The 72,089-nt window shown below is 44.0% G+C and overlaps 1 long non-coding RNA gene across 1 annotated transcript; it reads right to left on the bottom strand.

The window, feature by feature from the left end:
• Positions 1–30,592: 30,592 nt before the first annotated feature.
• Positions 30,593–59,218, bottom strand: LOC141164178 (uncharacterized). Its single transcript, XR_012250866.1, has 3 exons — positions 59,132–59,218; positions 32,425–32,571; positions 30,593–30,702 (listed from the first exon to the last, which is right to left on the bottom strand). It is a non-coding gene; the product is annotated as an uncharacterized lncRNA (long non-coding RNA).
• Positions 59,219–72,089: the final 12,871 nt, after the last annotated feature.

The following is a 72,089-nucleotide window of genomic DNA, read 5'->3' as shown; positions in this document are numbered from 1 at the left end:
GGCTGTGCATTATACTACTATGTATGACTATGGGCTGTGCATTATACTACTATGGTTGACTATGGGCTGTGCATTATACTACTATGCATGACTATGGGCTGTGCATTATACTACTATGTATGACTGTGGGCTGTGCATTATACTACTATGCATGACTATGGGCTGTGCATTATACTGCTATGTATGACTGTGGGCTGTGCATTATACTACTATGTATGACTATGGGCTGTGCCTTATACTACTATGTATGACTATGGGCTGTGCATTATACTGCTATGTATGACTGTGGGCTGTGCATTATACTACTATGTATGACTATGGGCTGTGCATTATACTACTATGTATGACTATGGGCTGTGCATTATACTACTATGTATGACTATGGGCTGTGCACTATACTACTATGCATGACTATGGGCTGTGCATTATACTGCTATGTATGACTGTGGGCTGTGCATTATACTACTATGCATGACTATGGGCTGTGCATTATACTGCTATGTATGACTGTGGGCTGTGCATTATACTACTATGCATGACTATGGGCTGTGCACTATACTACTATGCATGACTATGGGCTGTGCATTATACTGCTATGTATGACTGTGGGCTGTGCATTATACTACTATGTATGACTATGGGCTGTGCATTATACTACTATGTATGACTATGGGCTGTGCACTATACTACTATGCATGACTATGGGCTGTGCATTATACTGCTATGTATGACTGTGGGCTGTGCATTATACTACTATGCATGACTATGGGCTGTGCATTATACTGCTATGTATGACTGTGGGCTGTGCATTATACTACTATGTATGACTATGGGCTGTGCACTATACTACTATGCATGACTATGGGCTGTGCATTATACTGCTATGTATGACTGTGGGCTGTGCATTATACTACTATGCATGACTATGGGCTGTGCATTATACTGCTATGTATGACTGTGGGCTGTGCATTATACTACTATGCATGACTATGGGCTGTGCATTATACTGCTATGTATGACTATGGGCTGTGCACTATACTACTATGCATGACTATGGGCTGTGCATTATACTACTATATATGACTATGGGCTGTGCATTATACTACTATATATGACTATGGGCTGTGCATTATACTACTATGGATGACTATGGGCTGTGCACTATACTACTATGGATGACTATGGGCTGTGCATTATACTACTATGTATGACTATGGGCTGTGCATTATACTACTATGTATGACTATGGGCTGTGCATTATACTACTATGGATGACTATGGGCTGTGCACTATACTACTATGCATGACTATGGGCTGTGCATTATACTACTATGTATGACTATGGGCTGTGCATTATACTACTATGTATGACTATGGGCTGTGCATTATACTACTATGGATGACTATGGGCTGTGCACTATACTACTATGCATGACTATGGACTGTGCATTATACTACTATGTATGACTATGGGCTCTGCATTATACTACTATGTATGACTATGGGCTGTGCATTATACTACTATGTATGACTATGGGCTGTGCATTATACTACTATGGATGACTATGGGCTGTGCACTATACTACTATGCATGACTATGGGCTGTGCATTATACTACTATGTATGACTATGGGCTGTGCATTATACTACTATGTATGACTATGGACTGTGCATTATACTACTATGTATGACTATGGGCTGTGCATTATACTACTATGTATGACTATGGACTGTGCATTATACTACTATGTATGACTATGGGCTGTGCATTATACTACTATGTATGACTATGGACTGTGCATTATACTACTATGTATGACTATGGGCTGTGCATTATACTGCTATGTATGACTGTGGGCTGTGCATTATACTACTATGTATGACTATAGGCTGTGCATTATACTACTATGTATGACTATGGACTGTGCATTATACTACTATGTATGACTATGGGCTGTGCATTATACTACTATGTATGACTATGGTCTGTGCATTATACTACTATGTATGACTATGGTCTGTGCATTATACTACTATGTATGACTATGGGCTGTGCATTATACTACTATGTATGACTATGGTCTGTGCATTATACTACTATGTATGACTATGGACTGTGCATTATACTACTATGTATGACTATGGGCTGTGCATTATACTACTATGTATGACTATGGACTGTGCATTATACTACTATGTATGACTATGGGCTGTGCATTATACTGCTATGTATGACTATGGACTGTGCATTATACTACTATGTATGACTATGGGCTGTGCATTATACTACTATGTATGACTATGGACTGTGCATTATACTACTATGTATGACTATGGGCTGAGCATTATACTACTATGTATGACTATGGACTGTGCATTATTCTACTATGGATGACTATGGGCTGTGCATTATACTACTATGGATGACTATGGGCTGTGCATTATACTACTATGGATGACTATGGGCTGTGCATTATACTACTATGTATGACTATGGGCTGTGCATTATACTACTATGTATGACTATGGGCTGTGCATTATACTGCTATGTATGACTATGGGCTGTGCATTATACTACTATGTATGACTATGGGCTGTGCATTATTCTACTATGGATGACTATGGGCTGTGCATTATACTACTATGTATGACTATGGGCTGTGCATTATACTACTATGGATGACTATGGGCTGTGCATTATACTACTATGTATGACTATGGGCTGTGCATTATTCTACTATGGATGACTATGGGCTGTGCATTATACTACTATGTATGACTATGGGCTGTGCATTATTCTACTATGGATGACTATGGGCTGTGCATTATACTACTATGTATGACTATGGGCTGTGCATTATACTACTATGGATGACTATGGGCTGTGCATTATACTACTATGGATGACTATGGGCTGTGCATTATACTACTATGTATGACTATGGGCTGTGCATTATTCTACTATGGATGACTATGGGCTGTGCATTATACTACTATGTATGACTATGGGCTGTGCATTATACTACTATGTATGACTATGGGCTGTGCATTATACTGCTATGTATGACTATGGACTGTGCATTATACTACTATGTATGACTATGGACTGTGCATTATACTACTATGTATGACTATGGGCTGTGCACTATACTACTATGTATGACTGTGGGCTGTGCATTATACTACTATGTATGACTGTGGGCTGTGCACTATACTACTATGTATGACTGTGGGCTGTGCATTATACTACTATGTATGACTATGGGCTGTGCATTATACTGCTATGTATGACTATGGACTGTGCATTATACTACTATGTATGACTATGGACTGTGCATTATACTACTATGTATGACTATGGGCTGTGCACTATACTACTATGTATGACTGTGGGCTGTGCATTATACTACTATGTATGACTGTGGGCTGTGCATTATACTACTATGTATGACTATGGGCTGTGCACTATACTACTATGTATGACTATGGGCTGTGCATTATACTACTATGTATGACTGTGGGCTGTGCACTATACTACTAGGTATGACTATGGTCTGTGCATTATACTACTATGTATGACTGTGGGCTGTGCACTATACTACTATGTATGACTATGGGCTGTGCACTATACTACTATGTATGACTGTGGGCTGTGCATTATACTACTATGTATGACTATGGGCTGTGCATTATACTACTATGTATGACTATGGGCTGTGCACTATACTACTATGTATGACTGTGGGCTGTGCATTATACTACTATGTATGACTATGGGCTGTGCATTATACTACTATGTATGACTGTGGGCTGTGCACTATACTACTATGTATGACTGTGGGCTGTGCATTATACTACTATGTATGACTGTGGGCTGTGCACTATACTACTATGTATGACTATGGGCTGTGCACTATACTACTATGTATGACTGTGGGCTGTGCATTATACTACTATGTATGACTATGGGCTGTGCACTATACTACTATGTATGACTGTGGGCTGTGCATTATACTACTATGTATGACTGTGGGCTGTGCATTATACTACTATGTATGACTGTGGGCTGTGCACTATACTACTATGTATGACTATGGACTGTGCATTATACTACTATGTATGACTATGGGCTGTGCATTATACTACATGGATGAATATGGGCTGTGCACTATACTACTATGTATGACTGTGGGCTGTGCATTATACTACTATGTATGACTGTGGGCTGTGCACTATACTACTATGTATGACTGTGGGCTGTGCATTATACTACTATGTATGACTGTGGGCTGTGCACTATACTACTATGTATGACTATGGACTGTGCATTATACTACTATGTATGACTATGGGCTGTGCATTATACTACATGGATGAATATGGGCTGTGCACTATACTACTATGTATGACTGTGGGCTGTGCATTATACTGCTATGTATGACTATGGGCTGTGCATTATACTACTATGTATGACTGTGGGCTGTGCACTATACTACTATGTATGACTATGGGCTGTGCATTATACTACTATGTATGACTATGGGCTGTGCATTATACTACTATGTATGACTGTGGGCTGTGCACTATACTACTATGTATGACTATGGGCTGTGCATTATACTACTATGTATGACTATGGGCTGTGCATTATACTACTATGTATGACTGTGGGCTGTGCATTATACTACATGGATGACTATGGGCTGTGCATTATACTACTATGTATGACTATGGGTTGTGCAATATACTACTATTTATGACTATGGGTTGTGCATTATACCACTATGTATGACTATGGGCTGTGCATTATACTACTATGTATGACTATGGGCTGTGCATTATACTACTATGTATGACTATGGGCTGTGCATTATACTACTATGTATGACTATGGGCTGTGCATTATACTGCTATGTATGACTATGGGTTGTGCAATATACTACTATTTATGACTATGGGCTGTGCACTATACTACTATGTATGACTGTGGGCTGTGCATTATACTACTATGCATGAGTATGGGTTGTGCAATATACTACTATGTATGACTGTGGGCTGTGCATTATACTACTATGTATGACTATGGGCTGTGCATTATACTACTATGGATGACTATGGGCTGTGCATTATACTACTATGTATGACTATGGGTTGTGCAATATACTACTATTTATGACTATGGGTTGTGCATTATACTACTATGTATGACTATGGGCTGTGCATTATACTACTATGTATGACTATGGGCTGTGCATTATACTACTATGTATGACTATGGGCTGTGCATTATACTACTATGTATGACTATGGGCTGTGCATTATACTACTATGTATGACTATGGGCTGTGCATTATACTACTATGTATGACTATGGGCTGTGCATTATACTACTATGGATGACTATGGGCTGTGCATTATACTACTATGGATGACTATGGGCTGTGCATTATACTACTATGGATGACTATGGGCTGTGCACTATACTACTATGGATGACTATGGGCTGTGCACTATACTACTATGTATGACTATGGGCTATGCATTATACTACTATTGATGACTATGGGCTGTGCATTATACTACTATGGATGACTATGGGCTGTGCACTATACTACTATGGATGACTATGGGCTATGCATTATACTACTATGTATGACTATGGGCTGTGCATTATACTACTATGTATGACTATGGGCTGTGCATTATACTACTATGTATGACTATGGGCTATGCATTATACTACTATGTATGACTATGGGCTGTGCATTATACTACTATTTAGGACTATGGGCTGTGCATTATACTACTATGTATGACTATGGGCTGTGCATTATACTACTATGTATGACTATGGTCTGTGCATTATACTACTATGTATGACTATGGGCTGTGCATTATACTACTATGTATGACTATGGACTGTGCATTATACTACTATGTATGACTATGGGCTATGCATTATACTACTATGTATGACTATGGGCTGTGCATTATACTACTATGTATGACTATGGGCTGTGCATTATACTACTATGTATGACTATGGGCTGTGCATTATACTACTATGTATGACTATGGGCTGTGCATTATACTACTATGTATGACTATGCGCTGTGCATTATACTACTATGTATGACTATGGGCTGTGCATTATACTACTATGGATGACTATGGGCTGTGCACTATACTACTATGTATGACTATGGGCTGTGCATTATAGTACTATGTATGACTATGGGCTGTGCATTATACTACTATGGATGACTATGGGCTGTGCATTATACTACTATGGATGACTATGGGCTGTGCACTATACTACTATGTATGACTATGGGCTGTGCATTATACTACTATGGATGACTATGGGCTGTGCATTATACTGCTATGTATGACTATGGGCGGTGCATTATACTACTATGTATGACTATGGGCTGTGCATTATACTACTATGTATGACTATGAGCTGTGCATTATACTGCTATGTATGACTATGGGCTGTGCATTATACTACTATGTATGACTATGGGCTGTGCATTATACTGCTATGTATGACTATGGGCTGTGCATTATACTACTATGTATGACTATGGGCTGTGCACTATACTACTATGTATGACTATGGGCTGTGCATTATACTACTATGTATGACTATGGGCTGTGCATTATACTACTATGTATGACTATGGGCTGTGCATTATACTACTATGTATGACTATGAGCTGTGCATTATACTGCTATGTATGACTATGGGCTGTGCATTATACTACTATGTATGACTATGGGCTGTGCATTATACTGCTATGTATGACTATGGGCTGTGCATTATACTACTATGTATGACTATGGGCTGTGCATTATACTGCTATGTATGACTATGGGCTGTGCATTATACTACTATGTATGACTATGGGCTGTGCATTATACTACTATGTATGACTATGGGCTGTGCATTATACTACTATGTACGACTATGGGCTGTGCATTATACTACTATGTATGACTATGGGCTGTGCATTATACTACTATGTATGACTATGGGCTGTGCATTATACTACTATGGATGACTATGGGCTGTGCATTATACTGCTATGTATGACTATGGGCTGTGCATTATACTACTATGTATGACTATGGGCTGTGCATTATACTACTATGTATGACTATGGGCTGTGCATTATACTACTATGTATGACTATGGGCTGTGCATTATACTACTATGTATGACTATGGGCTGTGCACTATACTACTATGTATGACTATGGGCTGTGCATTATACTACTATGTATGACTATGGGCTGTGCATCTATGTATGACTATGGGCTGTGCATTATACTACTATGGATGACTATGGGCTGTGCACTATACTACTATGTATGACTATGGGCTGTGCATTATACTACTATGTATGACTATGGGCTGTGCATTATACTGCTATGTATGACTATGGGATGTGCATTATACTACTATGTATGACTATGGGCTGTGCATTATACTACTATGTATGACTATGGGCTGTGCATTATACTACTATGGATGACTATGGGCTGTGCACTATACTACTATGCATGACTATGGGCTGTGCATTATACTACTATGTATGACTATGGACTGTGCATTATACTACTATGTATGACTATGGGCTGTGCATTATACTACTATGTATGACTATGGGCTGTGCATTATACTACTATGGATGACTATGGGCTGTGCATTATACTACTATGCATGACTATGGGCTGTGCATTATACTACTATGTATGACTATGGGCTGTGCATTATACTACTATGGATGACTATGGGCTGTGCATTATACTACTATGCATGACTATGGGCTGTGCACTATACTACTATGCATGACTATGGGCTGTGCATTATACTACTATGTATGACTATGGGCTGTGCATTATACTACTATGTATGACTATGCGCTGTGCATTATACTACTATGTATGACTATGGGCTGTGCATTATACTACTATGGATGACTATGGGCTGTGCATTATACTACTATGGATGACTATGGGCTGTGCACTATACTACTATGTATGACTATGGACTGTGCATTATACTACTATGGATGACTATGGGCTGTGCATTATACTACTATGTATGACTATGGGCTGTGCATTATACTACTATGGATGACTATGGGCTGTGCACTATACTACTATGTATGACTATGGGCTGTGCATTATACTACTATGGATGACTATGGGCTGTGCATTATACTGCTATGTATGACTATGGGCTGTGCATTATACTACTATGTATGACTATGGTCTGTGCATTATACTGTTATGTATGACTATGAGCTGTGCATTATACTACTATGTATGACTATGAGCTGTGCATTATACTGCTATGTATGACTATGGGCTGTGCATTATACTACTATGTATGACTATGGGCTGTGCATTATACTGCTATGTATGACTATGGACTGTGCACTATACTACTATGTATGACTATGGGCTGTGCATTATACTGCTATGTATGACTATGGGCTGTGCATTATACTACTATGTATGACTATGGGCTGTGCATTATACTACTATGTATGACTATGGGCTGTGCATTATACTACTATGTACGACTATGGGCTGTGCATTATACTACTATGTATGACTATGGGCTGTGCATTATACTACTATGTATGACTATGGGCTGTGCATTATACTACTATGAATGACTCTGGGCTGTGCATTATACTACTATGTATGACTATGGGCTGTGCATTATACTACTATGTATGACTATGGGCTGTGCATCTATGTATGACTATGGGCTGTGCATTATACTACTATGGATGACTATGGGCTGTGCACTATACTACTATGTATGACTATGGGCTGTGCATTATACTGCTATGTATGACTATGGGATGTGCATTATACTACTATGTATGACTATGGGCTGTGCATTATACTACTATGTATGACTATGGGCTGTGCACTATACTACTATGCATGACTATGGGCTGTGCATTATACTACTATGTATGACTATGGACTGTGCATTATACTACTATGTATGACTATGGGCTGTGCATTATACTACTATGTATGACTATGGGCTGTGCATTATACTACTATGGATGACTATGGGCTGTGCATTATACTACTATGCATGACTATGGGCTGTGCATTATACTACTATGTATGACTATGGGCTGTGCATTATACTACTATGGATGACTATGGGCTGTGCATTATACTACTATGCATGACTATGGGCTGTGCATTATACTACTATGTATGACTATGGGCTGTGCATTATACTACTATGTATGACTATGGGCTGTGCATTATACTACTATGGATGACTATGGGCTGTGCATTATACTACTATGCATGACTATGGGCTGTGCATTATACTACTATGTACGACTATGGGCTGTGCATTATACTACTATGTATGACTATGGGCTGTGCATTATACTACTATGGATGACTATGGGCAGTGCATTATACTACTATGAATGACTCTGGGCTGTGCATTATACTACTATGTATGACTATGGGCTGTGCATTATACTACTATGGATGACTATGGGCTGTGCATTATACTGCTATGTATGACTATGGGCTGTGCATTATACTACTATGTATGACTATGGGCTGTGCATTATACTACTATGTATGACTATGGGCTGTGCATTATACTACTATGTATGACTATGGGCTGTGCATTATACTACTATGTATGACTATGGGCTGTGCACTATACTACTATGTATGACTATGGGCTGTGCATTATACTACTATGTATGACTATGGGCTGTGCATCTATGTATGACTATGGGCTGTGCATTATACTACTATGGATGACTATGGGCTGTGCATTATACTACTATGTATGACTATGGGCTGTGCATTATACTACTATGTATGACTATGGGCTGTGCATCTATGTATGACTATGGGCTGTGCATTATACTACTATGTATGACTATGGGCTGTGCATTATACTACTATGTATGACTATGGGCTGTGCATTATACTACTATGGATGACTATGGGCTGTGCACTATACTACTATGCATGACTATGGGCTGTGCATTATACTACTATGTATGACTATGGACTGTGCATTATACTACTATGTATGACTATGGGCTGTGCATTATACTACTATGTATGACTATGGGCTGTGCATTATACTACTATGGATGACTATGGGCTGTGCATTATACTACTATGTATGACTATGGGCTGTGCATTATACTACTATGTATGACTATGGGCTGTGCATTATACTACTATGGATGACTATGGGCTGTGCATTATACTACTATGTATGACTATGGGCTGTGCATTATACTACTATGTATGACTATGGGCTGTGCATTATACTACTATGGATGACTATGGGCTGTGCATTATACTACTATGTATGACTATGGGCTGTGCATTATACTACTATGTATGACTATGGGCTGTGCATTATACTACTATGTATGACTATGGGCTGTGCATCTATGTATGACTATGGGCTGTGCATTATACTACTATGTATGACTATGGGCTGTGCATTATACTACTATGTATGACTATGGGCTGTGCATTATACTACTATGGATGACTATGGGCTGTGCACTATACTACTATGCATGACTATGGGCTGTGCATTATACTACTATGTATGACTATGGACTGTGCATTATACTACTATGTATGACTATGGGCTGTGCATTATACTACTATGTATGACTATGGGCTGTGCATTATACTACTATGGATGACTATGGGCTGTGCATTATACTACTATGCATGACTATGGGCTGTGCATTATACTACTATGTATGACTATGGGCTGTGCATTATACTACTATGGATGACTATGGGCTGTGCATTATACTACTATGCATGACAATGGGCTGTGCACTATACTACTATGCATGACTATGGGCTGTGCATTATACTACTATGTATGACTATGGGCTGTGCATTATACTACTATGTATGACTATGGGCTGTGCATTATACTACTATGGATGACTATGGGCTGTGCATTATACTACTATGCATGACTATGGGCTGTGCATTATACTACTATGTACGACTATGGGCTGTGCATTATACTACTATGTATGACTATGGGCTGTGCATTATACTACTATGGATGACTATGGGCAGTGCATTATACTACTATGAATGACTCTGGGCTGTGCATTATACTACTATGTATGACTATGGGCTGTGCATTATACTACTATGGATGACTATGGGCTGTGCATTATACTGCTATGTATGACTATGGGCTGTGCATTATACTACTATGTATGACTATGGGCTGTGCATTATACTACTATGTATGACTATGGGCTGTGCATTATACTACTATGTATGACTATGGGCTGTGCACTATACTACTATGTATGACTATGGGCTGTGCATTATACTACTATGTATGACTATGGGCTGTGCATCTATGTATGACTATGGGCTGTGCATTATACTACTATGGATGACTATGGGCTGTGCACTATACTACTATGTATGACTATGGGCTGTGCATTATACTACTATGTATGACTATGGGCTGTGCATTATACTACTATGTATGACTATGGGCTGTGCATCTATGTATGACTATGGGCTGTGCATTATACTGCTATGTATGACTATGGGATGTGCATTATACTACTATGTATGACTATGGGCTGTGCATTATACTACTATGGATGACTATGGGCTGTGCACTATACTACTATGCATGACTATGGGCTGTGCATTATACTACTATGTATGACTATGGACTGTGCATTATACTACTATGTATGACTATGGGCTGTGCATTATACTACTATGTATGACTATGGGCTGTGCATTATACTACTATGGATGACTATGGGCTGTGCATTATACTACTATGCATGACTATGGGCTGTGCATTATACTACTATGTATGACTATGGGCTGTGCATTATACTACTATGGATGACTATGGGCTGTGCATTATACTACTATGCATGACAATGGGCTGTGCATTATACTACTATGGATGACTATGGGCTGTGCACTATACTACTATGCATGACTATGGGCTGTGCATTATACTACTATGTATGACTATGGGCTGTGCATTATACTACTATGGATGACTATGGGCTGTGCACTATACTACTATGCATGACTATGGGCTGTGCATTATACTACTATGTATGACTATGGACTGTGCATTATACTACTATGTATGACTATGGGCTGTGCATTATACTACTATGTATGACTATGGGCTGTGCATTATACTACTATGGATGACTATGGGCTGTGCATTATACTACTATGCATGACTATGGGCTGTGCATTATACTACTATGTATGACTATGGGCTGTGCATTATACTACTATGGATGACTATGGGCTGTGCATTATACTACTATGCATGACTATGGGCTGTGCACTATACTACTATGCATGACTATGGGCTGTGCATTATACTACTATGCATGACTATGGGCTGTGCACTATACTACTATGCATGACTATGGGCTGTGCATTATACTACTATGTATGACTATGGACTGTGCATTATACTACTATGCATGACTATGGGCTGTGCATTATACTACTATGTATGACTATGGGCTGTGCATTATACTACTATGTATGACTATGGGCTGTGCATTATACTACTATGTATGACTATGGGCTGTGCACTATACTACTATGTATGACTATGGGCTGTGCATTATACTACTATGTATGACTATGGGCTGTGCATTATACTACTATGTATGACTATGGGCTGTGCATTATACTACTATGTATGACTATGGGCTGTGCATTATACTACTATGCATGACTATGGGCTGTGCATTATACTACTATGTATGACTATGGGCTGTGCATTATACTACTATGCATGACTATGGGCTGTGCATTATACTACTATGTATGACTATGGGCTGTGCATTATACTACTATGCATGACTATGGGCTGTGCACTATACTACTATGTATGACTATGGGCTGTGCATTATACTACTATGTATGACTATGGGCTGTGCACTATACTACTATGTATGACTATGGGCTGTGCATTATACTACTATGTATGACTATGGGCTGTGCATTATACTACTATGCATGACTATGGGCTGTGCATTATACTACTATGTATGACTATGGGCTGTGCATTATACTACTATGTATGACTATGGGCTGTGCATTATACTACTATGCATGACTATGGGCTGTGCATTATACTACTATGTATGACTATGGGCTGTGCATTATACTACTATGCATGACTATGGGCTGTGCACTATACTACTATGTATGACTATGGGCTGTGCATTATACTACTATGTATGACTATGGGCTGTGCACTATACTACTATGTATGACTATGGGCTGTGCATTATACTACTATGCATGACTATGGGCTGTGCATTATACTACTATGTATGACTATGGGCTGTGCATTATACTACTATGTATGACTATGGGCTGTGCACTATACTACTATGTATGACTATGGGCTGTGCATTATACTACTATGTATGACTATGGGCTGTGCATTATACTACTATGCATGACTATGGGCTGTGCATTATACTACTATGTATGACTATGGGCTGTGCATTATACTACTATGTATGACTATGGGCTGTGCACTATACTACTATGCATGACTATGGGCTGTGCATTATACTACTATGTATGACTATGGGCTGTGCATTATACTACTATGTATGACTATGGGCTGTGCACTATACTACTATGTATGACTATGGGCTGTGCATTTTACTACTATGTATGACTATGGGCTGTGCATCTATGTATGACTATGGGCTGTGCATTATACTACTATGGATGACTATGGGCTGTGCACTATACTACTATGTATGACTATGGGCTGTGCATTATACTACTATGTATGACTATGGGCTGTGCATTATACTGCTATGTATGACTATGGGATGTGCATTATACTACTATGTATGACTATGGGCTGTGCATTATACTACTATGGATGACTATGGGCTGTGCACTATACTACTATGCATGACTATGGGCTGTGCATTATACTACTATGTATGACTATGGACTGTGCACTATACTACTATGTATGACTATGGGCTGTGCATTATACTAAAATGTATGACTATGGGCTGTGCATTATACTGCTATGTATGACTATGGGATGTGCATTATACTACTATGTATGACTATGGGCTGTGCATTATACTACTATGCATGACTATGGGCTGTGCATTATACTGCTATGTATGACTATGGGATGTGCATTATACTACTATGTATGACTATGGGCTGTGCACTATACTACTATGTATGACTATGGGCTGTGCATTATACTACTATGTATGACTATGGGCTGTGCATTATACTGCTATGTATGACTATGGGCTGTGCACTATACTACTATGTTTGACTATGGGCTGTGCATTATACTACTATGTATGACTATGGGCTGTGCATTATACTGCTATGTATGACTATGGGATGTGCATTATACTACTATGTATGACTATGGGCTGTGCATTATACTACTATGGATGACTATGGGCTGTGCATTATACTACTATGGATGACTATGGGCTGTGCACTATACTACTATGCATGACTATGGGCTGTGCATTATACTACTATGTATGACTATGGACTGTGCATTATACTACTATGTATGACTATGGGCTGTGCATTATACTACTATGTATGACTATGGGCTGTGCATTATACTACTATGCATGACTATGGGCTGTGCACTATACTACTATGCATGACTATGGGCTGTGCATTATACTACTATGTATGACTATGGACTGTGCATTATACTACTATGTATGACTATGGGCTGTGCATTATACTACTATGTATGACTATGGGCTGTGCATTATACTACTATGGATGACTATGGGCTGTGCATTATACTACTATGTATGACTATGGGCTGTGCACTATACTACTATGTATGACTATGGGCTGTGCATTATACTACTATGTATGACTATGGGCTGTGCATTATACTACTATGGATGACTATGGGCTGTGCACTATACTACTATGTACGACTATGGGCTGTGCATTATACTACTATGTACGACTATGGGCTGTGCATTATACTACTATGTACGACTATGGGCTGTGCATTATACTACTATGTATGACTATGGGCTGTGCATTATACTACTATGTATGACTATGGGCTGTGCATTATACTACTATGTATGACTATGGGCTGTGCATTATACTACTATGGATGACTATGGGCTGTGCATTATACTGCTATGTATGACTATGGGCTGTGCATTATACTGCTATGTATGACTATGGGCTGTGCATTATACTACTATGTATGACTATGGGCTGTGCATTATACTACTATGTATGACTATGGGCTGTGCATTATACTACTATGTATGACTATGGGCTGAGCATTATACTACTATGTATGACTATGGGCTGTGCACTATACTACTATGTATGACTGTGGGCTGTGCATTATACTACTATGTATGACTATGGGCTGTGCATTATACTACTATGTATGACTATGGGCTGTGCACTATACTACTATGTATGACTATGGGCTGTGCATTATACTACTATGGATGACTATGGGCTGTGCACTATACTACTATGTATGACTATGGGCTGTGCATTATACTACTATGGATGACTATGGGCTGTGCACTATACTACTATGTATGACTATGGGCTGTGCATCTATGTATGACTATGGGCTGTGCATTATACTACTATGTATGACTATGGGCTGTGCATTATACTGCTATGTATGACTATGGGCTGTGCATTATACTACTATGTATGACTATGGGCTGTGCATTATACTGCTATGTATGACTATGGGCTGTGCATTATACTACTATGTATGACTATGGGCTGTGCATTATACTACTATGTATGACTATGGGCTGTGCATCTATGTATGACTATGGGCTGTGCATTATACTACTATGGATGACTATGGGCTGTGCATTATACTACTATGTATGACTATGGGCTGTGCATTATACTACTATGTATGACTATGGGCTGTGCATTATACTACTATGTATGACTATGGGCTGTGCATCTATGTATGACTATGGGCTGTGCATTATACTACTATGGATGACTATGGGCTGTGCATTATACTACTATGTATGACTATGGGCTGTGCATTATACTACTATGTATGACTATGGGCTGTGCATTATACTACTATGTATGACTATGGGCTGTGCATCTATGTATGACTATGGGCTGTGCATTATACTACTATGGATGACTATGGGCTGTGCATTATACTGCTATGTATGACTATGGGCTGTGCATTATACTACTATGTATGACTATGGGCTGTGCATTATACTACTATGTATGACTATGGGCTGTGCATCTATGTATGACTATGGGCTGTGCATTATACTACTATGTATGACTGTGGGCTGTGCATTATACTACTATGTATGACTATGGGCTGTGCACTATACTACTATGTATGACTATGAGCTGTGCATTATACTACTATGTATGACTATGGGCTGTGCACTATACTACTATGTATGACTGTGGGCTGTGCATTATACTACTATGTATGACTGTGGGCTGTGCATTATACTACTATGTATGACTGTGGGCTGTGCATTATACTACTATGTATGACTGTGGGCTGTGCATTATACTACTATGTATGACTGTGGGCTGTGCATTATACTACTATGTATGACTATGGGCTGTGCATTATACTACTATGTATGACTATGGACTGTGCATTATACTACTATGTATGACTATGGACTGTGCATTATACTACTATGGATGACTATGGGCTGTGCATTATACTACTATGTATGACTGTGGGCTGTGCATTATACTACTATGTATGACTATGGGCTGTGCATTATACTACTATGTATGACTGTGGGCTGTGCATTATACTACTATGGATGACTATAGGCTGTGCATTATACTACTATGGATGACTATGGACTGTGCATTATACTACTATGGATGACTGTGGGCTGTGCATTATACTACTATGGATGACTATGGGCTGTGCATTATACTACTATGGATGACTATGGGCTGTGCATTATACTGCTATGTATGACTATGGGCTGTGCATTATACTGCTATGGATGACTATGGGCTGTGCATTATACTACTATGTATGACTATGGGCTGTGCATTATACTACTATGGATGACTGTGGGCTGTGCATTATACTACTATGGATGACTATGGGCTGTGCATTATACTACTATGGATGACTATGGGCTGTGCATTATACTGCTATGTATGACTATGGGCTGTGCATTATACTGCTATGGATGACTATGGGCTGTGCATTATACTACTATGTATGACTATGGGCTGTGCACTATACTACTATGTATGACTGTGGGCTGTGCATTATACTACTATGTATGACTATGGGCTGTGCATTATACTACTATGTATGACTATGGGCTGTGCACTATACTACTATGTATGACTGTGGGCTGTGCATTATACTACTATGTATGACTATGGGCTGTGCATTATACTACTATGTATGACTATGGGCTGTGCACTATACTACTATGTATGACTATGGGCTGTGCACTATACTACTATGTATGACTGTGGGCTGTGCATTATACTACTATGTATGACTATGGGCTGTGCATTATACTACTATGTATGACTATGGGCTGTGCACTATACTACTATGTATGACTATAGGCTGTGCACTATACTACTATGTATGACTATGGTCTGTGCATTATACTACTATGTATGACTATGGGCTGTGCACTATACTACTATGTATGACTATAGGCTGTGCATTATACTACTATGTATGACTATGGGCTGTGCACTATACTACTATGTATGACTATAGGCTGTGCACTATACTACTATGTATGACTATGGGCTGTGCATTATACTACTATGTATGACTATGGGCTGTGCACTATACTACTATGTATGACTATGGTCTGTGCATTATACTACTATGTATGACTATAGGCTGTGCACTATACTACTATGTATGACTATGGGCTGTGCACTATACTACTATGTATGACTATAGGCTGTGCACTATACTACTATGTATGACTATGGTCTGTGCATTATACTACTATGTATGACTATGGGCTGTGCACTATACTACTATGTATGACTATAGGCTGTGCATTATACTACTATGTATGACTATGGGCTGTGCACTATACTACTATGTATGACTATAGGCTGTGCACTATACTACTATGTATGACTATGGGCTGTGCATTATACTACTATGTATGACTATGGGCTGTGCATTATACTACTATGTATGACTATGGGCTGTGCATTATACTACTATGTATGACTATGGACTGTGCATTATAGTACTATGTATGACTGTGGGCTGTGCATTATACTGCTATGTATGACTGTGGGATGTGCATTATACTACTATGTATGACTATGGGCTGTGCATTATACTGCTATGTATGACTGTGGGATGTGCATTATACTACTATGTATGACTATGGGCTGTGCACTATACTACTATGTATGACTATGGGCTGTGCATTATACTACTATGTATGACTGTGGGCTGTGCATTATACTACTATGTATGACTGTGGGCTGTGCATTATACTACTATGTATGACTGTGGGCTGTGCATTATACTACTATGTATGACTATAGGCTGTGCATTATACTACTATGTATGACTGTGGGCTGTGCATTATACTACTATGTATGACTGTGGGCTGTGCACTATACTACTATGTATGACTGTGGGCTGTGCATTATACTGCTATGTATGACTGTGGGCTGTGCATTATACTGCTATGTATGACTATGGGCTGTGCATTATACTACTATGGATGACTATGGGCTGTGCATTATACTACTATGTATGACTATGGGCTGTGCATTATACTACTATGGATGACTATGGGCTGTGCACTATACTACTATGGATGACTATGGGCTGTACATTGTACTACTATGGATGACTATGGGCTGTGCATTATACTGCTATGTATGAGTATGGGCTATGCATTATACTACTATGGATGACTATGGGCTGTGCACTATACTACTATGTATGACTATGGGCTGTGCACTATACTACTATGTATGACTATGGGCTGTGCATTATACTGCTATGTATGACTATGGGCTGTGCACTATACTACTATGGATGACTATGGGCTCTGCATTATACTACTATGTATGACTATGGGCTGTGCATTTTACTACTATGTATGACTATGGGCTGTGCATTATACTACTATGTATGACTATGGGCTGTGCATTATACTACTATGGATGACTATGGGCTGTGCACTATACTACTATGGATGACTATGGGCTGTACATTGTACTACTATGGATGACTATGGGCTGTGCATTATACTGCTATGTATGAGTATGGGCTATGCATTATACTACTATGGATGACTATGGGCTGTGCACTATACTACTATGTATGACTATGGGCTGTGCACTATACTACTATGTATGACTATGGGCTGTGCATTATACTGCTATGTATGACTATGGGCTGTGCACTATACTACTATGGATGACTATGGGCTGTGCATTATACTACTATGTATGACTATGGGCTGTGCATTTTACTACTATGTATGACTATGGGCTGTGCATTATACTACTATGTATGACTATGGGCTGTGCATTATACTACTATGTATGACTATGGGCTGTGCATTATACTACTATGTATGACTGTGGGCTGTGCATTATACTACAATGTATGACTGTGGGCTGTGCATTATACTGCTATGTATGACTGTGGGCTGTGCATTATACTGCTATGTATGACTATGGGCTGTGCATTATACTACTATGTATGACTATGGGCTGTGCATTATACTGCTATGTATGACTATGGGCTGTGCATTATACTACTATGTATGACTATGGGCTGTGCACTATACTACTATGTATGACTATGGGCTGTGCATTATACTACTATGGATGACTATGGGCTCTGCATTATACTACTATGTATGACTATGGGCTGTGCATTATACTGCAATGTATGACTATGGGCTGTGCATTATACTACTATGTATGACTATGGGCTGTGCATTATACTGCAATGTATGACTATGGGCTGTGCATTATACTACTATGGATGACTATGGGCTGTGCACTATACTACTATGTATGACTGTGGGCTGTGCATTATACTACTATGTATGACTGTGGGCTGTGCACTATACTACTATGTATGACTGTGGGCTGTGCATTATACTGCTATGTATGACTATGGGCTGTGCATTATACTACTATGTATGACTGTGGGCTGTGCACTATACTACTATGTATGACTATGGGATATGCATTATACTGCTATGTATGACTATGGGCTGTGCATTATACTACTATGTATGACTATGGGCTGTGCATTATACTACTATGTATGACTATGGGCTGTGCATTATACTACTATGTATGACTATGTGCTGTGCACTATACTACTATGTATGACTATGGGCTGTGCATTATACTAATATGTATGACTATGGGCTGTGCATTATACTAATATGTATGACTATGGGCAGTGCATTATACTACTATGTATGACTATGTGCTGTGCACTATACTACTATGTATGACTATGGGCTGTGCATTATACTGCAATGTATGACTATGGGCTGTGCATTATACTACTATGGATGACTATGGGCTGTGCATTATACTACTATGTATGACTATGGGCTGTGCATTATACTACTATGTATGACTGTGGGCTCTGCATTATACTACTATGTATGACTGTGGGCTGTGCACTATACTACTATGTATGACTGTGGGCTGTGCATTATACTGCTATGTATGACTATGGGCTGTGCATTATACTACTATGTATGACTGTGGGCTGTGCACTATACTACTATGTATGACTATGGGATATGCATTATACTGCTATGTATGACTATGGGCTGTGCATTATACTACTATGTATGACTATGGGCTGTGCATTATACTACTATGTATGACTATGGGCTGTGCATTATACTAATATGTATGACTATGGGCTATGCATTATACTACTATGTATGACTATGTGCTGTGCACTATACTACTATGTATGACTATGGGCTGTGCATTATACTACTATGTATGACTGTGGGCTGTGCATTATACTACTATGTATGACTATGGGCTGTGCATTATACTACTATGTATGACTGTGGGCTGTGCATTATACTACTATGTATGACTGTGGGCTGTGCATTATACTACTATGTATGACTGTGGGCTGTGCATTATACTGCTATGTATGACTGTGGGCTCTGCATTATACTACTATGTATGACTGTGGGCTGTGCATTATACTGCTATGTATGACTATGGGCTGTGCATTATACTACTATGTATGACTATGGGCAGTGCATTATACTACTATGTATGACTATGGGCTGTGCATTATACTACTATGTATGACTATGGTCTGTGCACTATACTACTATGTATGACTATGGGCTGTGCATTATACTACTATGTATGACTATGGGCAGTGCATTATACTACTATGTATGACTATGGGCAGTGCATTATACTACTATGTATGACTATGGGCAGTGCATTATACTACTATGTATGACTATGGGCTGTGCACTATACTACTATGTATGACTATGGGCTGTGCATTATACTACTATGGATGACTATGGACTGTGCATTATACTACTATGTATGACTATGGGCTGTGCATTATACTACTATGTATGACTATGGGCTTTGCACTATACTATTATGTATGACTATGGGCTGTGCATTATACTGCTATGTATGACTGTGGGCTGTGCACTATACTACTATGTATGACTGTGGGCTGTGCATTATACTACTATGTATGACTGTGGGCTGTGCATTATACTACTATGTATGACTATAGGCTGTGCATTATACTACTATGTATGACTGTGGGCTGTGCATTATACTACTATGTATGACTGTGGGCTGTGCACTATACTACTATGTATGACTGTGGGCTGTGCATTATACTGCTATGTATGACTGTGGGCTGTGCATTATACTGCTATGTATGACTATGGGCTGTGCATTATACTACTATGGATGACTATGGGCTGTGCATTATACTACTATGTATGACTATGGGCTGTGCATTATACTACTATGGATGACTATGGGCTGTGCATTATACTACTATGTATGACTATGGGCTGTGCATTATACTACTATGTATGACTATGGGCTGTGCATTATACTACTATGTATGACTGTGGGCTGTGCACTATACTACTATGGATGACTATGGTCTGTACATTGTACTACTATGGATGACTATGGGCTGTGCATTATACTGCTATGTATGAGTATGGGCTATGCATTATACTACTATGGATGACTATGGGCTGTGCACTATACTACTATGTATGACTATGGGCTGTGCACTATACTACTATGTATGACTATGGGCTGTGCATTATACTGCTATGTATGACTATGGGCTGTGCACTATACTACTATGGATGACTATGGGCTGTGCATTATACTACTATGTATGACTATGGGCTGTGCATTTTACTACTATGTATGACTATGGGCTGTGCACTATACTACTATGTATGACTATGGGCTCTGCATTATACTACTATGGATGACTATGGGCTGTGCACTATACTACTATGTATGACTATGGGCTGTGCACTATACTACTATGTATGACTATGGGCTGTGCATTATACTGCTATGTATGACTATGGGCTGTGCACTATACTACTATGGATGACTATGGGCTCTGCATTATACTACTATGTATGACTATGGGCTGTGCATTATACTACTATGTATGACTATGGGCTGTGCATTATACTACTATGGATGACTATGGGCTGTGCACTATACTACTATGGATGACTATGGGCTGTACATTGTACTACTATGGATGACTATGGGCTGTGCATTATACTGCTATGTATGAGTATGGGCTATGCATTATACTACTATGGATGACTATGGGCTGTGCACTATACTACTATGTATGACTATGGGCTGTGCACTATACTACTATGTATGACTATGGGCTGTGCATTATACTGCTATGTATGACTATGGGCTGTGCATTTTACTACTATGTATGACTATGGGCTGTGCATTATACTACTATGTATGACTATGGGCTGTGCATTATACTACTATGTATGACTATGGGCTGTGCATTATACTACTATGTATGACTATGGGCTGTGCATTATACTACTATGTATGACTGTGGGCTGTGCATTATACTACTATGTATGACTGTGGGCTGTGCATTATACTGCTATGTATGACTGTGGGCTGTGCATTATACTGCTATGTATGACTATGGGCTGTGCATTATACTACTATGTATGACTATGGGCTGTGCATTATACTGCTATGTATGACTATGGGCTGTGCATTATACTACTATGTATGACTATGGGCTGTGCACTATACTACTATGTATGACTATGGGCTGTGCATTATACTACTATGGATGACTATGGGCTCTGCATTATACTACTATGTATGACTATGGGCTGTGCATTATACTGCAATGTATGACTATGGGCTGTGCATTATACTACTATGTATGACTATGGGCTGTGCATTATACTGCAATGTATGACTATGGGCTGTGCATTATACTACTATGGATGACTATGGGCTGTGCACTATACTACTATGTATGACTGTGGGCTGTGCATTATACTACTATGTATGACTGTGGGCTGTGCACTATACTACTATGTATGACTGTGGGCTGTGCATTATACTGCTATGTATGACTATGGGCTGTGCATTATACTACTATGTATGACTGTGGGCTGTGCACTATACTACTATGTATGACTATGGGATATGCATTATACTGCTATGTATGACTATGGGCTGTGCATTATACTACTATGTATGACTATGGGCTGTGCATTATACTACTATGTATGACTATGGGCTGTGCATTATACTACTATGTATGACTATGTGCTGTGCACTATACTACTATGTATGACTATGGGCTGTGCATTATACTAATATGTATGACTATGGGCTGTGCATTATACTAATATGTATGACTATGGGCAGTGCATTATACTACTATGTATGACTATGTGCTGTGCACTATACTACTATGTATGACTATGGGCTGTGCATTATACTGCAATGTATGACTATGGGCTGTGCATTATACTACTATGGATGACTATGGGCTGTGCATTATACTACTATGTATGACTATGGGCTGTGCATTATACTACTATGTATGACTGTGGGCTCTGCATTATACTACTATGTATGACTGTGGGCTGTGCACTATACTACTATGTATGACTGTGGGCTGTGCATTATACTGCTATGTATGACTATGGGCTGTGCATTATACTACTATGTATGACTGTGGGCTGTGCACTATACTACTATGTATGACTATGGGATATGCATTATACTGCTATGTATGACTATGGGCTGTGCATTATACTACTATGTATGACTATGGGCTGTGCATTATACTACTATGTATGACTATGGGCTGTGCATTATACTAATATGTATGACTATGGGCTATGCATTATACTACTATGTATGACTATGTGCTGTGCACTATACTACTATGTATGACTATGGGCTGTGCATTATACTACTATGTATGACTGTGGGCTGTGCATTATACTACTATGTATGACTATGGGCTGTGCATTATACTACTATGTATGACTGTGGGCTGTGCATTATACTACTATGTATGACTGTGGGCTGTGCATTATACTACTATGTATGACTGTGGGCTGTGCATTATACTGCTATGTATGACTGTGGGCTCTGCATTATACTACTATGTATGACTGTGGGCTGTGCATTATACTGCTATGTATGACTATGGGCTGTGCATTATACTACTATGTATGACTATGGGCAGTGCATTATACTACTATGTATGACTATGGGCTGTGCATTATACTACTATGTATGACTATGGGCAGTGCATTATACTACTATGTATGACTATGGGCAGTGCATTATACTACTATGTATGACTATGGGCAGTGCATTATACTACTATGTATGACTATGGGCTGTGCACTATACTACTATGTATGACTATGGGCTGTGCATTATACTACTATGGATGACTATGGACTGTGCATTATACTACTATGTATGACTATGGGCTGTGCATTATACTACTATGTATGACTATGGGCTTTGCACTATACTACTATGTATGACTATGGGCTGTGCATTATACTGCTATGTATGACTGTGGGCTGTGCACTATACTACTATGTATGACTGTGGGCTGTGCACTATACTACTATGTATGACTGTGGGCTGTGCATTATACTGCTATGTATGACTGTGGGCTGTGCATTATACTACTATGTATGACTATGGGCAGTGCATTATACTACTATGTATGACTGTGGGCTGTGCATTATACTACTATGTATGACTGTGGGCTGTGCATTATACTGCTATGTATGACTATGGGCAGTGCATTATACTACTATGTATGACTGTGGGCTGTGCATTATACTACTATGTATGACTGTGGGCTGTGCATTATACTGCTATGTATGACTGTGGGCTGTGCATTATACTACTATGTATGACTGTGGGCTGTGCATTATACTACTATGTATGACTATGGGCTGTGCATTATACTACTATGTATGACTGTGGGCTGTGCATTATACTGCTATGTATGACTGTGGGCTGTGCATTATACTACTATGTATGACTATGGGCTGTGCACTATACTACTATGTATGACTATGGGCAGTGCATTATACTACTATGGATGACTGTGGGCTGTGCATTATACTACTATGTATGACTGTGGGCTGTGCATTATACTACTATGTATGACTGTGGGCTGTGCATTATACTACTATGTATGACTATGGGCTGTGCATTATACTACTATGGATGACTGTGGGCTGTGCATTATACTACTATGTATGACTATGGGCTGTGCATTATACTACTATGTATGACTGTGGGCTGTGCATTATACTGCTATGTATGACTGTGGGCTGTGCATTATACTACTATGTATGACTATGGGCTGTGCATTATACTGCTATGTATGACTGTGGGCTGTGCATTATACTACTATGTATGACTATGGGCTGTGCATTATACTGCTATGTATGACTATGGGCAGTGCATTATACTACTATGTATGACTATGGGCTGTGCATTATACTACTATGTATGACTGTGGGCTGTGCATTATACTGCTATGTATGACTGTGGGCTCTGCATTATACTACTATGTATGACTGTGGGCTGTGCATTATACTACTATGTATGACTATGGTCTGTGCATTATACTACTATGTATGACTGTGGGCTGTGCATTATACTACTATGTATGACTATGGGCAGTGCATTATACTACTATGTATGACTATGGACTGTGCATTATACTACTATGTATGACTATGGACTGTGCATTATACTACTATGTATGACTATGGGCTGTGCATTATACTGCTATGTATGACTATGGGCTGTGCATTATACTACTATGTATGACTATGGGCAGTGCATTATACTACTATGTATGACTATGGGCTGTGCATTATACTGCTATGTATGACTATGGGCTGTGCATTATACTACTATGTATGACTATGGACTGTGCATTATACTACTATGTATGACTGTGGGCTGTGCATTATACTACTATGTATGACTATGGGCTGTGCATTATACTACTATGTATGACTGTGGGCTGTGCATTATACTACTATGTATGACTATGGGCTGTGCACTATACTACTATGTATGACTATGGGCTGTGCATTATACTACTATGTATGACTATGGGATGTGCATTATACTACTATGTATGACTATGGGCTGTGCATTATACTACTATGTATGAGTGTGGACTGTGCACTATACTACTATGTATGACTATGGGCTGTGCATTATACTACTATGTATGACTGTGGGCTGTGCATTATACTACTATGTATGACTATGGGCTGTGCACTATACTACTATGTATGACTATGGGCTGTGCATTATACTACTATGTATGACTATGGGATGTGCATTATACTACTATGTATGACTATGGGCTGTGCATTATACTACTATGTATGAGTGTGGACTGTGCACTATACTACTATGTATGACTATGGGCTGTGCATTATACTACTATGTATGACTATGGGCTGTGCATTATACTACTATGTATGACTATGGGCTGTGCATTATACTACTATGTATGACTATGGGCTGTGCATTATACTACTATGTATGACTATGGACTGTGCACTGTACTACTATGTATGACTATGGGCTGTGCAATATACTACTATGTATGACTATGGGCTGTGCATTATACTACTATGTATGACTATGGGCTGTGCATTATACTACTATGTATGACTATGGGCTGTGCATTATACTACTATGTATGACTATGGGCTGTGCATTATACTACTATGTATGACTATGGGCTGTGCATTATACTACTATGTATGACTGTGGGCTGTGCATTATACTACTATGTATGACTATGGGCTGTGCACTATACTACTATGGATGACTATGGGCTGTGCATTATACTACTATGTATGACTATGGGCTGTGCATTATACTACTATGTATGACTATGGGCTGTGCATTATACTACTATGTATGACTATGGGCTGTGCATTATACTACTATGTATGACTATGGGCTGTGCATTATACTACTATGTATGACTATGGGCTGTGCATTATACTACTATGTATGACTATGGGCTGTGCATTATACTACTATGTATGACTATGGACTGTGCACTATACTACTATGTATGACTATGGGCTGTGCATTATACTACTATGTATGACTATGGGCTGTGCACTATACTACTATGGATGACTATGGGCTGTGCATTATACTACTATGTATGACTATGGGCTGTGCATTATACTACTATGTATGACTATGGGCTGTGCATTATACTACTATGTATGACTATGGGCTGTGCATTATACTACTATGTATGACTGTGGGCTGTGCATTATACTACTATGTATGACTATGGGCTGTGCATTATACTACTATGTATGACTATGGGCTGTGCATTATACTGCTATGTATGACTATGGGCTGTGCACTATACTACTATGTATGACTATGGGCTGTGCATTATACTACTATGTATGACTATGGGCTGTGCACTATACTACTATGGATGACTATGGGCTGTGCATTATACTACTATGTATGACTATGGGCTGTGCATTATACTACTATGTATGACTATGGGCTGTGCATTATACTACTATGTATGACTATGGGCTGTGCATTATACTACTATGTATGACTGTGGGCTGTGCATTATACTACTATGTATGACTATGGGCTGTGCATTATACTACTATGTATGACTATGGGCTGTGCATTATACTGCTATGTATGACTATGGGCTGTGCACTATACTACTATGGATGACTATGGGCTGTGCACTATACTACTATGTATGACTATGGGCTGTGCACTATACTACTATGTATGACTATGGGCTGTGAATTATACTACTATGTATGACTATGGGCTGTGCATTATACTACTATGTATGACTATGGGCTGTGCATTATACTAATATGTATGACTAGGGGCTGTGCATTTTACGTTATGGATGACTGAGACGCATTTTATGGTGCGCCCCCTGGGCCGTGGGGTACTCGGTGCCGGGCCGATAGATGCAGCCTGGAAGCAAGTAAAGAATCCTCCTTGTCAGGTGAAGTTGGAGGCCTTCCCTTTCCACTAAACTCTTTGGCCCTGCTACTTGTAGTTGTGCGGTGGCCCTCGTCCCTGAGTGCAGCGTTTCTGTACTCGCCCGTATGGCAGGCAGCTCGGGCCTTGCTGGTGCGTCGCTCCCACGTGGCGGTGCTGGACCCTGCGGTGCTGCTGAGCCTCCGGGCGTCTGATGGGGCCAGGAGACCTGCAGTCTCCTGCCCTCCGGTTTCTGCGGCTGGGCCTTCAGTGCCCCACAGCCACGGACTCCGGTGTCCGGTTCTTCTGTGCTGATGCTTCTGGGGTGAATTGCCGCGCAGCTCCAGTCCCCAGCTCCTCTCTCCTCAACATCCTCTCTTCAACTCCTCACACTGACTCACTAACCCCGCCCCCAGATACCAGTTGCCAAGGGGAGGAGCTCCCCTTGCTGGTCTGGAGCCAGGAAAATGTTGCATGTTTAGTACCTCTGACTAGGGGACCCCTGCTTGCTTCCAGGCATGGCATTACCTCTTTTGAGGGAGGCAATGCCGCTGTGGCAACAGGACCCCTGGGGTGCCACATATACTTTATGGCGATTTATGGGCTGTGCATTATACTACTATGTATGACTATGGGCTGTGCATTATACTTTATGGTGGACTATGGGCTGTGCATTATACTTTATGGTGGACAATGAGGTGCATTATACTTTATGGTGGACTATGAGGTGCATTATACTTTATGGAGGACTAAGGGCTGTACATTATACTGTATGGAGGTCCATGGGCTGTGCATTATACTTTATGGGTGACTATGAGGTGCATTATAGTTTATGGAGCACTAGGGGCTGTGCATTATACTTTATGGGTGACTATGGGCTGTGCATTATACTTTATGGGTGACTATGGGCTGTGCATCACACTTTATGGAGCACTACGGGCTGTGCATTATACGTTATGGGTGACTATGAGGTGCATTATACTTTATGGAGGACTAAGGGCTGTACATTATACTGTATGGAGGACTATGGGCTGTGCATTATACTTTATGGGTGTCTATGAGGTGCATTATAGTTTATGGAGCACTAGGGGCTGTGCATTATACTTTATGGGTGACTATGAGACTCATTATACTTTATGGAGGACTATGGGCTGTGCATTATACTTTATGGGTGACTATGGGCTGTGCATTATACTTTATGGAGGACTATGGGCTGTGCATTATACTTTATGGGTGACTATGGGCTGTGCATTATACTTTATGGGTGACTATGGGCTGTGCATCATACTTTATGGAGCACTACGGGCTGTGCATTATACGTTATGGGTGACTATGAGGTGCATTATACTTTATGGAGGACTATGGGCTGTGCATTAAACGTTATGGGTGACTATGAGGCACATTAAAACTTTATGGATGACTATAGGCTGTGCAGTATATTGTAAGGAGGCCTATGGAGAGTGCATTATGCCCCATGACTTTTGGCCCTGATGAGTATAATGGATGATTTTATACTATACATTAAAGAACAGCGGCAGAACATTGGGGATATATATCAGGATGAGTCCCAGAATAAGGGACATATAAACTAGGATGGAGAATGTATATACAGGTGCATCTCACTAAATTAGAATATCATCAAAAAGTAAATTTATTTTAGTTCTTCAATACAAAAAGTGAAGCTGATATATTATATAGAGTCATTACACACAGAGTGATCTATTTCACGTGTTTATTTCTGTTAATGTTGATGATTATGGCTTACAGCCATGCACAAAGCAAGGACCATAAAGGCAAAGTTGTGAGAGTTTGGTGTGGAAGAACCTGACTGGCTGCACAGAGCCTGGACTTCAACACCATCCAACACCTTTGGGATGAAGATTGCTGGTCAGGAGGACCACCCATCCAGCATCAGCTCTTCTGAAATAAGGGGCAAAAATTCCCACAAACGCTTCCAAAATCTTGTAGAAAGGGACCAACTCCAAATTAATGCCTAAGGATATAAAATGAGATGTTATATAATTCTGCACCCCTATATGTGTGTCCATATGGTGTATATGTATAATAACAATATAAGAAACACATTGGATTATAAGATGCTTCTGCACATATGTGGTCATGGGTGTGTTGGGGGGTCCTATTATTTCTAACAATTTGCTGTATCAGAATATTTACATACATTTATAAACCCTCCATAGACTTTATTACATATGATTATATTGGATCTCATTGGCTGAAGGGCACATTCTAGAATGTTGTGACATCACAGGATCGGCGCCATGGTGACCTCTGCCTGGACATTATGACATCATGAGGACTATATAAGCAGCCGCTCGCCCGGAACTCCTCTGAGGGTTGTAGTAGAAGTATTACAGTGAGTATACCTGTCTTACACTCCTGTCCGTCCTTATTATTCCCCATTTCCTACCTACATAAGTGTCTGATTTCTTATGACAAGCTTCCTCTCCTTCCAACTTCTCCCATCCCATACATTATTAATGAGAAAACCTTATATTTGTTAATTAGCTGGTAATGGAAATATTTACTATGGATACAATTGGTATTTAAGATTCGGCTATTTATAAGGAAACTTCTCTATTTCTCCAATTTAGGATTTGGCGTTTATTTGTATCGAGAGAAAATCAGAGAACAAATTATGTAAGTCCGAAATAAGAAAAGTCATGAATCAGAATAGTGACCGTAATGCTCCCTCTATACATATATATAATAATGAATTTCTGTGTCTGATGTCCGTTCTTTATTCACGGACAAATGCCCGGACCAATCAGGTCACTGCGATTACAACAATATCAAACTTGTATTTTTGTTTTATTTAAGTGGTGAAAAAAAAATTACTACAATATTAGCTTCAGTCTCCATTTTTGAATACCCGTAACATTATTATTTTTGGTGGATGGAGCTATGTGGGGCTTGTGGTTTTTTGCGTGGTGACATGATGTCTTTATTGATATTATTTTGGGGGAGTTACGACGCTTCGTTCGCTTCTTAGTACTTTTTTTGTGGAGTTGTAGCAATCAAAATCGCGCAATTTTCCCATTTTGATTTATTTTTTTGCTTTACACTTTTTACAGATTGGGTCAATTCATTTTATATTTTCATAGATCGGACTTTACTGAACACGGTGATACCAAATATGTGTATTTTTTTTTCTTTTGTTTATTATTAACTGGACTAAAGGGGGTGATGCTACGCATTGAAAAGAATCTATCACCAAGTTTTTCCTTCACCATCTAAAAGCATTAATTCCAGTGATGTGTCACTTACTGGGCTGCTGGATCCCTGTTTTTTCTGCTGCAGATCTAGCAGTTATCTGAATGCTGAGCTCTATCTAGCCCCGCCCACATCATTGATTGGCTGCTTTCTGCGTGCACTGTGCATAGGCAGAAAGCTGCCAAACAGAAGTGGGTGCAGAGTTACACAGAGCTCATGAGTGTGGAGGACTACATGGCAGCAGATTTACTAGTCCTCTAGTGATAATCTCCTGCTGATAAAACACTGATTTTATTGAACCTACAGCAAGCAGCTCAGTGGGTGACATCTTGCTGGAATAAGGGTCTCTGACCCTGCATCAAGCTGCTCCAATATTAAATAGCAAAAAACCTGCTGACAGTTTCCCTTTAACAGAGTAATATAGTAAATGTAAAACTGTTGTCAAAGAAAGGACCTAGAATGGAGGGAGAAGGGGAGAACTTACCACATGTGTCATGGTCGCTATAATACTGCTGAACAGCTGAATAATTCCTGGCGTTTGTAGATTTCACTATCAGATCTATTCTCCATGTACAATAGGGAGGAGCGTATCACCTTCCTCAAAGAAGACATTCAGGAGAAGACAATCTTCCTGGAGAAGATAGAACAGATGATGTAAGTGCTGAGATTTATTGCGCTAATGAAAGCAAGCGTTCTGGATGATAAATGATCAATATTCTCACAGTTTCTCCCCTCCCCCCACTGACTGACTGTGGGGTAATTACACTTTACCCCGAGTTACAAAGGAGCAGATCTTACAACTTTCCAGCCTTTACAGTCATTTTCCTCCAGCTGAAGTCCTAGATTCCTCTTCCATTGCCCCATAAAGTGTGATGCCAACAAAAGTGTCCCCCAAACACAGTATGATACCCCCATGGTGAACTCCTCCACATGCACAGTATAATGACCCTACTGTACCCCACCTCAACTGTCAAGGCAAAGTATGCTGACCCCAACACAGTATGATCCCCCAACTGTGACCCCCACACAGCCCTTCAAGCCCTCCATGCAGTATAATGGGCCTACATGCAGTATAATGGCCCCCACACTTTATAATGGCCTGCACTAGCCCTCAAAATAGTATAATAGCCTACAAACTGTATGACAGACCCCACAAAACCTTCAATTGCTTCCATATATTATAATACACCCCCCATAATCCTCCATATAGTATAATACACTCCCCATGGTCCTCCATAGAATATAATGCACCACCCAATGGTCCTCCATAGAATATAATGCACCTCCCATGGTCCTCTATAAAATATAATGCACCCACCATGATCCTCCATACAGTATAATGCACCCCCATGGTCCTCCATATAGTATAATGCACCCCATGGTCCTCCATACAGTATAATGCACTCCCATGGTCCTCCATACAGCATAATACACTCCCCATGGTCCTCCATACAATATAATGCACTCCCCATAGTCCTCCATACAATATAATGCACCCCCATGGTCCTCCATACAATATAATGCACCCCATGGTCCTCCATACAATATAATGCACCCTCATGGTCCTCCATACAATGTAATGCATCCTCCATGGTCCTCCATACAATATAATGCACCCCCCAATGGTTCTCCATACAATATAATGCAACTATTATGGTCCTCCATACAATAAAATGCACCCCCATGGTCTTCCACACAATATAATGCACCCCCATGGTCTCCCATACAATATGATGCACCCCCATGGTCCTCCATACAATATAATGCAACCCTCATGGTCTTCCATACCATACAATGCACCCCCCATGGTCTTCCATACAATATAATGCACCCCCATGGATCTCCATACAATATAATGCACCCCCATGGACCTCCATACAATATAATGCACCCCCATGGTCCTCCATACAATATAATGCCCTCCCTCATGGTCTTCCATACAATATAATGAACCCCCTTGGTACTCCATACAGTATAATGCACCCCCAATGGTCCTCCATACAATATAATGCCCTCCCCCCATGGTCTTCCATACAATACAATGCACCTCCCGTGGTACTCCATACAATGTAATGCACCCCACATGGTCATTTATACAATATAATGCACCCCTCATGGTCCTCCATACATTATAATGCACCCCCATGGTCCTCCATACAGTATAATACACTCCCCATGGTCCTCCATACAATATAATGCACCCCCTGTGGTCCTCCATACAATACAATGCACCCCCATACATTATGGCCACCAGTCACTGATTTAAAAAAATAAATACAATACTCACCTCTCCTCGTTCCACCCAATACTCTGGTCTGCTGAGTCTGTGGTGTGAAGCACCGCACATCTCAGAGCAGTGGGCGCTCTGTAATGACATCATCGCGCCCGCTACTCTGACCCGTCAGACTCCAAGGCAGAATGATGGGCGATAGGAGATGACAGTTGGTGCTTATTAAACTCTATGGAGAGGAAGAGGAGGATGGAGCAGCTAGAGGCAGACAGACATTCTGCTGCAAGTTCTCCTGAAACAACAGCTCCAGGTCTCCATAGAACTTTCTGAGCACCAATCGTCATCTCCTATCTCAGTAAAGGGAACATTTGTGTTCACTAATTAGAGATTTTACCCGTGAATTAAGAATTTTGAGAATGAACGATTAGTTCAGGAGGAGAAAGAAGCAGATTTCTCTTTAATAAGATATATTACAAGTTTCTTATTTTCACATGTACTATTGATTCACGAGAAAAAATAAATAAAATGATGGTTACTCTAAATTGTGTGATTTAATATGATGGCTTAATATCTGAGATGGATTGGGAAGGCACCAATCAGAGGTGGACATAGCACTGGTGCAGCCTCTGTAGATGCACAGGGGTCCCAGAGCTAAGGGGGTCACTTTCATAAGAATGATGCATTATGATGAGCTATTGGATACAGAGGCCCAGATATTATTCCTGCACCGGGCACTTTTCTGTCTGTGTCCACTCCAGGCATCAATGCTCATCAAAAATCCTAATAACTACATTCATAGATTTAACAATTCTTACATTTAGTCCAGAGCTACACTGAGACTTGTAGTGCTGCCGATTCATCTTTACCTAATGGGTGATAGCTGAAGCCAATAACATTGCATAGAACATATTCATTGCAATTATAGCTGTAGGGGTTGGTCCCAACCTAGCCGGGGGTCCGACCGCTGGGTCCTCCAGCCATCCAGAGAACATTCTTCTGAAGTTAGGTGTATACATGAGGAATAACACTATTTCTGGCCATTAGATGACTTGTGTCCTTTATTTTTCACTAGTGTTCACCTCTCTCATGTTCAGTTGTCTCTGATCTAGAGAGCAGAGACTCACTGTTATGATGTCTCCTATGCAAAGCACACACATACAGAGGGATTCCTCATCATTTTTCTCTACTTAACGCATGTTTAGAAGCAGCAGCAGTACTCAGCAGTCTAGCTGTGAATCCAGCTCTGTACTCAGCAGTCTAGCTGTGAATCCAGCTCTGTACTCAGCAGTCTAGCTGTGCATCCAGCTCTGTACTCAGCAGTCTAGCTGTGCATCCAGCTCTGTACTCAGCAGTCTAGCTGTGCATCCGGCTCTGTACTCAGCAGTCTAGCTGTGCATCCAGCTCTGTACTCAGCAGTCTAGCTGTGCATCCAGCTCTGTACTCAGCAGTCTAGCTGTGAATCCAGCTCTGTACTCAGCAGTCTAGCTGTGAATCCAGCTCTGTACTCAGCAGTCTAGCTGTGAATCCAGCTCTGTACTCAGCAGTCTAGCTGTGAATCCAGCTCTGTACTCAGCAGTCTAGCTGTGCATCCGGCTCTGTACTCAGCAGTCTAGCTGTGAATCCAGCTCTGTACTCAGCAGTCTAGCTGTGCATCCAGCTCTGTACTCAGCAGTCTAGCTGTGAATCCAGCTCTGTACTCAGCAGTCTAGCTGTGCATCCAGCTCTGTACTCAGCAGTCTAGCTGTGCATCCAGCTCTTGGATAAGTTAAGCTCCTATCTGGCTGCAGCACTATGTTTCTGTGTCTCTCGCTTCCTGTTTTCTCCCTCTGCCCTTCACCCTTCCTCCTCTACAGACTATAATAGGCATTGTAATCAGACACCGCACTGACCTGACCGGCTGTCTTGCTTTCACCAAGATAGATTTAACGTGTGTTTTTTTCTTCAGAGTAGACAGTGAGTTCAGGAGGCGGGGGGAGCAGAAGTGGCTCATAAGTGGAGACGGAAGCAGATTTCTCTAATAAAATAGATGACAAAGCTTCTTATATTTGCTTGTACTATTGAGTTTCTGACCATTTATTACAAGTTGATGTATCTTCCTTGTACGATAGTGATGACACCAGTGAGGATCCAGAGTCTGAAACACATGTGGAATTGGCGGACCTGATCTCGAAGAACATGGTGACTATGTAAGTGTAGAGAATTACTGCTCTCATAGAAGTAAACCTTCTAGATGACGCCATGATATAGATGTTTCCTTCTCCCCAATGTGTGATTCTCTGTATTCAGGACAGATAATATAAATCCTGGCTGCACGTGATAGATAGATGAGATGATAGATAGATAGATAATAGATAATAGATAGGTAATAGATAGATAATAGATAGATGATAGATAATAGATAGATGATAGATAATAGATAGATGATAGATAGATAATAGATAGATAGATAATAGATAGATAATAGATAAATAGATAGATGATAGATAGATGATGGATAATAGATAGAGAATAGATAGATGATAGATAATAGTTAGATAATAGATAGATAATAGATAGATGATAGATAATAGATAGATATCAGATAGATGATTGATAGATGATTGATAGATTATAGATAGATAATAGATAGATAGATGGATAGATAGATAGATAGAGGGATAGAAAGAGGGATAAATAGATAATAGATAGATAATAGATAGATAGATAATAGATAGATAGATGATAGATAGATAATAGATAATAGATAGGTAATAGATAGATGATAGATAATAGATACATGATAGATAATAGATAGATAATAGATAGATAGATAATAGATAGATAGATAATAGATAATAGATAGATAATAGATAGATGATAGATAATAGATAGATGATAGATAATAGATAGATGATAGATAGATAATAGATAGATAGATAATAGATAGATAATAGATAATAGATAGATAATAGATAAATAGATAGATGATAGATAGATGATAGATAATAGATAGAGAATAGATAGATGATAGATAATAGTTAGATAATAGATAGATAATAGATAGATGATAGATAATAGATAGATATCAGATAGATGATTGATAGATTATAGATAGATAATAGATAGATAGATGGATAGATAGATGGATAGATAGATAGATAGATAGAGGGATAGAAAGAGGGATAAATAGATAATAGATAGATAGATAATAGATAGATAGATAATAGATAGATAATAGATATGTGTCATATTTTATTACAAAGATGCCAAAGTGTTTTTTTAAGGGTTACAAACATTAGAGGAATTGTTATTTCACTTATTAAATACAAGTGAGAAAAAAAAGGAAATTGAGCAATTATCTTAAAGGGAATCGGTCACCTGAAAAAATGCTATTACCAGCAGATATGGGGTTAATCGACAGGTTTATAGCTTTATGAACCTGCCCGGTGCCGGCACTTGGAGCCCCGCTGCTGGGAAGAAATGAGTTTTATTCCCACCGGCTTCCAGTCATAGAGGCGGTGCCGGTGGGGGATCAGTCACCGCTGTGTATAGAGAGAGGCGGCTGTAACTGAAAGCAATGACTGACAGCCGGCCCCAATCCTGAGCCAGTGTCAGTCAGTACAGGGACGGATACAGCCGGCACTCTCTATTCACAGCGGTGACTGATCCAGCCGCTGCCGACCATCACTAGAGGCTGCTGGGGGAATAACGTTCATTTCCTCTCAGCAGTGGGACTCTCAGTGCCGGCACCGGGCAGGTTTAGGACACTATTAACCTGCAGATTAACAGCACTTTATCGGGTGACAGAATCCTTTTAATGTGACTTCTGTAATAATATATATTTACTTCACAATCCAAGATTTCAGTCCAGCAAAGCAAAGATAATCCCATAAATCGTAATATTTATTCCACCATGGACAAAATATGATAATGATAAAGAATCCAGGAGATAAAGGGTTATTCCAGGAGATCGGTAATGACTTCTCAGTGCCCCAGACCCTCACTGATGAACAGTATTTTTACAGGGGGATACAATAGATTAGAGAATAAATAAAAGTATACGTTTTCCACCTGGGGGAACAATTTTTTTTACATGCATATATTTAGTTGCTAAACGCCATTTTTGTAATTTGGTTTCATTACACATTTTGCACCATTAGGCTTTTACCGGATCTGTTTCCTTGTACATTCTCAAATTTGGAGAAAAAAAAAAAATTCCCCATTGTCGCCATTTTCCGAGTCGTTTTTATCAATATATATGTACAAAAAAAAAAAAGTCTTAATCACCCCCTCCCCCGCCTTTTCATATTAAAAAAAAAAGAATTACAAGAAAAACATTTGATATCATCGCATCAGTAAAAATCTGACCTATCAAGATATAAAATTATTTTAACCAGACGTAAAACATCAAAAAGAAAAAAGGTGAAACACGAGAATATCATTTTTTCGGTTGCTGTACGATGCATATGACGCGCCCCCTGGGCCGTGTGTGTAGGGGAATACCCGGAGCCGGGTCTCTGTGTAATGCTGGGGGTTGTAGTCTCCGTGGCGGCGACCCGGTCCCGTGGCTCAGGGTGGTCAAACCAGTGGCAGATCAGTTTCTTTGGTTTTGTAATCTCTAAATGTCCGACTACGCCACCCGTGGATTGCGGTCACTGAGAACCGCCGCTGCAGGGCAGATCACTGAGGCTGATGTTGTGAGTGCAGCAGGGGGTAGTATAACTCCCCACGGGAGGAGTATAGCCTCAGGGCAGTGAGCGCAGATAGTGGGGGTGATGGTGCGCGGGAGCAACAGTAATGACTCAGAGTCCAGTGATGCAGTCCAGGGTCTTTACTCACAGTTTTAGACTACAAGCCACTTCTGCGCAGGTAATGGCTGCCCACGTCGTCCTGTGCTCACCAGGTGAGGGGCTCGGCCAACTCCCAGGTACCTTTGGAGTGCTTGTCAGGACCCCCTTCGTGTGTCCTTTCTCTGGCCTGTCGTACCCCTCAATTGACCACGTTTCTGTCCTGCTGCCTCGGGCCATGGCGGGCAAACGTTTGTTCCATTTCCCTGGGTCCTATGTGGTGCTTTCCTAACGGGTGTAGTTAGGGGCCGTGCATGTACAATGCCACGGCCTCCGGTTACTAGCTGAGGGTAGTTGCTCTCCTCCACTAGATGAGTGATCCGGTTCCCTTTTCTTGGCCTGACCCCCTTACTCTGGTAGCGGCGGGCGTGCGGTGGCGGCTAGCCGGTCAGCACCCCTGGGGTCCCTTCGGTCTTCTCCTAGAGCTTCCTCCATTCCTCTCCTCTCCGTTCCTCTCCTCCAGGACCAGGCCTTGAGACTTGGCCTGCCTGCGGAAGAGAGCCCATGCAGAGCCTCTGCTCCCTCCCACTCTCTACTTCTTTCTCCTTCTCTTTCTCTTCTCTTTCTCCCTGACTCTAAGATGGTGCCCACCATATATACTCCTCTATACAGTGCACCCTGGATCTACTCTCCCCACCCACAGACTACTGGGTTCCCCCTTTCTAGGTGTTCCCTCCCCCCACTCCAGCCAGGGACAGGGACAGTTATGCTCACACCCGGGAGCATTGTCGCCCTGCCCCCCGGAAATGTGGTGTAGTGCATGTGGGTGTTAGGGTCCTGAGCCACACTCCATCCTTACCTGGAAGTGAGATATCACACCTCTGGGTGAGATGCAATACCTCTGTAGCGACCGAACCCTCGGGGCGCTACACATAGAAAATGCAGTAAGAATAAATTGAAATGTCGTTTGTGCACCAAAATGGTATCAATAAAAAAGAAAGCTCCGGTCTACAGCTACAGGGCTCAGAAAATGGGGCCACAAAACATTTATTATTTACAAAGTTTTACATAATTATTAAACATTAAATCCTAAAATAAATCTTATAAGTTTGCGGTCACTGTATTTGAACTGACCTACAGAATAATACCGCCCTAAAGAATAATACCGCCCTAAAGAGTAACACCGCCCTAAAGAGTAACACCGCCCTACAGAGTAATACCGCCCTAAAGAGTAACACCGCCCTAAAGAGTAATACCGCCCTAAAGAGTAATACCGCCCTTAAAAGTAGTACCGTCCTACAGAGTAATACCACCCTACACAATAATACCGCTTTAAAGTGTAATACCGCCCTACAGAATAATTCCGCCCTAAAGAGTAACACCACCCTAAAGAGTAACACCGCCCTACAGAATAATACCGGCCTACAGAATAATACCGGCCTACAGAGTAATACCGGCCTACAGAATAATACCGGCCTACAGAGTAATACCGGCCTACAGAGTAATACCGCCCTACAGAGTAATACCGCCCTAGAGAATAATATCGCCCTACAGAATAATACCGGCCTACAGAGTAATACCGCCCTACAGAGTAATACCGCCCTAGAGAATAATATCGCCAGGCCATTTTCCTGTTTTCAGTACATTGTATGGTAAAGTGATTGGTGTAATTCAAAAATACAATTCAACATGCAAAAAATCAAGTCCTCAAATGATTATGTAGACCAAAAAATAAAAGGACATGGCTCCTGGAAGACTAGAAGTAAGAAATGAAGGTTCAAAAAAGGAAAATTTCCTAGTCATTATATCATTAAATAAGTCTGGGATCGACGTATATTAAAAGTAAATAATTCGGGCAGTTGGACCATAAGGTCTATCTATGCCGCCAACCTTATAGGTTTCTTCTGTCCATGTACAGTGATACAGTGAGCGCCCTCCAGTGGTAGCTCCACATAGACAAAATTGTATCATTTGCGAGACAGATGGAAAATGTTGGCAAAGTATTTTGAATGGAGGCGAAAAGGCAGAATTTGTTCACTAATTCTCTTCATATTGCTGATATTTCTACCTTTACATATGAGATGATGATATATGTTCCATGTACCACAGATGGGAACTGTTAGCAGACAAAATAGAAATGGAAGAGAAAGAACTGTGCAGGATGGAAAAATCTTTGTAAGTGCCTTTTTTTTTCCAGGTAGAGATGATATAAAACCTTTCTGCACACACTATGTACCTGTCTACACTGATGGTTGTCATTCAGGGTGTGAAAGTCATGTCTCAGTCTAGGAGGCTTATAGGACACATGATTCAGATGGATTGTATTTATCGGACCCTGTAATATGGGCACCAGGAGAAATACAACATGAGCCAGCATTTTCCTTTGGCTCCTTTAGAAAAACACGATATATAATTATAAGTATGTATACTTTCTATAGCATAGCCCCTGTCTAGGATCCTATATTTGGGGAAGCTGTCTCAGGAGGTCAGCACATACCCAATCTGTATCCTCATAGATATGGCTGAATAGTGGAGCAGAGAGCCGTCAGCTCCCCGCACCACCACATAGCCTGTGCTCTCTGCACTGTCTCAGGAGGTCGGCACATGTTTAATCTGTATCCTCATAGATATGGTTGAATAGTGGAGCAGAGAGCCGTCAGCTCCCCGCACCATCACAGAGCCTGTGCTCTCTGCACTGTCTCAGGAGGTCGGCACATGTTTAATCTGTATCCTCATAGATATGGTGGAATAGTGGAGCAGAGAACCATCAGCTCCCTGCACCATCACACAGCCTGTGCTCTCTGCACTGTCTCAGGAGGTCAGCACATGTTTAATCTGTATCCTCATAGATATGGTTGAATAGTGGAGCAGAGAGCCGTCAGCTCCCTGCACCATCACACAGCCTGTGCTCTCTGCGCTGTCTCAGGAGGTCAGCACATGTTTAATCTGTATCCTCATAGATATGGTTGAATAGTGGAGCAGAGAGCCGTCAGCTCCCTGCACCATCACACAGCCTGTGCGCTCTGCACTGTCTCAGGAGGTTGGCACATGTTTAATCTGTGTCCTCATAGATATGGTTGAATAGTGGAGCAGAGAGCCGTCAGCTCCCCGCACCATCACACAGCCTGTGCTCTCTGCACTGTCTCAGGAGGTCGGCACATGTTTAATCTGTATCCTCATAGATATGGTTGAATAGTGGAGCAGAGAGCCGTCAGCTCCCCGCACCATCACACAGCTTGTGCTCTCTGTACTGTCTCAGGAGGTCGGCACATGTTTAATCTGTATCCTCATAGATATGGTTGAATAGTGGAGCAGAGAGCTGTCAGCTCCCTGCACCACCACACAGCCTGTGCTCTCTGTACTGTCTCAGGAGGTCGGCACATGTTTAATCTGTATCCTCATAGATATGGTTGAATAGTGGAGCAGAGAGCCGTCAGCTCCCTACACCACCACACAGCCTGTGCTCTCTGCACTGTCTCAGGTCTGGTGCAGCAGACACAGTGATGTCTCTAGATCACGCCTGTAACGTCCAGCCACACAGTATAGATCAGAGCAGCCTGTAGATTCATGCTCATCATGGGAACAATGCTTTGTGAGATTTTTTGTTTTTAGCTATTGCACTATTCTGTGTGTTTTGAGGTTGGGCACTGGTGAGGGCTTTATTATGCATTGGGCTGAGTGTGGAGGAGTATCTTGGGGCATTATACTGTGGGGCATCATTCTGCGAGATGAAAGCCTTGGGGCAGCATACTGTATGTGGATGCAAATTTTGGGGCGTCATGAGTAGGGGCATCATAATGTGTGTGCTGTAGGTATTATCCTTTGGGTGGGAATGCAGCACTGGATCATTATACTGTATGGGGGAGCATCATGGCGTGTAATCACTGGGCCATCATACTGTATGGGGGAGCATCACGGGGTGTCATCACTGGACCATCATACTGTATGGGGGAGCATCGTGGGGTGTAATCACTGGACCATCATACTGTATGGAGGAGCATCGCGGGGTGTAATCACTGGGCCATCATACTGTATGGGGGAGCATCGTGGGGTGTAATCACTGGGCCATCATACTGTTTGGAGGAGCATTGCGGGGTGTAATCACTGGACCATCATTCTATATAGAGTAGCATCGTGGGGTGTCATCACTGGGCCATCAAACTGTATGGAGGAGCATCGCGGGGTGTAATCACTGGGCCATCATACTATATAGAGGAGCATCGTGGGTTGTCTTCACTGGGCCATCAAACTGTATGGGGGAGCATCGCGGGGTGTAATCACTGGGCCATCATACAATATAGAGGAGCATCGCGGGGTGTCATCACTGGACCATCATACTGTATGGGGGAGCATCGTGGGGTGTAATCACTGGACCATCATACTGTATGGAGGAGCATCGCGGGGTGTAATCACTGGGCCATCATACTGTATGGGGGAGCATCGTGGGGTGTAATCACTGGGCCATCATACTGTTTGGAGGAGCATCGCGGGGTGTAATCACTGGACCATCATACTATATAGAGTAGCATCGTGGGGTGTCATCACTGGGTCATCATACTGTATGGAGGAGCATCGCGGGGTGTAATCACTGGGCCATCATACTGTATGGGGGAGCATCGTGGGGTGTCATCACTGGGCCATCATACTGTATGGGGGAGCATCGAGGGGTGTAATCACTTGGCCATCATACTGTATGGAGGAGCATCGTGGGGTGTAATCACTGGGCCATCATACTGTATGGAAGAGCATCGCGGGGTGTAATCACTGGGCCATCATACTGTATGGGGGAGCATTGTGGGGTGCCATCACTGGGCCATCATACTGTATGGGGGAGCATCGCGGGGTGTAATCACTGGGCCATCAAACTGTATGGGGGAGCATCGTGGGGTGTAATCACTTGGCCATCATACTGTATGGAAGAGCATCGTGGGGTGCAATCACTGGGCCATCATACTGTATGGGGGAGCATCGCGGTGTGTCATCACTGGGCTACCATACTGTATGGGGGAGCATCGCGGGGTGTCATCAGTGGGTCATCATATTGTATGGGGGAGCATCGTGGGGTGTAATTACTGGACCATCATACTGTATGGGGGAGCATTGTGGGGTGTAATCACTGGACCATCATACTGTATGGGGGAGCATCGCGGGGTGTCATCTCTTGGCCATCATACTGTATGGAAGAGCATCGTGGGGTGTAATCACTGGGCCATCATACTGTATGTGGTAGCATCGCAGGGTGTCATCACTGGGTCATCATATTGTATGGGGGAGCATCGTGGGGTGTAATCACTGGGCCATCATACTGTATGGGGGAGCATCGTGGGGTGTCATCACTGGGCCATCATACTGTATGGGGGAGCATCGTGGGGTGTAATCACTGGGTCATCATACTGTATGGGGGAGCATCGTGGGGTGTAATCACTGGGCCATCATACTGTATGGGGGAGCATCGTGGGGTGTAATCACTGGGCCATCATACTGTATGGGGGAGCATCGTGGGGTGTAATCACTGGACCATCATACTGTATGGGGGAGCATCGTGGGGTGTAATCACTGGGCCATCATACTGTATGGAAGAGCATCGCGGGGTGTAATCACTGGGCCATCATACTGTATGGGGGAGCATTGTGGGGTGCCATCACTGGGCCATCATACTGTATGGGGGAGCATCGCGGGGTGTAATCACTGGGCCATCAAACTGTATGGGGGAGCATCGTGGGGTGTAATCACTTGGCCATCATACTGTATGGAAGAGCATCGTGGGGTGCAATCACTGGGCCATCATACTGTATGGGGGAGCATCGCGGTGTGTCATCACTGGGCTACCATACTGTATGGGGGAGCATCGCGGGGTGTCATCAGTGGGTCATCATATTGTATGGGGGAGCATCGTGGGGTGTAATTACTGGACCATCATACTGTATGGGGGAGCATTGTGGGGTGTAATTGACGCGCCCCCTGGGCCATATTCTTTAGGGGAATACCCGGAGCCGGATCAGATGGGGGTTGTAGTCTCCGAGTGGCTGTGACCCGGTCCGTGCCCAGGGTGTCAAGCTCAGAGTATGTGGCAGTCCTACAGATGTTACAAAGTTCTTTATGTCGACTACGCCACCCGTTGGATTGCGGTCACTACGGCCGCCGCTGCAGCAGGGTCCGTTGAGGCTGATGGTGTTGGTGCAGCTTTAGATAGTATAACCCCCAACGGGAGGGGTATGGCCTCAGGGGGTCAGGTGCAGAGGATGGGGGTTGTGGTGGTGCAGCGTAGATGATAATTAAAGACAGAGTCGGGTTGTGCAGTTCAGGGTGTTTACTTACTGCAGATATTCCGGTCACTCCGGCCTTGAGTGACCACCCGAGCCGTGCTGCGTCCACCAGGTCCTGGATTCAGCCAACCCCCAAGCAAGTCCGGAGCGTGTCCCTGAGCCCTCCTTCTTGTCCTTTCTTCTGGCCGTCCCCACCAGGGATCCACCTAGGTCCAGCTCCCTCGGGCCTTCTGTTGGGAGACCCTTGGCCTTGGGTTCCCTGACCCTACACGTGGTTTGCCTTCAGGGTGGATGTGGTGGGTGGCCGTGGCAGATCCTGCCCACGGCCTCCGGTCTCTGGCTGAGGTATGCTTTAGCCCCCACCAGTTTGGGATCCGGTACCCTGTTGCCAACTCTTCACCCTAGGGTTGTACTTGGGTTCTCAGAGTTCCTTCTGTCTCCCCCTCTGGGTCTTTCTTTCTCTCCTCTCTCACTCTTGCTCTGGGGCTGCTCTGCTCTTCTGCTTTCTTCCTCTGACTCTGCAAAAGACTGACTGACTTCTCACAGACTGACTGACTGACCCTGATCTTTGATGGTGCCCACCTTATATACTCCCTCTATGTGTGAGCTCAGGTGACCAGCACCCAATGAGCTCCTATCTTTACCCAGGCTGCTCCCCCTATCTGCCCCTACACTACTGGGATGTACCACCCCCCTCCCACTCCAGCCAGGAACAGACTCGGTCGTACCTGCACATTTCTAAGTGGGAGTACCGTTGGTCTGTTCCTCGGAAATGGGATGTGTGTAGTGCATGCAGCTTTCTGAGCTCAGTTCCACACTCCATCCTTACCCGGGAGTGGAATATCACACCTCTGGGTTGAGGTGCAATACCCCTGTAGCAGCCGAATCCTCAGGGTGCTACATTCCCCCCTGGTAAATCACAGCACGTCCTCGGGCTGTAAGATATAAAAACACCAAAACATACAATTTTTGCATAAACAACATAATAAAAACATATAAAACATATATATCAGCAATAAAACTTTTTTTTTCATAAATAACATTCTCGTAGACTTCTCTTGCTTCTAGCTCCTCCTCCGGACACTGTGCAACGTGTGCCCAGGAAAAGTGCAACAGTTTCTCTAGAAAAATGGTCTTCCTATAAAACCGGTAGGGGGCGCTTTAGGAAGCGCAACTATATACAAGGGGATATGGCCGCTCTCAGTCCTCGGCCAGGTATTTAGGAAAGGGATGACCGCTCTCAGTCCTCGGTCAGAGGGATTAAGGGAAATACGGGTAACAGTTCAATTCTCTGGTCCCAACGGGGACTATAATAGCAGCTACGGTTCACTGTGCCCCGACGGGCAACTATATACAGCTTCTACTCTGCTGTACTCAACGACGACGTCCTCCTGCTCTTTCTTTGTGATTAACTTTAGCTTCAGACCCGTCCGGGTCCTCTTGCTCTTCCTCACACCGCAGCTCCTCCTCCGTCAGGCGATGCACATGGAGGGCGTAGGGTCCTTTGGCACACTTGTGCCGGGTGAAGGTGACCTCGTCCCCTACATACAGGTCACGTCCTCTGTGTCCCTCCGGTAGGTGGGACTCAACGTCTCTTCTTGTCACGAAGACGTCGCCTGGGGTGCGGTGATCTCGGATGAAGCCCCACCCGTGCTGCATATTAAACTTGATCACAGTCCCGGTGGAAGGGGGACCATGAGCTGCACGGGGACTCCTCCTGGCCCGGCTCTTCTGCTCCGCGCTCTTTATTTGGGCTTGTTGTTCCCGGACCCGCCTCTCTCTCCGCTCCCTCTCAAAGACCTCGAGCTGCTGGCGGCAGCACTCTGCACGCTCCGCTGCGGCTGCCCGAGTCTCCTGAGTGAACCCCATGAGATCTTCTCCGGTGGGGTCCCACTCAAACTGTGCCTCCTCTAGCGGGGGCGAGGTCCTTTTTACGGGCTTTGGAACCGGAATCAGGGGCTCGTCTAGGGGTCTCTCTTTCCGGAGTCGGGGATGGTGAAACTCCGGTGGCCATATAAAGGGCTGCCCATCCGGGCACGTATGTTGGGCGAACAGATCTTCTCCCAGATGCGGCACTCTTGGTTTTATGGGCGCGGTGGTGGTGGCGCCCGGTTTGCCCAGGCCTTGCGGCCAGGCCTGGGGCACCTGGAAAGTGAAGGGCACCGTAAGGACGGCGGCGCCCTGGGCTACTTGGCCCTGCGACCAGGCCGGTGGCTCCGCGGAGGTAGGGGGCGCTGTTGGTATTGCGGCGCCCGGGGGTACTAGGCCCTGCGACCAGGCTGGTAGTACTTCCTGCTTGGTCACGCTCGGGGTCGAGGCGTGTGACGTCACAGGGGTCGCGGCTGCGGCTTCCGGTTGAGGCCTAGTCTGTGGCGGTGACGTTGCGGTTACGGGCACGGCAGGGGGTACTTCGGGCTCTGCGACGGGGAGCTGGGGCAGGCACGCGGTTTCCCGGTTTGGGGTAGAGACGTCCCCTTTACCTGCCTCCTTTCGTTCGGCTCCCTTCTCGGCGCCGTCTCCGGCCTTCAGTCCTCCTGCGCCATCCTCAGAGGCGGTCTGTCTCCTCGTCTCGGGTGGCGTGCTCCGCTGACGGGTTCTTGTCTGCTGGGCCATCTCTCGGCTCCACTCCGCTAACGTCTCTCGCTGCACCCGGGCCATCCTCCGTGCGAGGCCCTCCAGCGCAGTCTGTGCACACTCCCGATCTCGGGGGAGCTGTGCCAGGACCTCCACTAAGCCTAGTGGGGTCGTTGCTTCTAGCAGGCTCCTGACCAACGGGTCGGTGCTGCTCTACTCTCCTCTCGTTGTCTCCAGCAGGCCTTCTGGAGTGGCGACCGGCAACAGGCTCCTGACCACTGGGTCGGTGCTGCCTGGAGTGGCGGCCCGCATCAGGCTCCTGACCGCTGGGTCGGTGCTGCCTGGCTCTCCCTCCATCTCCGGGTAGGCTCTTTCTGGACTCTCCTCCAGACGTCTTGTCTCCGGGTGCGCTCTCTCCAGACTGCTCCAGGCGACACCCATCTTTGCTCTCTTCTTCTCAGTCCTCCCACTTCGAGGGCGGTCCCGGGGCCACTTGGTGATTGTCAGCTCCAGGGGCAGTTCTTTCACGCTGACAGACACCTCTAGCATCACAGTCTCTGTTGGTGGGGGCGGTTTCCACTTTTGGCGCCATTTTCGGTCCTGGCCCACGATGGGAGGCGGCCTCTTGCCACCCTCTGGCACGCCCACAATGGCGTCCGCTCTTCCAAGGCGGGAAACCCTTGGAAATGGCGGGAATCGTCTCCCAGTGGCGGGAAACTCCGCAGATGGCGGGAAAAAGCTGTCAATGGCGGACAACCGGCGGGAATCGACCTGTGATGGAGTCCGATGGCGGGGACCCTCCGGAACCGGCAGGAGACTTCCTTTTGAGGTAAACTTGTTCTTTTCTTCAGGCACGCAGTACCCGGGTGTTGCGGGCACGTTATCCTGCCGACTACGCCAAAGTTGACGCACCCCCTGGGCCATATTCTTTAGGGGAATACCCGGAGCCGGATCAGATGGGGGTTGTAGTCTCCGAGTGGCTGTGACCCGGTCCGTGCCCAGGGTGTCAAGCTCAGAGTATGTGGCAGTCCTACAGATGTTACAAAGTTCGTTATGTCGACTACGCCACCCGTTGGATTGCGGTCACTACGGCCGCCGCTGCAGCAGGGTCCGCTGAGGCTGATGGTGTTGGTGCAGCTTTAGATAGTATAACCCCCAACGGGAGGGGTATGGCCTCAGGGGGTCAGGTGCAGAGGATGGGGGTTGTGGTGGTGCAGCGTAGATGATAATTAAAGACAGAGTCGGGTTGTGCAGTTCAGGGTGTTTACTTACTGCAGATATTCCGGTCACTCCGGCCTTGAGTGACCACCCGAGCCGTGCTGCGTCCACCAGGTCCTGGATTCAGCCAACCCCCAAGCAAGTCCGGAGCGTGTCCCTGAGCCCTCCTTCTTGTCCTTTCTTCTAGCCGTCCCCACCAGGGATCCACCTAGGTCCAGCTCCCTCGGGCCTTCTGTTGGGAGACCCTTGGCCTTGGGTTCCCTGACCCTACACGTGGTTTGCCTTCAGGGTGGATGTGGTGGGTGGCCGTGGCAGATCCTGCCCACGGCCTCTGGTCTCTGGCTGAGGTATGCTTTAGCCCCCACCAGTTTGGGATCCGGTACCCTGTTGCCAACTCTTCACCCTAGGGTTGTACTTGGGTTCTCAGAGTTCCTTCTGTCTCCCCCTCTGGGTCTTTCTTTCTCTCCTCTCTCACTCTTGCTCTGGGGCTGCTCTGCTCTTCTGCTTTCTTCCTCTGACTCTGCAAAAGACTGACTGACTTCTCACAGACTGACTGACTGACCCTGATCTTTGATGGTGCCCACCTTATATACTCCCTCTATGTGTGAGCTCAGGTGACCAGCACCCAATGAGCTCCTATCTTTACCCAGGCTGCTCCCCCTATCTGCCCCTACACTACTGGGATGTACCACCCCCCTCCCACTCCAGCCAGGAACAGACTCGGTCGTACCTGCACATTTCTAAGTGGGAGTACCGTTGGTCTGTTCCTCGGAAATGGGATGTGTGTAGTGCATGCAGCTTTCTGAGCTCAGTTCCACACTCCATCCTTACCCGGGAGTGGAATATCACACCTCTGGGTTGAGGTGCAATACCCCTGTAGCAGCCGAATCCTCAGGGTGCTACATAATCACTGGACCATCATACTGTATGGGGGAGCATCGCGGGGAGTCATCACTTGGCCATCATACTGTATGGGGGAGCATCGTGGGGTGTAATCACTGGACCATCATACTGTATGTGGTAGCATCGCAGGGTGTCATCACTGGGTCATCATATTGTATGGGGGAGCATCGTGGGGTGTAATCACTGGGCCATCATACTGTATGGGGGAGCATCGTGGGGTGTCATCACTGGGCCATCATACTGTATGGGGGAGCATCGTGGGGTGTAATCACTGGACCATCATACTGTATGGAGGAGCATCGTGGGGTGTAATCACTGGGTCATCATACTGTATGGGGGAGCATCGTGGGGTGTAATCACTGGGTCATCATACTGTATGGGGGAGCATCGTGGGGTGTCATCACTGGGTCATCATACTGTATGGGGGAGCATCGTGGGGTGTAATCACTGGGCCATCATACTGTATGGGGGAGCATCGTGGGGTATAATCACTGGGTCATCATACTGTATGGGGGAGCATCGTGGGGTATAATCACTGGGTCATCATACTGTATGGGGGAGCATCGTGGGGTGTAATCACTGGGTCATCATACTGTATGGGGGAGCATCGTGGGGTGTAATCACTGGGTCATCATACTGTATGGGGGAGCATCGTGGGGTGTAATCACTGGGTCATCATACTGTATGGGGGAGCATTGTGGGGTGTAATCACTGGGCCATCATACTGTATGGGGGAGCATCGTGGGGTGTAATCACTGGGTCATCATACTGTATGGGGGAGCATCGTGGGGTGTAATCACTGGGTCATCATACTGTATGGGGGAGCATCGCTGGGTGTCATCACTGGGCCATCATACTGTATGGGGGAGCATCGTGGGGTGTAATCACTGGGTCATCATACTGTATGGGGGAGCATCGTGGGGTGTAATCACTGGGCCATCATACTGTATGGGGGAGCATCGTGGGGTGTAATCACTGGGCCATCATACTGTATGGGGGAGCATCGTGGGGTGTAATCACTGGGTCATCATACTGTATGGGGGAGCATCGTGGGGTGTAATCACTGGGTCATCATACTGTATGGGGGAGCATCGCTGGGTGTCATACTACGGGAATATATAGTATGGAGGTGAGTCACATACGGGGGTATTCTACTGTGATAGACCACTCAGTGCCCTTCACAACACATCACCTTCTTTTCTGTCGGTCACAGTTGGGTGTACGATGTAGGAATGTGATACTATAAGAGCACCGGACCCCACATGTAATCACAAGTGCAGATGAAATAGAAAGTAATTGCTGAAAACCATTCTTATTCCTTCTAAAAGTGCAATTTAACCCCTTAATGACTTGACTAATTTTAACTTTAAGAAACAGTTACTTTTGTTAATAGCACAAAAAACTGCATCGGAGTTATATTAAAAAAGAAAAACTAAGGTCCTGATACATCAAGTCTTGATGAGGGGACGTAGTGGCGTCAGACTCTCCTGATCCATGAGGGGGTGTCTCGCTCGTCATGAATCAATGAATCAGGAGCATCTGACGAGTGGCGAGCACCTCTGTGCGCCACGCCAGAAATCTTACTCCAGTCTTAGTCTGGAGTAGGGAATGCCACAGCATGTCATGTATTAGATGAGCAGTGGTGTGACGCCCCTGCTGCACCCCTGTTCTGTCACAGCTATGCCCATTTTGACGGAACTGGGAGAAACTGATGTGAAAACGCCAAAAGTTGCAAAATTTTGAGCAACTCCAAGTTGTGCCATAATGTTGTGACTTTTTAATTCAATTTATGCCAGAATTCTGGTTAAATTACTTTGATAAATGTGGGCCTTGGACTGTATCAAAAACTAAAGGGTCCAGTAAAAAAACACATTATTTAACCCTTCATCATCCTGAGCTGAGAACGAAGCTGCAGGGAGAGGAAGCTGTTATTAGAGAGTGGCGCCCCCTGCAGTCACAATACATCCTAAGTGGTGCGATCGCCCCGATATGTCACCTTTGTCGGATCATTGCGGGTCTGAGGTCGCTGTGATACATTCGCTGTTGTGAAATCTTTGTCACTAATTTTCTTTTCTTCACTTCTCCTAAAGATGGATCCACAAAATCCTGACTACTCCATGGACTTTCATTCCTGATAGGTTTCCAAAACCTGTCTGGCGTCCGACCCTTGGATCCATCGAGTACGTATGTTATTTCTGGACATATAACACTATCTGACCCGCCTGATACATTATACAAGGTTGTGTTTTCTCTGACCCGCTGGTGGAGGACAGTATTTGTAGTGACCCTGGTACTTATTGCTCTCGCCTAACACATAGGATGATCTCTGTTTCATGTCCTATAGGGAGGAGACCCCAGAAGAGATAATGGAGGACGCGGTCAACGAGAAGATCGCAGTTCCGTAAGTGCAGATATTTACTGTTAATAGAAGATATAAATGTGTACCTATAATAGAAATGGAACGTAGCTGCAACATCACTTATTCTCATTCCTCCCATATCAGTCACATTAATGTGGTTTTCCAATATAAAACAATTGACCAAAGATGGTAAATGGCACAAGGACAGCGATTAGCTGCAGCGGTCACATTCATTGCTGCAGTACAGGATTTAGCATGTCCAGCGAAGGGAAAAACGCGATCAAAACTACTCAGCAGGTGATTTAATCATAAAATATAACTTTTATTAAATATATAATTAAGAGAAAAGTACACCAAAGAATATGGCAGAGACAGTGCAAAACGCCCCCTGAAGAAGGTAACGCCGAAACGCGCGTCGGGGTGGATGCGTGGTCCACATGAGAGCTTCCCCTCAGTCAGCCCTCAGCCCAGGTATATTTTAGTATTATACTAAGTGGTCATCTACACTTCTATACTGCCATACAGTTAGGCTGAATGAATTTTGATCACTAGATATACACTACCTGGGCTACACATATTAGAGATCAGTTGATTAGGTGCATTAGGGTCTAGTATTATAGACCTTGTGGGTATCTCAATCGTGGACCTCTGTGTCCATTGAGCATGATGGTATTTTAGATATGTATGTTTTGCACTGTCTCTGCCATATTCTTTGGTGTACTTTTCTCTTAATTATATATTTAATAAAAGTTATATTTTATGATTAAATCACCTGCTGAGTAGTTTTGAGCGTGTTTTTCCCTTCGCTGAATATCTATGATTAGCGATTTGTCTACAGTAATGTCACTAGGTGCTAGCTATGGAGCTTTAATTATTATTTAACATGCACCTGTTGAGAAACTTTGACTTAGCATGTGACAATGTCTCTTTTAGTATTTTACATCATTTTGTCCAATTTGGTCCAACTATACAAATCCTTCTGATAGTGTTGCTGTCTCAGTGTTTGGCTATGGGGAGGTCATGTTTGGGCGGTCAGTGATGGGGGTCTGTACTCAGACCGCACTCCATGGACATCTGAACCAAGCATTAATGTATGTAGGCCCTGTGACCCCCAATCTGCACAGGTGTAACAGTCAGGGTCAGCTAATCAGTGGGATCTCCATCTGGATCCGGACGTCTGCTTCCCTGGAATTGGGGGCAGATCCTAACGATTGGTCATCAGTATTTTAATCCTGGGAGACCCCTTTATCTGTGTGATGGAGGAAATGGACATATTGTGCTAAGAAAGTATTTGGGTTGGAGTGAGAAACTGGGGAATTTCCTCTGTCCGCCACACTCCTGAGAAGGAACCTTTACAGATCCTAATCCCCCGTTACTGCACATTTCCATGACATGATATATGTTTCATGTATTGTAGGAAGAAGACCAATATCAAAGGGACGAAGAAGACCATCAGGAGCAGGTAAGAGCTCAGAATAGATCCATTGCCTCCTTATTCTCCCCTTGTGTAGTAAAGTTAGTGATATTAACCCCTCCACGTCTTTATACCACAGGGAAACTTTAATTAATAGGAAATCTCTTTTCTGCTCTCTAAACCTGGGCTGCGTCTTATAGTAATGTGCGGCCTATAGTTCTACCTCCTGCCCGAGCTCAAGTCTGGGATAGTAATTACTAGAGGTAAAAGCCTTCTCCTGGGACTAGAAAGTTCATGTCCTATCCCTAGAATAGACAAGCATTGTCTAACCCCTTCTGGACATGGCCAGTTTCCGTTTTTTTGCGTTTTTGTATTTTCCTCCCCTTCCTCCAAGAGCCATAACTTTTTTCTGTCCACATAGACGTATGAGGGCATGAGTTTTTGCAGGACGAGTTGTACTTTTGAATGACACCATTTATTTTACCACAACGGACTGGCTGGGTTTCTCCGTGATGATGGGCAAAGAGGTCTTCATCTGCATCCTGCGATCACTTTATATCGGCACGTATTATGATGCCCCAATGCCGACGCAATATTAATGCCGCTGTCAGAGTTTGACCATGGTATTTAATAGGTTAACAGCCTAGGCTGTTATAGGTAGGTTCTGGCTGTGTGTCACAGCCATTATTTGTTGGTCATGGGGCGAGCTCTCCCCCAGAGCCCGCTCCATACACCTGCTACCGACTTGCACCCTACATGTATAGTGGATGTCAGTGAAGAGTTAATCGATGGCGGTTTTATTCACTTGAATGGTACGAGCTGAAGTACCGGGCATTTTAATTCATTCAGATGGTGACCAGGACAGACTATAAACTGTGCTACTTGCCTACTGTCCAAGAAGAACAGTAGATCCGCTCACATTTCATGAGTCTTCTGGACATATTTGTAGAGTAAGCAAGAGCACTCAGTATCATGAGATCTCTGGAAATGGAGGCTGTAGAGTAAGTGAGTGCACACAATATCATGGGATCTCTGAGAATGGAAGATGTAGAGTTAGTGAGTGCACTCAATACCATGGGATCTCTGGGAATGGAGGCTGTAGAGTAAGTGAGTGCACACAATATCATGCGATCTCTGGGAATGGAGGATGTAGAGTTAGCGAGTGCACTCAATATCATGCGATCTCTGGGAATGGAGGATGTAGAGTAAGCGAGTATACTCAATATCATGCGATCTGTGGGAATGGAGGATGTAGAGTTAGCGAGTGCACTCAATATCATGGGATCTCTGGAAATGGAGGCTGTAGAGTAAGTGAGTGCACACAATATCATGGGATCTCTGGGAATTGAGGATGTAGAGTAAGCGAGTGCACTCAGTATCATGAGATCTCTGGAAATGGAGGCTGTAGAGTAAGTGAGTGCACACAATATCATGGGATCTCTGAGAATGGAAGATGTAGAGTTAGCGAGTGCACTCAATATCACGGGATCTCTGGGAATGGAGGCTGTAGAATAAGCGAGTATACTCTGTATCATGGGATCTCTGGGAATAGAGGATGTAGAGTAAGTGAGTGCACTCAATATCACGGGATCTCTGGGAATGGAGGCTGTAGAATAAGCGAGTATACTCGGTATCATGGGATCTCTGGGAATGGAGGATGTAGAGTAAGCGAGTATACTCGGTATCATGGGATCTCTGGGAATGGAGGATGTAGAGTAAGCGAGTGCACTCAATATCTTGGGATCTCTGGGAATGGAGGATGTAGAGTTAGCGAGTGCACTCAATATCACGGGATCTCTGGGAATGGAGGCTGTAGAATAAGCGAGTATACTCGGTATCATGGGATCTCTGGGAATGGAGGATGTAGAGTAAGCGAGTATACTCGGTATCATGGGATCTCTGGGAATGGAGGATGTAGAGTAAGCGAGTGCACTCAATATCTTGGGATCTCTGGGAATGGAGGATGTAGAGTTAGCGAGTGCACTCAATATCATGGGATCTCTGGAAATAGAGGATGTAGAGTAAGCGAGTGCACTCAATATCTTGGGATCTCTGGGAATGGAGGATGTAGAGTTAGCGAGTGCACTCAATATCATGGGATCTCTGGAAATAGAGGATGTAGAGTTAGCGAGTGCACTCAATATCTTGGGATCTCTGGGAATGGAGGATGTAGAGTAAGCGAGTGCACTCAATATCATGGGATCTCTGGGAATGGAGGCTGTAGAGTAAGCGAGTGCACTCAATATCACGGGATCTCTGGGAATGGAGGCTGTAAAGTAAGCGAGTATACTCGGTATCATGGGATCTCTGGGAATGGAGGACGTAGAGTAAGCGAGTGCACTCAATATTATGGGATCTCTGGGAATGGAGGATGTAGAGTAAGCGAATGCACTCAATATCATGGGATCTCTGGGAATGGAGGCTGTAGAGTAAGCGAGTATACTCGGTATCATGGGATCTCTGGGAATGGAGGATGTAGAGTAAGCGATTATACTCAGTATCATGGGATCTCTGGGAATTGAGGATTTAGAGTTAGCGAGTGCACTCAATATCATGGGATCTCTGGAAATAGAGGATGTAGAGTAAGCGAGTGCACTCAATATCTTGGGATCTCTGGGAATGGAGGATGTAGAGTTAGCGAGTGCACTCAATATCATGGGATCTCTGAGAATGGAGGATGTAGAGTAAGTGAGTGCACTCAATATCACGGGATCTCTGGGAATGGAGGCTGTAGAATAAGCGAGTATACTCGGTATCATGGGATCTCTGGGAATGGAGGATGTAGAGTAAGCGAGTGCACTCGGTATCATGGGATCTCTGGGAATAGAGGATGTAGAGTAAGCCAGTGCACTCAATATTATGGGATCTCTGGGAATAGAGGATGTAGAGTAAGTGAGTGCACTCAATATCATGGGATCTCTGGGAATGGAGGCTGTAGAATAAGCGAGTATACTCGGTATCATGGGATCTCTGGGAATGGAGGATGTAGAGTAAGCGAGTGCACTCAATATCATGGGATCTCTGGGAATGGAGGATGTAGAGTAAGCCAGTGCACTCAATATCATGGGATCTCTGGGAATAGAGGATGTAGAGTAAGCGAGTGCACTCAATATCATGGGATCTCTGGGAATAGAGGATGTAGAGTAAGCCAGTGCACTCAATATTACGGGATCTCTGGGAATAGAGGATGTAGAGTAAGTGAGTGCACTCAATATCACGGGATCTCTGGGAATGGAGGCTGTAGAATAAGCGAGTATACTCGGTATCATGGGATCTCTGGGAATGGAGGATATAGAGTAAGCGAGTATACTCGGTATCATGGGATCTCTGGGAATGGAGGATGTAGAGTAAGCGAGTGCACTCAATATCATGGGATCTCTGGAAATGGAGGATGTAGAGTAAGCGAGTGCACTCAATATCATGGGATCTCTGGGAATAGAGGCTGTAGAGTAAGCGAGTGCACTCAATATTATGGGATCTCTGGGAATAGAGGCTGTAGAGTAAGTGAGTGCACTCAATATTATGGGATCTCTGGGAATGGAGGCTGTAGAATAAGCGAGTATACTCGGTATCATGGGATCTCTGGGAATGGAGGATGTAGAGTAAGCGAGTGCACTCAATATCATGGGATCTCTGGGAATGGAGGATGTAGAGTAAGCGAGTGCACTCAATATCATGGGATCTCTGGGAATGGAGGATGTAGAGTAAGCGAGTGCACTCAATATCATGGGATCTCTGGGAATGGAGGATGTAGAGTAAGCGAGTGCACTCAATATCATGGGATCTCTGGGAATAGAGGATGCTTTTCTTAACACTGATATTTCTTTGTTTCTATCTTTCTTTTAGGCTTCTATCCTTCTTGTCCTATTTCTGCTGCAGAATGTAAAGCAGTGAGTATACAAGATCCATTCCGTACATGTCACCCCCAGGGCTCACCGTCATTCTATAATATGTTGCCTCTCCTTTTAAGATTGAAATTTCCAGTGCGCTAAACATTTACTAACTTATTACTGACTATTATCATTCATGGTAGTCAATCTGGATCTGAAACAGTTTTCTATGTCTGCTGTTCTTTGTCTGCATTTGGGCATTTAACACATCATTCCCCCAATGACAATGTTTTACACAAAGCTCCAGATCTGTATAGTTATTGTTAATATACACTCAGCCCAACAGGAGATTTATTTTTCGCATCCTTTTGCGTTTTTTTTAATTCTCCTTCACCCCCCATGTGTATCCAGCTTAACAGGGCTGAGCGGCCGTCCTATTCTTCAAACGTGTAATTTTCCAGCAGCACACGGCTTCTCCTTGGTGCCATTTACACTTAGGGGTGTGCTCACTTTTATGATATATTGTAGGTACTGAGGATAGTTCATCAATATCTTGTGACTGAAATGTGCTTTAACATTATTGTTTGTTATATCTCCACTCTATATAGGAAAACCACCTTTTACCACCTGGCAGCAAAACCACCTTTTACCACCTGGCAACAATACCACCTTTAAACACCTGGCAGCAATACCACCTTTAAACACCTGGCAGCAATACCACCTTTAAACACCTGGCAGAAATACCATCTCTAACCACCTGGCAACAACACCACTTTAAACACCTGGCAGAAATACCATCTCTAACCACCTGGCAGCAATACCACTTTAAACACCTGGCAGAAATACCATCTCTAACCACCTGGCAACAACACCATCTTTAACCACCTGGCAGCAATACCATCTTTAACCACCTGGCAGCAATACCATCTTTAACCAACTGGCAGCAATACCATCTTTAACCAACTGGCAGCAATACCATCTTTAACCACCTGGCAGCAATACCACCTTTAAACACCTGGCAGAAATACCATCTCTAACCACCTGGCAACAACACCATCTTTAACCACCTGGCAGCAATACCATCTTTAACCACCTGGCAGCAATACCATCTTTAACCAACTGGCAGCAATACCATCTTTAACCACCTGGCAGCAATACCATCTTTAACCAACTGGCAGCAATACCATCTTTAACCACCTGGCAGCAATACCATCTTTAACCACCTGGCAACAATACCATCTTTAACCACCTGGCAACAATACCATCTTTTACCACCTGGCAGCAATACCATCTTTAACCACCTGGCAGCAATACCATCTTTAACCACCTGGCAGCAATACCATCTTTAACCACCTGGCAGCAATACCATCTTTAACCACCTGGCAACAATACCATCTTTTACCACCTGGCAGCAATACCATCTTTTACCACCTGGCAGCAAAACCACCTTTTACCACCTGGCAGCAAAACCACCTTTTACTACATGGCAGCAAAACCACCTGGCAGCAAAACCACCTGGCTGCGAAACCACCTGGCAGAAAACCATCTTTAACCACCTTGCAGCAAAACCACCTTTTACCACTTGGCAGCAAAATTTGTACAACACCTGAATAAATGGTTTAGGTCTCTACCTTTCCTTCCTCTGTAATTTCACTTCATTTCCTGACCCCTTTTTGTTTTCATGCTGCTCTCCAGACTGGGCAACTCCCTGTGCTTTCTTTTCTAATCCCACAACCAGAGCTGGCACTGCCCGGCTCCATTGTGCAGCTCTGCCTTCTGCCCGCCCAGTACACAGCATTGGCTGTTAGTAATCTGCCCCAGCGCTGACCTCATTCATTTTATCATTGGTGCTGACTGAGCATTGATCCTGTGCTTTTATCTGTGGCAGTGCAGCACCGATCACCACACCACATCCACAATGGTGATAGAGTCATCACATGTCCTATACATTACCCAGGGGCGAAATGCTTGTGGTCGCAGAAAGTGCCACTGGGCCCATGCTGACGCCAGTGCCTACTGCAGTTAGATGTGCACCAGAGGATGCACAGTCAGCTGAAGTGTGTTGCGGTGCAGTGACACGCTGGGTCCCTGCACTGCAATTCACACCGCTGGCTAATCAGAGGCCAGCAGCTGACGTTTGTATGGCAGGCAAAGATGTCGCATGGCAGTGACGTTACCCTACACACACAGTCTGGCTTATGCTGCGGTTACACCCTGTTTCATCATAACATAGGTCAAGCTGCCAAACTTCGTTCTGTGCTGCTACATGGTAGCGTGATTGCCATGGCCAAAATCACTGTGTAACCAGCATCTATATATATAATCGTGTTATCCCGTCTGTCTGTCTGTCTTTCTGTCTGTCTGTCTGTCCTGGAAATCCCACGTCGCTCATTGGTCCGGCAGCGGCCAATCAGCGCCGTGGGATTTCTCAAAAAAGATGGTGGCCGTTAGCGGCTCATCTGCGGGACGGAGATGCAGCCGGGACATGACCGGCGCAAGGCGCCCATCTCCCGGCCGGTAGCAGCAGAAGAACCTCGACCGTCGGAGCCATCTGCAGGACGGAGATGCAGCCGGGAGATGACCGGCGCGAGGTGCTCATCTCCCGGACGGTAGCAGCAGAAGGACCTCGACCGCCGGAGCCATCTGCGGGACGGAGATGCAGCCGGGACATGACCGGCGCGAGGCGCTCATCTCCCGGCTTCTCGCAGCGGAAGTAGCCGCACAGGCAGCAGCGATGACAACCATGTGGCTAGGGTGTCAAGGGAGGACCGGGGAGCGGTGCTGCGGGTCAGGATACTTCTGCTGCGAGAAGCCGCTCATCTCCCGAAATCTCGCAGCGGAAGGAGCCGCACAGGCAGCGGCGCTCCCCGGTCCTCACCAATACGATTCTGCTCCCCGGTCCTCACCAATGCGATTCGCTGATTGGAGACCGCGACCAATCAGTGATCTTGGCGCAAAAGTTAAACACTGCTGTGCTGATTGGTCGCGGCCGCTGCCCGCGACCAATCAGCGATTTTGGCGCCACATTTAAACACTGCTGTGCTGATTGGTCGCGGATGCTGCCCGCGACCAATCAGCGATTTTGGGGCCACATTTAAACACTGCTGTGCTGATTGGTCGCGGATGCTGCCCACGACCAATCAGTGATTTTGCCGACACATTTAAACACTGCTGTGCTGATTGGTCGCGGACTCCAGCCACGACCAATCAGCGATTTTGGTGCAAAATTTAAACAGCGCTCTGCTGATTGGTCGCGGACTCCAGCCACGACCAATCAGCGAGATTGGCGCCAAATTTAAACAATGCTCTGCTGATTGGTTGTGGCTGGCAGCCACGACCAATCAGCGATATTGGCGCCAAATTTAAACAACGCTCTGCTGATTGGTCGCGGACACCAGCCACGACTAATCAGCATTATTGGCGCCAAATTTAAACACCGCTTTACTGATTTGACGCGGTGACCGGTCGCGACCAATCAGCGATATTGGCGCCAAATTTAAACAACGCTCTGCTGATTGCGCCCGGTCGGCCGCATACATATTCTAGAATGCCCGATGCGTTAGAATCGGGCCACCATCTAGTCATATATAATAGTGTAATGTAGAGCTGAATAAAAAGATTCACAGGTCTCCATGGGAATCGGATCAGGATCATGTAAAGTTATTCAGTCAGAAATAGTCGCTCTTGTGTTAAGTGCCGCATACATCCAAGATGATGAGTCTGAATACCGGCCGAAGAAGTGTGCAAGTTCTACAATAGATCCTGCTGATGGATTCGCTCTAGTTTGTATAATACATGACGCATGTATGCAGTTATTGTGCTACATATAAATAATGTAAGCATATGAACAGAGATGGCTATAGATACATATTTATTTATAGTGATATACGGCAAAAAAAGTCACAGCACTCCAGGCGCGAGATACTGAAAAAACTGATCTTCATTCCCCATGTATGTGCAACATTTCGGGCTTCACATTGTGAGCCTTTCTCAAGCCATTAACACGGCATAAACAAGATATATATAGGGTACACGCCATAATCAGTGATTAATCACTATACATCAGGAAAGCATAGTGCATATGTATATGACTCGCCCCCTGGGCCGTGAGGCACTCGGGACCGGGCTACAGGGCAATGCTGGGAGTAGTAGTGGCGACCCGGTCCCGTGGCTCAGGGTGGTCAGACCAGTGGCAGTCTCCTATGTGCTTTAGGTAATGTCCGACTACGCCACCCGTGGATTGCGGCTATCATGAACCGCCGCTGCAAGGCAGTCCCCTGAGGCTGATGGTGTGTGCAGCTGAGTTAGTATAACTCCCCACGGGAGGAGTGTAGCCTCAGGGCAATGTAGTAGATGGTGGGGGTGATGGTGCAGGGAGTCCCAGTATCGTTAGTGCTGGCGAAGTAAGAAGCACAAAGACAACATATTGCAGTCCAGGGTCTTTTACTCACAGTTCGTATACTCCAAGTCACTTCTGTACAGGTAATGACTGCCCGAGCCGTGCCGTGTCCACCAGGTGAGGGGCTCGGTCAACCCCCAGGCAATTCCGGAGTATGGCACAGGACTCCCTTCTATCCTTCCTCTGGCTCATGCCCCACCAGTGACCAAGCTTTTGTCCAGCTGCCGCGGATCTATGTGGGTAAACGTGGGCCCCGTTTCCCGCTATCCTATATGGTGCCTTCCTAGCAAGGTTTAGTAGGGGGTCGCACCAAGTAATGATCACGACCTCCAGTTTTTGGCTGAGGGTAGTTTCTCCTCCACCAATTTGGGACCTGGTAAACTTTTCTCACCTGACCCGTCACCCGTAATTTCCTGGGTCCTTAGGGTCCCTTCTGCCTTCTTGTTCCTGAGCCCTTCTACACTTTGGGGACTTCTCTTCCTTTTCTGTTCCTTTCTGTTCCTGATCCTTTCTGTTCCTGTTCCTTTCTGTTTCTGTTCCTTTCTGTTTCTGTTCCTTCCTTCTGGCTATGGCCTTCACCCTAGGCCTGCCTCGCGGAGCTGGGCCCGGACTGAGCCACAGCTCCCTGTCAGCCCTCTCTGGCTGAACTCCTTCTCTCACTGAACTCAACCCAGAACTAAGATGTTGCCCACCTTATATACCTTCCCCTAGTGTGTGAGCTCAGGTGTCTGAGCTCCTACCTACGCTCAGAAACCATCCCCTTCTGCTCCTACATCACTGGGTTTTCCTCCCCCCTCCCCACTCCAGCCAGGGACAGATGCTGTCGTGCCTGCACTTCTGTCTAGTGGGAGCACCGTTGAGCTGTCCCTCGGAAATGGGATGTGTGTGATGCATGCAGCTAACTGAGCCCTGGTCCACACTCCATCCTTACCCGGGAGTGGAATATCACACCTCTGGCAGAGGTGCAATACCCCTGTAGCGGCCGAGCCCTCGGGGCGCTACATATACAGTGCAATAATAGCAATCTCCTCATGTGTCATCATGATATAACAGTAATTCATGTTTATTCTGTGCCAGTTCAAATGTATTGTGCATATAATAATAAATAACCTTAATTGCATCATAATGATAATGTGATAACGCCTGTGTTATAATTACAGACTGCTCACCCAGCTGCTGATGTTGGTAATGTACATAGTATGGCGTCCCAGGGACGGCCTTGCATGTGCTCCAGGCTCAGCTGTGGTGTCAGGGGTCCCAGCTACTCACTGCACCAGGGGCGGGCATATCATCGAAGCAGATGCAATGAGTAGTGTTGATCGAGCACTAAAAAGCTCGGGTGCTCGAAGCTCGGGCCAAGCTCACCGTGATACTAGGGTGCTCGACCCGAGCAACGAGCCCAATGTTAGTCTATGGGAGACCCGAGCATTTTTGCGGCGGCACCCCTGGCAGTCTTTTAAAAGCCTAACAAGTGCCCAAAACGATAGTGACAGTGCTCAAATGACATGGGGACAGGATGAGGATCGCCCCAGGAAGCATTTCTGACCCCCAGGTCACTGCTGTCAACAACGTGGTCAGAGGTATTAAGCCACTTTTACGGGCTCACAATAAAACGTTCAAAAACGAAACTGAAACTTTTTTCCTGTGAAATATGTTAAGGAATTTCTTTTCCAGGGTAAAGACTTGTGTATAAGGTAAAATAAATAACCAAAAACAAAAATACTCCTCCACACCTTGAGCTATGTTCACAAGTAGCATTTTTTATGCGTTTTTGCACTTTTGTATTGCTTTCAACCGTGACAAATGCATTCACCAGGAAATGTCATTTTAACATTTTACAACCTTATCTGGCCATGTGCTGTGTGACACATGCATACAGTGCTGAAAAGACATGGGAACAGCATGGGGAAGACCCCTGGAAGCATCTCTGACACCCAGGTCACTGCCTAAAAGTGTGCCCATCAGAAGTGATCCTTGCCGCATCAGAAGATGCAGACTTGCAACTATCCCCGTGCAAGTCATTGTCCCAGGGCAGTGTTCAATTGTACCTCCCCCATTCCTTGCAATGCAAGCGCAAGTATGCAGCCTGCCACCCACCCACCCCCAGGCTGCAATACCATACTGCTTGCTTGCACTTGAAATTGGGACTTTTAGGCAATTGGAGGCGGAATCTGGCCACCACGTCATGGCTCCATCGGCGGCCTGGTATCCATACTCAGTGCCCAGCCGCCCCGCAGCCGGGTGCCTACACATGGTCCCCAGCCACCTGGGGGCGGCGGGGGGGCCATAAACGGTCCCCAGCCGCCCCTATTTGAAGGACAGCCTAACCGCAAACACGTGGACAAGTGAATGTGGCCAGGGACGCCGTCACACTGGGTTAATTTTGTGGAAGCCGGGACACAGTTGGACACTGGGATGCAACACAGGTAGACAGCAGCAGTGGTCGGCCTCCTACACAATGAGTAAATTATTCATGATCATGAGGCCATCCATCTCCTTAGCTTTCTGTTCCTTGGTATGCAAGCGCATGTATGTAGTAGCGGCTAGGCATATCCTACCTCCTCCGAGGATTGCTGGATATTTTCCTGCTACTATCCCAGTTCTATGACTCCCGTTAAAACAAAGCTTCATGTGATGAATGATGGATGAGGTGGTGGCAAAGGAGAAAGAGCAGGAGGAACAGGGACCATTCACATCAATATCAGGTCAGTCAACCACACAAGTCTTGTAGGATATATTTCTGTACCAAAAGGAGTGGTTCGGCTACACAGTTATAGGGCATACAGTGAGTGCAATGCCTGCCAAAAATTTCGAGGCACTCCAATGCCCCTTGGAAGTGACATGGAGGTCAGAGGGCCTTAACTAAACCGTTTTTTCCATTTATAGCAACTGGGTCTCCTGTACACTATAGGCCTAAGCAGTGAATGGAAGGCTTTCCAAAAATTATGAGGAACTGCAATGCCCTTTGAAACAGATGTGGATTACAGCGTACTAAAAACCTTCTACCCATTATTGGGGAGTGGGTCTCCCTTAGAGTTCGCATTGAAAAGCAAAAGCTGACTAACATTAGGAGGAAATGCAATGCTTGTTGGAAGAGTCGTGGAGGTTAGAGTTAATTAAAAACAAAATTTCAATGCCCCTTGGAAGAGACGTGGAGGTCAGAGTGGTTTAACAAGATGGTTTTAATGTCCCTTGGAAGAGACGTGGAGGTCACAGTAGCTAAGCAAGACAGTTTTAATGTCCCTTGGAAGAGAGATGGAGGTCACAGTAGCTTAACAAGACGTTTTTAATGCCCCTTGGAAGAGGGGTGGAGGTCACAGTATCTTAGCAAGACGGTTTTAATGCCCCTTGGAAGAGTGGTGGAGGTCACAGTAGCTTAACAAGATTGTTTTAATTCCCCTTGGAAGAGTGGTAGAGGACACAGTACCTCAACAAGACAGTTTTAATGACCCTTGGAAGAGTGGTGTAGGTAACAGTAGCTTAACAAGACGGTTTTAATGCCCCTTGGAAGAGTGGTGGAGTTCGCAATGGAATAAAAAGACAATATCAATGCCCCTTGGAAGAGTGGTGGAGTTCACAGTAGCTTAACAAGACGGTTTAATGCCCCTTGGAAGAGCTGTGGAGTTCAGAGTGGTTTAACAAGACGGTTTTATTGCCCCTTGGAAGAGTGGTGGAAGTCACAGTAGCTTAACGAAACGGTTTTAATGCCCCTTGGAAGAGCTGTGGAGTTCAGAGAGGTTTAACAAGACGGTTTTAATGCCCCTTGGAGGAGTGGTGGAGGTCACAGTAGCTTAACAAGACAGTTTTAATGCCCCTTAGAAGAGTGGTGGAGGTCGCAGTGGAATAAAAAGACAATATCAATGCCCCTTGGAAGAGTGGTGGAGGTCACAGTAGCTTAACAAGATGGTTTTAATGCCCCTTGGAAGAGCTGTGGAATTCAGAGTGGTTTAACAAGACGGTTTTAATGCCCCTTGGAAGAGTGGTGGAGGTCACAGTAGCTTGACAAGACAGTTTTAATGCCCCTTGGAAGAGTGGTGTAGGTCACAGTAGCTTAACAAGACGGTTTTAATGCCCCTCGGAAGAGTGGTGGAGGTCGCAATGGAATAAAAAGACAATATCAATGCCCCTTGGAAGAGTGGTGGAGGTCACAGTAGCTTAACAAGACGGTTTTAATGCCCCTTGGAAGAGCTGTGGAGTTCAGAGTGGTTTAACAAGACGGTTTTAATGCCCCTTGGAAGAGTGGTGGAAGTCAAAGTAGCTTAACAAGACGGTTTTAACGCCCCTTGGAAGAGCTGTGGAGTTCAGAGTGGTTTAACAAGATGGTTTTAATGCCCCTTGGAGGAGTGGTGGAGGTCACAGTAGCTTAAAAAGACAGTATTAATGCCCCTTGGAAGAGACGTGGAGGTCGCAGTGGAATAAAAAGACAATATCAATGCCCCTTGGAAGAGTGGTGGAGGTCACAGTAGCTTAACAAGACGGTTTTAATGCCCCTTGGAAGAGCTGTGGAGTTCAGAGTGGTTTAACAAGAAGGTTTTAATGCCCCTTGGAAGAGTGGTGGAGGTCACAGTAGCTTAAAAAGACAGTTTTAATGCCCCTTGGAAGAGCTGAGGAGTTCAGAGTGGTTTACCAAGACGGTTTTAATGCCCCTTGGAGGAGTGGTGGAGGTCACAGTAGCTTAACAAGACAGTTTTAATGCCCCTTGGAAGAGTGGTGTAGGTCACAGTAGCTTAACAAGACGGTTTTAATGCCCCTCGGAAGAGTGGTGGAGGTCGCAATGGAATAAAAAGACAATATCAATGCCCCTTGGAAGAGTAGTGGAGGTCACAGTAGCTTAACAAGACGGTTTTAATGCCCCTTGGAAGAGCTGTGGAGTTCAGAGTGGTTTAACAAGACGGTTTTAATGCCCCTTGGTAGAGTGGTGGAGGTCACAGTAGCTTAAAAAGACGGTTTTAATGCCCCTTGGAAGAGCTGAGGAGTTCAGAGTGGTTTACCAAGACGGTTTTAATGCCCCTTGGAAGAGTGGTGGACGTCACAGTAGCTTAACAAGACGGTTCTAATGCCCCTCGGAAGAGTGGTGGAGGTCGCAATGGAATAAAAAGACAATATCAATGCCCCTTGGATGAGTGGTGGAGGTCACAGTAGCTTAACAAGACGGTTTTAATGCCCCTTGGAAGAGCTGTGGAGTTCAGAGTGGTTTAACAAGACGGTTTTAATGCCCCTTGGAAGAGTGGTGGAAGTCAAAGTAGCTTAACAAGACGGTTTTAATGCCCCTTGGTAGAGTGGTGGAGTTCACAGTAGCTTAAAAAGACGATTTTAATGCTCCTTGGAAGAGCTGAGGAGTTCAGAGTGGTTTACCAAGACGGTTTTAATGCCCCTTGGAAGAGTGGTGGACGTCACAGTAGCTTAACAAGACGGTTCTAATGCCCCTTGGAAGAGTGGTGGAGGTTGCAATGGAATAAAAAGACAATATCAATGCCCCTTGGAAGAGTAGTGGAGGTCACAGTAGCTTAACCCCTTAAGCCCCGCGGGTGGTTTGCACGTTAATGACAGGGCCAATTTTTACAATTCTGACCACTGTCACTTTATGAGGTAATTACTCTGGAACGCTTCAACGGATCCCCCTGATTCTGAGATTGTTTTTTCGTGACATATTGTACTTCATGATTGTGGAAAAATTTCTTCGATATCACTTGCGTTTATTTGTGAAAAAAACGGAAATTTGCCGAAAATTTTGAAAATTTTGCAATTTTCAAAATTTGAATTTTTAAGCCCTGAAATCAGAGCGATATGTCACACAAAAGAGTTAATAAATAACATTTCCCACATGTCTACTTTATATCAGCACAATTTTGGAACCAAAATTTTTTTTTGTTAGGGGGCTATAAGGGTTAAAAGTTGACCAGCGATTTCTCATTTTTCCAACAAAATTTACAAAACCATTTTTTTAGGGACCACATCACATTTGAAGTCACTTTGAGAGGTCTTTATGACAGAAAATACCCAAAAGTGACACCATTCTAAAAACTGCACCCCTCAAGGTGCTCAAAACCACATTCAAGAACTTTATTAACCCTTCAGGTGCTTCATAGGAATTTTTTGAATGTGGAAGAAAAAAATGAACATTTAACTTTTTTCACAAAAATGTTACTCTAGACCCAATTTTTTTTATTTTCACAGGGGTAACAAGAAAAAATGGACCGCAAAATTTGTTGTGCAATTTCCCCTGGGCACGCAGATACCCAATATTTTAGGAAAAAAACACTGTTTAGGCGCACTGTAGGGCTCAGAAGGGAAGGAGCACCATTTGACTTTTTGATTGTAAAATTTGCTTGAATAATTAGCGGACACCATGTTGCGTTTAGAGAGCCCCTGTGTGCCCAAACATTGGAGCTCCCCCACAAGTGACCCCATTTTGGAAACTAGACCCCCCAAGGCACCTATCTAGATGCATAGTGAGCAGTTGCAACCCCCAGGTGCTTCACAAATTGATTCGTAAAAATGAAAAAGTGAAAAAAAAAACACTTTTTCATTGTTACGAATCAATTTGTGAAGCACCTGGGGGTTCCAACTGCTCACTATGAATCTAGATAGGTGCCTTGGGGAGTTTAGTTTCCAAAATGGGGTCACTTGTGGGGGAGCTCCAATGTTTGGGCACACAGGGACTCTCTAAATGCAACATGGTATCCGCTAACAAATTGAATGGGAAATTGGCTCAAATTGTTAGTGGACACCACATTGCGTTTGGAGAGCCCCTCTGTGCCCAAACTTTGGAGCTCCCCCACAAGTGACCCCATTTTGGAAACTAGACCCCCCAAGGCACCTTTCTAGATGCATAGTGAGCACTTGGAACCCCCAGGTGCTTCACAAATTGATTCGTAATAATGAAAAAGTGAAAAAAAAAACACTTTTTCATTTTTACGAATCAATTTGTGAAGCACCTAGGGGTTCCAAGTGCTCACTATGCATCTAGATAGGTGCCTTGGGGGGTATAGTTTCCAAAATGGGGTCACTTGTGGGGGAGCTCCAATGTTTGGGCACACAGGGGCTCTCCAAACGCAACATGGCGTCCGCTAACAATTTGAGCCGATTTTCCATTCAATTTGTTAGCGGACACCATGTCGCGTTTGGAGAGCCCGTGATGTGCCTAAACAGTGGAGCTCCCCCACAAGTGTCCCCATTTTGGAAACTATACCCCTCAAGGATTTTATTAAGGTGTATAGTGAACATTTTGAACCCAGAGGTACGGCACAGAATTTGTTTACATTAGGTCATCATATTGAATAAGTTGTCATTATTCTTGAGCGCAAGTGCTCGCTACTTGAGTTTGCATCGGGTACTCAGGTATGCACCATGTACAGCGTGTGCTCGAGTGACATGCTCGAGTCCCTGCTCCGCATGTTTCACGGTTATTAGACACCCAAAAAAAAACATGCGGGGATCGCTCGTGCATGGCAGGCAATCCCCGTAAAGTTTTTTGGCCGCGAAGCATATGGGGCAGAGACTCGAGCATGTCACTCAAATACCCACGATACTCAAGGCATACCAGAGCACCCGATGCAAACTCAAGTAGCGAGCACTTGCTCTCAACACTAGTCGCCATATCGTCATCTTTTTTTCTTACTTTTGAAAAAATCCCAACCCCAGCCCTAGCCCTAGCACAACCCTAGCCCCAGCACAACCCTAGCCCCAGCACAACCCTAGCCCCAGCACAACCCTAGCCCCAAACCCAGCCCTAACCCTAGCCCAATCCTAACCCAAGAGTTTATTTTTGACGCCGTTCCTTGTGCGGTATAAGTGATTAGACGACTTTATTCTTCGGGTCGGTGTGATTACAGCAATGCCAGAATCATATGGGGTTTTTATGACTGACAGCTGTCACACACTAAAAGACGCATTTTTTGTAAAATCTAGTTTTTGCATCGCCATATTTTGAGAGCTATAATTTTTCCAGATTTTGGCAGACAGTCATGTGACGGCTCGTTTTTTGCGGGATGACTTGACGTTGTTATTGGTGCCATTTTCAGGCACGTGACATTTTTTGATCGCTTTCTATTCCAATTTTTGGGAGGCAGAATAAACAAAAACCAACAATTCAGGAATTGTTTTTTTTTTTTTTTTTTATTCTGTTCCGCGTGTGGTAAAATTGATGAGGTAGCTTTATTCTTCGGGTCAGTACGTTTACAGCGGTACCACATTTGTATCATTTTTCTATGTTTTGGCGCTTATACACAATAAAAGCTATTTTATAGAAAAAATATTTTTTAGTATCGCTTTATTCTGAGAGCTATAACTTTTTTATTTTTCGGCTGATGGAGCTGTATGGTGGCTTGCTTTTTTTGCGGGACGAGATGACGTTTTCAGCGGTATCATTTTTATTTATATGCGTCTTTTTGATCGCGTGTTATTCCACTTTTTGTTTGGAGGTATGGTGATAAAGCATTGTTTTTTGCTTTGTTTTTTTTTTTTTTTTTTTTACCGTGTTCACTGAAGGGGTTAACTAGTGGGACAGTTTTATAGGTCAGGTTGTTCCGGACGCGGCGATACCAAATATGTGTACTTTTATTGTTTTTTTTTTTTTTACTTTTATTGTTTTTTTTTAATTTTTTTATAATAATATTTATTGATGGGTACATTATATTTTTATTTTTGGTGTATTATTTATTTTATTTTTTTATAATATTTTTGCACATTTTTTTTTTTTTTTTCCACTTTCACACAGTTTATACACTTTATTACTTTGTCCCACTCTGGGACTTTCACTTTTTTTTTCCTGATCGCCTGCATGGCACAGGAATGGAGCACCATCCCTATGCCATGAAGGCTGTCAGAAGTGCACAGTGTGAAGATTGCTTGGAGATGCACTGCACATGTCCAAGCAATCTTCCTGCTCTCTGGTGACCCGAATGTTGTCATGACGACATCGGGTCGTCATGGCAATGACGCGCCCCCTGGGCCATATTCTTTAGGGGAATACCCGGAGCCGGATCAGATGGGGGTTGTAGTCTTCCGAGTGGCTGTGACCCGGTCCGTGCCCAGGGTGTCAAACTCAGTTGTATGTGGCAGTCCTACAGATGTTATTAAGTTCTTAATGTCGACTACGCCACCCGTTGTATTGCGGTCACTATGGCCGCCGCTGCAGCAGGGTCCGCTGAGGCTGATGGTGTTGGTGCAGCTTTTGATGGTATAACCCCCAACGGGTGGGGTATAGCCTCAGGGGGTCAGGTGCAGAGGATGGGGGTTGTGGTGGTGCAGCGTAGATGTAAAATGAAGACCGAGTCGGGTTGTGCAGTTTAGGGTATTTACTCACTGCTGATGTTCCGGTCACTCCAGCTTCAAGTGACCACCCGAGCCGTGCTGCGTCCACCAGGACCAGCCAACCCCCAAGCAAGTCCGGAGCGTGACCCTGAGCTCTCCTTCTGTCCTTTCCTCTGGCCGTCCCCACTAGTGATCCACCTAGGTCCAGCTCCCTCGGGCCTTCTGTTGGGAGACCCTTGGCCTTGGGTTCCCTGACCCTCCACGTGGTCTGCCTTCGGGGTGGATGTGGTGGGTGGCCGTGGCAGACGCTGCCCACGGCCTCCGGTCTCTGGCTAGGGTGTGTTTTTGCCCCCACCAGTTTGGGCTCCGGTACCCTACTGCCGACTCTTCACCCGGGGATAGAATTTGGGTTCTTAGAGTCTCTTCTGTTTACCCCCTCTGGGTCTCTCTTTCTTCTCCTCTCTCACTCTGGCTCAGGCCGCTCTGCTCCTCTTCCTCTGCAAAGTCTGATGTCTCACTGACTTCTCACAGACTGACTGACCCTGATCTTTGATGGTGCCCACCTTAAATACTCCCTCTATGTGTGAGCTCAGGTGACCAGCACCCAATGAGCTCCTATCTTTACCCAGGCTGCTCCCCCTATCTGCCCCTACACTACTTGGGATGTACCACCCCCCTCCCACTCCAGCCAGGAACAGACTCGGTCGTACCTGCACATTTCTAAGTGGGAGTACCGTTGGTCTGCTCCTCGGAAATGGGATGTGTGTAGTGCATGCAGCCTACCGAGCTCAGTTCCACACTCCATCCTTACCCGGGAGTGGAATATCACACCTCTGGGTTGAGGTGCAATACCCCTGTAGCAGCCGAATCCTCAGGGTGCTACAGCAACACCCGGGAAGCCTTTGCAGACTGCGCTGGAAGCCGGAAGAGGAGGT

Source organism: Phyllobates terribilis, unplaced genomic scaffold, assembly GCF_046119375.1.
Source record: "Phyllobates terribilis strain yellow unplaced genomic scaffold, ASM4611937v1 Scaffold_10__3_contigs__length_209671492, whole genome shotgun sequence".
NCBI classification, from domain to species: domain Eukaryota; kingdom Metazoa; phylum Chordata; class Amphibia; order Anura; family Dendrobatidae; genus Phyllobates; species Phyllobates terribilis.
This window is presented reverse-complemented; position numbering and strand designations above follow the sequence as displayed.